Here is a 56,237-nt window from a genome sequence, read left to right on the forward strand (position 1 = left end):
TTCACCTTGGGTAATTTCTTCTAGTCTTTCTTCCAGCTCACACATCCGTTCTTCTGTATCCTCTACTCTGCTTTTGAGTCCCTCTAATGAATTTTTCATTTCCAGTATTGTATTCTTCATTTCTGATTGGTTCTTTTTTATATCTTCCATTTCTTTGTTGACATTCTCACTGAGTTCATCTATTCTTCTCCCCAGATCAGTTAGCATCCTTAACACTCTTAGTTTGAACTCTCTGTCAGGTAGGTTGCTCATTTCTGTTTCACTTAGTTCCTTTTCTGGGGTTTTGTCCTGTTCCCTTACTTGGAATGTTTTCTTTTGCCTCCTCATTTTGCCTCTTTCCCTGTGCTTGTGTCTATGTATTAGGTAGGTCAGCTACGTCTCCTGCTCTTGGATAGGTGACCTTATGTAAGTGATGGCTTAGGAGGCTTCCAGTGTGCTTCCCTCAGTTCTCAATGTTCCAGGGGTGGCCCCTATGTGGGCTACGTGTGTCCTTCTATTGTGGCCTGTTAGCTCTCCCTATAGGCGCCCAGGGAGGCTGAGTTATGCTCCTGGCCAGCTGTTGTAATGCTCAGCTGCTTGTAGTTGTTGTGGGGCCTTCAGTCTCTTTATCAGCTGTGGGGAGCCCCAGCACAGTTGGCTGCTAGTTCTAATACCACATCTGTGTTGCAGTATTTCTTTTAAGTGAGTAGGCCCCCAGTGTGGCAGGTTGTTAGGCTCAGGGCCTTACAATTGCTGTAAACCTCTAGCCTATTAGGTCTCTTGTCAGCTCTCTGAGGATTGCAGCTGGGTGGGGCTGCCCTTAGGCACAGGAGCACCCAATTGTTTCAGGCTTTGGAAGGTGGGGCAAACCCCCTATGTGGGTCTTTGAGAAGCACAAGTCTTCTGCAGCTGACAAGCCCTGTTGCCCACAGGTCCACACACACAGTCAACACAGTCCTGCCCCGTGTGAGCGCCCCAACCTCCCCAAGCGGACCCAGTCTCTCCACGGCGGGAGCCCCACACACTCCGCCACCACCCCACACTCTCCACCCGCTCCTTGTGCACACCCTGCCCTGCTCAAGTCAGCTCAGTTGCCAGGCTGCAGAGAATCCAGTCACCAATCTATGCAGGCCCACAAGTTGCCTGAGGGCTTGTTGTTGGGTGGGGCCAGTCTCTATGGTGGGCTGCCTGCCCTGGCTGAGCTGGATTAAATCGGTGCTCTAGCGGGTGGAGCAGACCCTGGGCTAGCAGGCCTCAGGGAGAACTCCAATGGCGTCTGTGTCAGCACGCTCACACCAGGCCACAACAATGGCCGCCGCCAATGTCCCAGTCCCTGGAGAGGTCTCACCCCTCACCGAGATGCACTCAGGGCCTATTAGGTGAGTCTCTTGTCACCGAAGCACTGTGCACCTTTCTTTCTGGTGATTTTAGGATGCTTTCTGGAACGGGTGAGTTTGTGCGCGGGCCCTTTAAGAGCCAGTTTTAGTTTCTTTGTGAACTGGGTTTTCTGGGGGTGCTCCCCAATGCTTTAGTAGCAGGCACAGTCAGATATTATGCCGCAGGTCTCGATTGTGCTGGGTCCACAAAATGCCCACAGCGGGGGCGCTCCCGGCTCAGGGCCCCGCGCCTCCAGGGAGGCTGCGTACCTGTGCGCTGCTCCCGGCGGCCGTGAAGCTGGCGGCTTGTGAAGGCGGCGTTTTTCCTCTCCAGAAGGGAGTCTCTGCCTCTTCCACCTCAGTTAGGATTGTCCGTTGTTGCAGGAGTTCCTCTCATCCAGTTTTCAGTTCTGTCTCAGGGGTAATTTTTCCACGAGTAGTTGTAAATTGGCTGTGTCCACGGGAGGAGGTGAGTTCAGAGTCTGCCTACGCCGCCATCTTGACTTCCTCCTGATTTGGCTTATATTGAAAATATAGATAAATTTGTGTAAAACTGATATTTTTACTATATGAGTTTTCAAATCCATAAACATGGTACTTCTTTCCATTTATTTAGGACTTTGATTTCTTTCATCAATATTTTGTAGTTTTCAGTATATAGTTTTTACATATTTTGTTAAGATTTATACAAATATACTTCATTTTTTTGATGCTATAGAAAACAGTAATTTATTTCACATTTTAATTTCCAATTGATCATCATTAGTATATAGAAATACAATGGATATTTTATGTGGACCTTGTATCCTCTGACTTGCTCAGCTCAATTATTAGTTCTAGTAATTTTTTTCCAGAATCTATAGGATTTTCTACATAGATAGCCTTGTTATCTGTGAATAGAGAGAATTTTATTTCTCTTTCCAATCTGTAGGCCTTTATTTCTTTTCCTTGCTCTATCCCTCTGAGTAGGACTTTCAGGATTGTTGGGAGTAGCCAATCTTGCCTTTTTACCTATCTTAGGAGGAATGCATTCAGTTTTGCACCATAAAGAATGGTTTTTGCAGTGCTTTCTTTGCAAGTTCCCTTCATCAGGCTGAGGAAATCCCTTTTTATTTCTGGTTTGCTTAGAGATTTTTATCAGGAACGGATAAACGGATGTCAAATTTTGCAAATGCTTTTTCTGCCTCAATTGAAATGATTATGTTCTTACTTCTTTAGTTTTCTATATGGCGAATTTTATTGTGATTTTTGAATGTTGGATCCAGCCCTTCATTCTGAGGCTACATCCTGCTCAATCATGTATTATCGATTTTATATATCGCTGGATTTTCAATTTGCTAATATTTTGTTGAGAGTTTTTAATCTATGTTCATAAGGGATATTGACATGTTGGTTTTTTTAATAATGTATTTGGTTTTGTTGTCTGGCTAATGCTGTTCTTTTAAAATGAGCTGGGAAGTATTTCCTTCTTTTCTTTATTCTAGAATGGTAAACAAAGAATTAGCGTTATTTCTTCCTTAAACATTTGATTCGATTCACCAATGAAGATACTTGGGCCATTCTCCATTGGGAAGTTTTAAACTTTCAATGTGTTTAATTGTTATAGGACTGTTCTGCTTATCTATTTCTTCTTGAGTGAGCTTTGGCAGTCCATGTCTGTCAATGAATTTGCCCATTTATTGGATTTATGTTGAAATTTTTATTTTTGGAGTTTCCACTTTACTCTTTCTTTCAGTTTCTATCTCTCTGCTAAGTTGTTCCTAATATTCCCAAATCGTCTTTTAAATGTCTGTAGGACTTATAGTAATGTCTTGTCTTTCCTTCAGATACTGGTAATTTGTATCCTCTCTCTCTCTCTGTTTCTCTATCTCTCTCGCTGACTCTGTCTCTTTCCCTCTCTCTCAATTTTGCTGTTTATTATTTCTATTGTTGTGCTTGATTTGACTTGAAGTTGCTCTTCATTTTCTAGATTCTTAAGATAAAAGCTTACATCACTGATTGGAGATTTTCTTCTTTCCTCATATAAGCATTTTATTACATGAATTTCCTTCCAAGTGCTGTTTTAGTTACATCCACAAATTTTAATGTCATGTTTTCATTTTTATTCAATTCCAAATATTTTCTCATTTCCCTTATGCTTCCTCTTCGATTCAAGGTTTATTTATAATACTATTGTTTAATTTCCAAACATTTGATGATGTCCCAGATATCTTTGTTATTTATTTCTAATTTCAACATCATTAGAGAATATATTTTATATAGTCTCAATTCTTAATTATAATGATAATTGCTAAATATCACCTGTACAATGAGATACATGCTAGATGATACATGCACACTCAAAAAGTACTTGAAGTTGTAGAGGAAGAAATGGTGGTGACTCAGAAGGCTTCAGAGAGGAAATGACAGACTTGGACCTTTTAGGGTAAATTGAGTTCATTTGGGAGACAAAACAAAATGGATGTTCTAAAGAGAGGAAATAGAATAAAGCAGAGCACATTTGAGGAGCAACAAATCCTTTGTTAAGCTGAATTGTAGAATGGAGGAGTATTAGGAGATGAGGCTAGAAAGAAACCAGATGTTTATAAAAAAGAGGAAAGCTGAACTTACATATCTTTCTAAAGAGATTAGACTTTAAACTTGTTATGACGAGCTGTTAGTGCATGTTAAACAGAGGAATGTAGAATCAGCTTTTCAAAGGATATCACAGGCAGTGGTGTAGAGGATGGAATGGAGGGGAGGGAACCACGCAGGCCAGGGACATCAGTTAAAAAGCCATCAAAATAATAATAATAAGAGGTGATATATGTCTAAACTAACACACTGGTGGTGAGGACTATAAGGAGAAGACATAGTTAAGATATATTTATGAATTATAACCAACAGAAAGTGTGACAGTACGATATGAGGAATATGAAATGTATTAAGCTTGCTATACAAGTTGCTAGCTTGGGACAAGGGTATTGCTGTACACTGAGACAGGAAAGAAAGAATAAAGTACAGGATTGGGGACAGAAGTGATGAGTTATATTTTGGAGATACTGCACCTGGGGCACGCTTTGGAACATTCATGCTAGAAACGTTAGCATTTTGTTTTAAATCTCACGTGATTAAAAAAATAGTTTAAAAAAAGAAATGAAAGAATGTGCCACAACTAGCTGGCATTTGAAAACATGGGTCTTGCATTGAGGATAGTAATGTAAAATAGCCACACAGATTTTAGAGTCAAAGGTTTATAAGAAGTAGATAAAAACATGAAGGAGGATAAGATTGGCCAGGAAAGGATATAAAGTGAGAATGTAAGTATTTTGATAACAACATTTGTGATCTAGTTGAACAAACCAAAAAGAAGTTTGCTTTGTTTTTTTTGTGAGGAAGATCAGCTCTGAGCTAACATCTGCCAATCCTCCTCTTTTTTTGCTGAGGAAGACTGGCCCTGGGCTAACATCCATGCCCATCTTCCTCTGCTTTATATGGGACGCCGCCGCAGCATGACTCGACAAGAGGTGTGCCGGTGCGCGCCTGGGATCCGAACCAGCGAACCCCGGGCCACCGCAGCGGAGCTCGCGCACTTAACAACTTGAGCCACTGGGGCAGCCCCAAAAAAGAAATTTTTAAGGACAGAAAAAGAAACCACAGAAAGAATTTTTGAAGCCAATGAAAGAGAGAAGGACACAGAGAAAATAGTCAACAATTACAAATGCTGAGAAGAAGTCAAATAGGATAGGAACTAAAATGACATGAGTTACATAATTAGTAGGTCCTTACTCATTTTAGATCAAAGTGGGTTGAAATGAAAGCACATTGAAATACTAAAAATATTTATTCACTTTTGTTTCAGGATGGTAAGACAATTTAATTTATATCTCAATAGGCATTTTTATCATACAAAGTTTTGATGAAATATAAGTTACCAGTCAACAGGTACATACAAATTTAGAGCAGTTAACCAAAATCAGTTCACATATTTTTTTCTAAAATAGACTCATTAAATGCTACTATGTGGTAATATTGACAAGCCAGGAATATAAAAACCCTGGAGAGGAGAAGACCTAAAGCATTTCACAAACACACTTCGTGATGGACCTGGCCTGGTTGTTAGGTTTACAAACAACATTAGATGATTGCTCATAATTTATCTTAGAGTGAGAAAGGAAATGATAATTGAAATTTTACCGCCTACCCTATCTCAACTGCCGCATCCTCCACGAACTCTTTGATCATCACTCCAACAAGACATGACCTCTCTCTCTCTCCTTTGCATTCCCAAAGCATTCCACAACATAAATAGGCGTGCACTTTTCTATTCTCCTTTGGTAGATTGTAAACTTCTTGAGCAAATCAGCTCTGGCATTTCTTTCCTTCTCTTTTCTTTTTTTCTTAACCTGATAAAGCGCTCTACATAGTGCTTGACATTTAGTAAATAATCAATAAATATATAATGTAAGTATTTTTAATTTTTTAAACATATTTTGAGCATCTAAATCATATATCCATTCATAAAATATTTATTATTCAGTTAATATATGTAGACATTGTGTAAATGCTGGAGGATGGATATAAAGATGGATATGACGGTCCTTGCTCTTGATTAGCTGCTAACACTGTGAAGTAAAACTGACATCCAGGCAGATTATTTAATTAGTCTAGCTTATTAAATATATATACATATACATATCATATATGTGTATTATAAAATGGGTTGACATTTAAACAAGTTTACAGATTATTTCATAATATAAAATTACTAATGTAATGGAATTAATTATATGAGGACTGCATTTATTCACGTGCATCCTATTCATGCAAGCCTGCGTAGGCTAGCCAAAAGGGATAGAAGAGATGGGTTCTGTTCTAGTAGATAAGCCTGATTTGTATAATTATAACACTCCATTGTGAGCTGTTATTTGAGAAATGTATAAAATGCTACAGTAGTGTGTGTTTCAAAGCACATGCAATACAGAGGCTACTCTGAATAGTGTTTGTAAGGACGCCCCGGCAGTTTTTAAGGAAAGGTTTTCATATCGTGAAATTAATTATATTATCTTTGTCTTGCATAAGTATGAGGCATTTGTAAAAACTAAGGTGTAATAAAACTCGTTTAGTAAAACAACCAATTTTTTAAAGAGCAGACCACCCCAGGGAAAAAAAGTAATTTGGGGAAGAATGTTAGGGTGAAGGAAGTTTTCATTGTGGAGATCCTCTTAAAGTGCCTCAGAAAGGTGAGACACTTAGAAGTAGAAAGTGTACTTCTGAAAACCTATGTTAAGCTTACTTGGAGTTTTATACTGAAGCTGTTTTTTTAATCTTCTTTCTATGAATTTTACATAATTATGGGCTTATTGGAACTATCTAGTAGAACACTCATTCTCAATGAGACATATAACCTCCAAGGGGTGAAAACTGGTACTTAGGAGTAGACAAAAAAACTCTTCCTCTTCACTAGGTATAAAGCACAGATATACACACAGTTCCTAAACAGATGTACAGTATGTCTGTGGAATTAAAATTTCACAAGGGGGTAGGAGAATTAGGGAAAAACTGTCTAAAAAGACTTGTTAAGAGTGAATAATGAAAAAAGGTGGAGAAACACCTCAGTATAGGTATATTTCTGGGAAAAAATGGAAATTAATAAAAATTCACACAAGAGAAATAATGAATTATAAGTATTTTAAGTTACATGTGATTTCTACCAATCATCATCAAAATATAATGAAAAGATAAAAGTAAATGATAAGGACACAATATCACTAACAGAAATTGAACATTACCATTATGTGGTTACATAAACTATAAATAATCATTGTTTTTATTTCAGTTTTTAAAAATTCAAGATCATTTATAATAATTCTCGAAATAATTTTTTCAATGATTTTTGAAAGATAGATATTGGAATATTTATAAAAGATATGTTTATACACTTTTTAGATAACATTAAAGGTCATAAGTGAACGAACTTATTTAATTTTTAGTCTTTTTTTTTTTTACTTTATTCATAGAAGAACCAGCACTGTCCTCAGATTTGGCTTCACAATCAAATATCACTCAATGGCTCCATCAGGAAGATACATCACTAATGGTCGAGAAGAAAAGGGACTGTGTCATAGCAGCACATATCTGCCATGAATCTGAAGATTGCACTCTGTTGTATGAGAAGTTTAAGAAAACTTGTGGGAGGGAATCAGAACAATGCAAGACCCTTGATGGAGGCTACCTGTGTGCAGCATTGAGAGAAAATCTGAAAGAAACAATCTTGTGGAATTGTCAATGCATTGACCCTTCAAAAGTAGAGTGCACTGAAATTTGGAAAAGTTTGTTTGAAAACGTTTGTATACAGGATGCTCCAATGAATCAACTTCCAGCCTTCAGTGAAGACTACGAAGATGGATTCAACCAGGACGTTGTTTCAGGTTGTTATTCAAAAGAAGAATTTAGGAACATTAAGTAAAATCACAAATCTGAGTTAACTAAAGAATATTTAATGTCTAATTCCTGCTCTGTCATTTCTTCCTGTGTTTCTCCTAGAAAATTAAAATTAAAAAACCTTAACACTATGACTATGTCCAAAAGGGATTATGAAGAAAGAGGCAAATGCTAAAAGATTTTAGCATAATGTTAACTTTATTCATTCATTGAACAAATATTTATGAGACATTTACAATGTGCTAGGTTGTGTGCAGCAGGGTTAAAAAAATAGACCTGTCCTTCATTCAAGGAGTTTATTATTTTTTAGAGGATTTAAAAATTAAAGAAATAGATAAACTGTGGTAAGTGATGATGATTTATTTATTTAATAGATATTTCTTTTGAGTGCCTACCATGTCCTCAGCCATGTTCTATGACCTGGGGAAAAAGCAGTAAACAACAAAAATCACTGCTTTCTAGGAATTTACATTCTAAATGGAATAGTGTCTTGAGTCAGTTTCCCTGGAAACAGACTCTGAGACAGAGGTTTGTACACAGAAAATGTGTTGGGCTGAAGGCTTAGGAACAAAAGCTAGAAGGAAGTGAGGAAAACAGGATTAGGTGGAGGGAGACATTGAAATGCAATACAATCACCCCAGCAAGCTAGTTGATTCCACAGGAAGCTTGGACCTGGAATGGCTTTTCAGAGATGTCACCCAGTGAGGCAAGGAAGCTAATTCTTGAACCCCTCATATGAACTAGTCCTTGGATATGACCTCACCCCTGGAAAAGTCTGTAACCTTGGGTGTGGCAACTTTCTTTGGATGAGGGCGATGCCTGGAAAAGGACCAGTGTGAGCCATCACCCAACAAGACTCCCTGCAGCTGGGGAAATAAGTACCTGGATCACTAAAGGGGGGATCTTAGTAATGGGCCACAGGATCTGATACAAGAACAAAGAGAAAATTAACAAAATAAATGATTCTAAGACATAGATTTTAAACAGTATGAGTGCTAAGGAGAAAACTGAAACAAATAGGAGGAAAAAGAGATCTGAGTGGGTGGTTTGTAATTTTAATAGGATGGTCAGAAAGTTGCTCTGAAGAAATTAATGTTTGAGTAAAGATTAAAAGAGGCCAGGGAATGAACCATGTGGATGTCTGGGGAAAGCACACTTAAGGGAGAAGAAACAGTGAGTTGAAGATGCTGAGCTGGGAATGTGTCTGGAGGTTTGAGGAAGAGCGAAGAGAACGCCATGGCCAGAGTTGAAAGAGCGAGAGAGAGAGGTGTAGGAGATGAGAGCAGGAATGAAACAGGCGACAAGATCATGTAGGGCTTTCCAGGTCATTTCCAAACCTTTGGCTCTTGCTCTGAGTGATATAGGAAACCATTGAAGAATTTTGGCCAGAGGAGTGTCATGGTCTGATTTATATCTTTGACAGGATAATTCTGGTTTTTATGTTGACAAGTGACTGGAAAGAAGCAAAGGCGCAAGTAGGAAGACCAGTTAGGAGGCTTTCATAATGATGCAGCAAAAGGATGATGGATGATGGCCAGGTGTGGGAAGTTATTAGATTCTGGATATATTTTAGTATAGTGGATCATATAAGATGCAAGAAGAAAAAAAGGAATCAAAGTTGACTCCAAGGTTTTTGTCCCAAGTAATTAGAAGGATGTGGTTGCCATTATTTTCATTAGCTAGTACAGGAACAATTATAGGAAGAAGAGGCTTTAGTGAGGGACAGAGGAGAGGTCAGGAATCAGTTTTGGACATGCTAAGTCTGAAATGTTTTTTAGATATCCAAGTGAAGATATCGAATTAGAGAGTTCTATGTACGGAATTGATGCCTAAATTCTACGTATGACATACAGAAGTGACATCTGTGCAGTAGGTATAAATTAGGGGTTATTTGCTCGACCATGACAGAAATTCATTGGGTTTCTTGGACCAGAGTGGTAGCAGAGTGAGAATATACCTGATTCTGGATAGATTCTGATACTAGTGGATCAATAAGAGGGAACAGTGTGTATTTTTTGATGTATGTGATTTTATAACTCAAATGTAAGTCTGGTTGGTACAGGAAGTATTGCCCTTTAGTGCCTCTTCAACAATTAAGCCACTGTTTAAAATATCCTCTGAGAAAATATGTATAGACATATGTATGTACCATATGAAATTAGAATTTAGTGTGTAAAGAATTTATTATAAGGCATTACTCATAGCATATAAAATAGTATACATCCAAGATAGAATTTCTTTTCCCATGCTAAAATAACTATTTTGTTGTGTTTGTAATAACTACTCATGTAGTGAGTGTATTAGTCTGCTTGGGCTGGCATAACAATATACCACAGGCTGGGTGGCTTAAACACCAGAAATTTATTTTCTCACAGTTCTGGAGGCTTGATGTCAGTTTCTAGTGACAACTCTCTTCCTGGTTTCTTGCTGTGTTCTCACATGACATTTTCTTGGTGTGTGTGCATGGAGAGGGAAGAATGAGTCAGCGCACTAATGTCTCTGCTTATTAAGATGCTAATCCTATCAGATCAGGGCCCCACTCTTGTGACCTCATTTAACCTTAAATACTTCCTTAGAGACAACATCTCCAAATATGGCCACACTGGGAATTGGGGCTTCAGCATATGAATTTTGCAGGGAAATAACATTCAGTCCATAGCAGTAAGTAAATTTAGTGTTTATTTATGTCTCAGTGATAGTTTCTTGAATATATCTTAGTCAGTGGCACAGCCATACCAATCAGTCCCAAAGCAGTGGTATTATTAATCTGTAATGGAAAGTCTGGCCTAGACTTTTGTATCTGTTACAAAAGCTATATGACTCTCTGAGATGTGCTTCTTGGGATTTTGTTCAACTTGGGAGAGTAGCACAGAAGAAGGAACACCCCAGGCTTCCTCAGAGACACAGGAGAGTGGACTCCAGAAGAGATAGTGATACTTGAGCTGAGACTTAATCAGTAGAAAAATGAAAAACCACATATGGTGAGAACAGATGGAACAATGCAAGGAGTCTGGAAAGGCTGTGACATACCTGGGGGTTAAAAGAATTTTCTTGTGATTGTACCATCATATGTGTGCAGTAGATGCGCAGGCAGGGAGTCTGGACAGACAGCTCAAGTAGGGACAAATTGAATCATGAAGGGACATCTATGCCATAACAGAAGTCAATACCTTAATCAATAGCCAATGGCAAAATTTGAATTTTTATTTTAAAATGAAAATCTGATCATACTATTCCCCTATCACTTTATGCGTATGTCTATTAGTGCTCTTGATATTTTATTTTGATTTTTGTTTATATGTCTATATTCGCTGCCAGGCTGTGGGTGCTCGATGATAGGGACTGCAGGTTTGTGTCTTCAGTATGGGACCTGGTCCATAGTAGGGACTCAGCCCATGTTTCTTGAATGTAAGATTTTAGAATTAGATGGCTACCGAGTTCACTTGCATCAATGAGAGTCTCCCATTTTGTAATTATACTTCCTAAGAACTCTGGGAGGCTGAGATAATCAGAGGTGGAAATAGTCTTTAAATTGCATTTCAACCAAATTAAGACCCTACTGGGAAGAGTGTTTTCGGTTCAGACAATATTCCTTCTGTTCTTTCTCCCCAGACAGATTCTTTGTTCACTTCAGTGCACATGGCCTAGTCGTTAGCATTTGTTTAAATCCTCAAGTAACTGAATCCTCAGAGCAGGGCTATTTAACTCATTTGAATAATATTTCAGGGGTTTATTTTTCTTCATCTGTACCTCACTAATTTTGAATATCAAGGGTTAAATAGGTATTACACGAGCTTGTATGTATTTTTGCTTGATTACTCGTTTATGAATGTAGCCCACATTCTCCTTTTAAATATAGAAAATTGTTCACTAATGAAATAGTCTCTTTTTTATCCTTCTAGATACCATGAAAGAAGATAACAAATCCAAGTGGAATCTAACTACTCTTCCATATCATGGTAATGTTTATAAATTGTAATTTTGATCAGCATTGTAAGCACTGGACAATATCATTTAAAATGTAGGGCCGGCTCCGTGGCTTAGCAGTTAAGTGCGCGCGCTCTGATGCTGGCGGCCCGGGTTCGGATCCCGGGAGCGCCCCGAGGCACCACTTCTCCGTCCAACGCGAGGCCGAGTCCCACGTACAGCAACTAGAAGGATGTGAACCTATGACGTACAACTATCTACTGGGGCTTTGGGGGGGAAAAACTGAATAAATAAAATCTTTAAAATGTAGTTACTAGGCTTCTTAAAGATATACCAATACAAAATAAATTGTGTGGCTTTTAATAGTTCTATTATTACCAAATGCAATAAAATTATTGCATTTCTTCCACTAAACGATCAAAACAAGTGCTTTGCCCATCCATTATCTATTTATTATTATGCTGAGGAATACTTTACAATTAAAACCAAAGACTGATCTTGGTTAAATTTCATGGACATTTTGATCACAACAATTAAATCACTTGAGGCCAACTGTTTTTGTATACAGCATATATGTGTGTGAGGGGGGACATTCACATGTACCTATGCCTTCTAGAATGTGAACATATTTCTGTGCTGAAATAACTATGTGGAGCCTTTAGTCAAGATTTTCCCTCGAAATAAAAAGCACAACAGAAGAAGAATCATTTGATTTGAGCCAATGAACTCACCAAAAGCTACATAGCTCACATGCAATTTCTGAAGATTTATTGTTTACATTTGAGAAACTTGGAGTCAAGGATTTTTTCCGTCAGCTCAGTTTTGGCCCTCCACACTTCCATCACTTCTGCATCACAATACGTATCCAGCATAGATGAAAGATGATTCAAATAGCCCACTACTCAGGTCTCAGGAAATTCAGACTAACTCTAAAAAAAAGAAAAGTAATGTTTGCCAAAAACAGCACATTGGTACATCATGTAGTTTGCTCACAGACTTCTCACAGTGCTTTGCAGATTCTGCATGTACAGCTTTATGTTTACTTTTCCATGACCCGGGCATATTATTGATTTCAGGAATCAAAGAGATCCGATCCTGTTTGGAAGCGGCAGAGGCGTGTGTAGGGGATGTGGTCTGTAATGCACAGTTGGCCCCTTACCTCAAGGCTTGCTCAGCAAATGGAAATCTGTGTGATGTGAAACACTGCCAAGCAGCCATACGGTTCTTCTATCAAAATATGCCTTTTAACATTGCCCAGATGTTGGCTTTTTGTGACTGTGCTCAATCTGATATACCTTGTCAGCAGTCCAAAGAAGCTCTTCACAGCAAGCCATGTGCACTGAACATAGTTCCACCCCCTACTTGCGTCAATGTAATTCACAGCTGCCGAAATGATGAATTATGCAGGTGAGTCAAACACGCATACCTTACTTTCTTATTTCGGCACCTTATTTGTTACAGTCCAGTCCTAACACTTGATCTCATTACATTAGCTAGAGTTCCCACCATCGGCCAACATGATGTAAACAAAGCCAGACAATTCATATTTTTGGATCTGTGGTACATGTGTAGTATCCGTTTTGAAATTCAAATGAAGAACATATTTTTGGAATAAAAAAATTCAGTATGTCAGGATTTGGTAGCCATGAAATAGCATTATAAACATTATATATTCAAGTTAGACAAATGATTTGGTTAATAGACCTGGCATGTATGCCGGTTTTTTAATTTGTTTTATAGTATGATTATTTAATGCTGTTAAACACCATAAAATTTTGACAAGGTGACTCTTCAAACTTCAAATTAATCTTTTCTGTCTTAGACGAGATCAGGAGGAAGTTAGCTTGAGCACCGTTTGGGTATTTCCAGGAGACACGTATGACATGATGTCACAAATGTACCCATTCTACTCTTCCCAACCCCAGGGGAGTAATGTTAGTATTTTATTTGTTTATTCAAAAAAATTTTTATCAAGCACCCGTGACTACTCGAGGCATCAGTGTGCAAGACACAAAAATACCTGCCTTGTGGAGCTTATGGTCTAGTCGGGGAGACAGATAATAAATAAGGAAAATGTATATTATAATATAAAGTAAAGAGTGCTCTGGAGGTTAATAACAACAGCAACAAAATTGAGTAATGGGGATTGTGAATGGGCAGAGAGCGTTGCAATGCAAATAGGGTGATCCCAGTAGGAAGCATTTTACCAGACTTGAAGTGAGGAGGTGAGCCTCTCCCAGTAAATATTTGAGAGAAGAGATACCAAACAAATGGACCAGCCAGTGCTGAGGAAGAGATGTGCGTGGCGTGTTCAAAAAGTAATGAGGGTGGAGTGTGCAAGGGGAGAGCAATGGGGGATTTGGTTGGAGATTTAACTGGATGAGGTGCGGGCAGGTCTCGATCACGTAGGGCCTTGAGGGACACTAAGGACACTGGGTTTTACTCCAAGTAAAGTGGATGGACAGGTTCTGGAGGATTCTCAGCAGAGGTAGGAATGATCTGGCTCACTTACTAAAACTTCCACTCTGGCTGCTGGTTGAGCATGGACTGTATCTTTGCAAGTAACTACTCCTGGGAACCATAAATCTAATCCAATATTGGGGCTTTTTCTTTTCCTCACTATGGTCTTTATTAACACATTTCCTTGTATATGCAAGATGAATTTGTCTTTTCTGTGGTAAGAAATCCACAGTTAGTGGGCTCTTTGGACGAGAGTAAGAAGATGGAGGAAAGAATGAGAATGCTGAATTAATTGGATGAGTCAAATCTACTTGATGTTAACATTGATGTTACCATGTTGAAGGAGCTTTCTTTAACAAACAGCATTAAATTGTGCCGTTTTGGGATTCATCTTTTGCTTCATTTATAATTCTTCATATTAATTTGTTTACCCAGTGCCTTCTATCAGGGACTGTTTTATTTAATTTTATTTAAATGAATAAAACTCCATATATAGCAAATTCATTTAAATGTCAAAATAAAGATTAGTGTACACGAGTCGCTCAGTATATGAGAGCTCAGAGAAAGATGTCACATTTGTCACCTTGCTTCAACCACTGGCAAATGAACTAAAAGATTTACTGATATCAACTTCCTGAAGGGGCTGGTTCTTGGTAAACTGCCTTATTTTGCCTTTTGCTATCTTGACTCCTCTACTCTCAGTCATTCTAACGTGCAGAGCAGATCCAGATCTTGTAAACATTTCTCAGAAAAGACAACTGCTTCCCTGTAACACACATTCTCTAAGATGAAAGGTAAAGATCTAAGCAGGGTGCTAGAGCATTGACATATTTTTTGCTTCAACTTATCATACAGAATGCCAAAGTTCTTAAGAAAGTTTTGTTTGAGGATTCTGTCATACAAATGTTTATCAGTTATTTTAAGGTGTATTAATTATTTCTCTTGAGTGAATAAGAAAATTGATGATAAGAATATTTTATAATGCAATTTAGATTTTTCAAACTCACTTATATCTTAAAAATCCTCATTTAGTAAAATATTGTATTTCCTGGATTCTAAGATGAAAATTTTTTACACTAAATTTAATATCCCTAATGTATTTGGGATGACTCTTAAGCACAATGACAAAAAACCATTTATTAAATTAAAACAACAATTTAATTGCCAACAAGTGATTTTAGTTGTAATAAAATAGTGGTATCTCTTACAATCAATGAAATATGGTAAAAACATTTGGTCACACTATTTTTCTCATATTCACAAATAGAATATTACTATCTATCTATTAATCATCTATCATCTATGTACACTAACAATGACTCAGAATAACATTTTAATCAGCCAGCAGATACCTTTTTTATTTGTTTGTTTTAAGCAATCTCTGCAAAAATATCAGATGTCTCCATGGATGGGTACCCAGTTTTACCTGATTCCAGTGCCATGCCCTTGATATTCGTCCTCATTATCCTGAAGTTATTAGCAGTCAACCTTCAGAGCATGATATATCTGAGCTTCCCTATCAAAGTAAAGATTTTAATAGCAAGTGATGAGATCTGCTGCTACAGCCCTTGAGAAGCCCCTGGTGGGTTATGAAACACACACTCGTGCATTAACCTCACCTTGGCATCAATACCTTTTCAAATTGACTGGTACAGAGCTGGTGATTTTCCTCCACAAGGACTCTTGGGTTTAACCACCTCTTCAAAGCACTTTGTGTGGGGTCTGGAACACCACAGGCACTCAAAAGATGTCATCTCATTTCCCTTCACTTTTGAACACGTTGCTCTTAATTTTTATAATGCTTTAATGTCCATATACACGTCTCTTCTTAGGTAATTTCTGTCTATCATAGATGAGTTCAGAGAGTAAGGACTGTGTGTTTTTTATTTCTTTTCACCATGTGCAAATAGCCCCTTAATAAATACTGTATAGAGGCAATGGAAATATTATACAGTGTTAGTAGTCAAGGTGAAAAGACAAATCTTGTCATTTTCTCAAGCAAATTTTGCCTTAGAGAGATTTCCAGCTTTTATATTAAATTATTCTTAACGTAATTCAGATGGAAAAACATCACCAAATGAAAAACCACTTCTTCTGTGCAGAAGTTCAGCCCTTTTCACTTACCTTTTCTTTTTATTTTTTTTTCTTTCTTTCTTTCTTTATTTATTTATTTATTTTGGTGAGGAAAATTGGCCCTGAGCTAACATCTGCTGCAAATCTTACTCTTTTTTCACTTGAGGTAGGTTGGCCCTGAGCTAACATCTGTGCCAATCTTCCTCTATTTTGTATGTGAGACGGCGCCACAGCATGGCTGATGAGCCGTGTATAGATCAGCACCTGGGATCCGAACCTGCAAACCCCAGGCCGCTGAAGTGGAGGGTGTGAACTTAACCACTATGCCAGCAGGCCAGCCCCCTCACTTACTTTTTTTGCAGAAGAGCCTGTACATGAGGCAAAGCAGGGCATTTGGGTTTTGAAATCCAACTTCTGTCCCTGTTCCAGATTCTTCAGTTCCTGATAGGTTTTGAAACTCTTTTATTCATTTGAAAAGACCAAAGAAGGCAATATAGAGGCCATTTTTCAATTAATTTTGTCCAATAGAGATATACATTGGGAGGGGGGATTATGTTTTGCCAATTATAAATGTTTAGGAACTTCTAGAAAATTATAATACATTACATTTTAAAATGCATGAACTCAAGAAAGTAGTGAAAAAAGTATTTGCTTAGAAAAAAATTCTAACTACTTTTTAAAAGCAAAACTCCACAATATACACATTTATTTTAAATGCTATGGAATATTTACAAAGTTTGACTATACATTAGGTCACAAAGGCAAATATAATACATTCTGTGTGCAGAAATTACACATTCTCTTACATTTCGCAATGTAGCTGGAAATCAATAACAAAAATGAAAACAGAATGATCAATTACATTTTTAAAATTACTCTTTTAAACACTTGTTTGAACAATAAATCAAAATTAAAAATTGCAGAATATCAAGAAAATAAGGATAATGAAAACACTATACATCAAAACTTTTCAAACCTAAAATAAGATTTCTATAATATAAAATTTTTTTTGCCACATGTAACTAGTATACCAGAGTATTTTTATGATGTTTTTAATTTTTAATGAAATATCCTTTAGGTTCATCATTTTTGCAAAATTTCACAACTAATTTTTTGGATGAAATAACTTCTGAGTGAACTAATAAGTAGGTAAATCATGCAACTTAAACTTGGTAAAACACATATATAGAAAAGAATAAATGGCACCTAGGTACAAATTTATTCTCTATCAACCCCATAAATGACAATTAATATTGTCAATACTTGACATTTAGATGACATCTTATATATAACTCTTAATTGCATTAAAGGAACATATTTATTCTTCTGGCCTCAGAATTATATGTTCAAAAAAGTTGTAGTATTTCCTTAAACATAAATTTTAAAATATACTAATTAATTTTTGCCATTATATTAAAAAGCTGATTCCTTTAAGATGACTTAAAATATTAGATTATTGAAAATAATGGGGCTTATGTATTTAAGCAGAGGAGCATCATGACAGCAAGGAAGCTTATGACAAATGTCACGACCCAGAGGGTTTTCGTGCATGTTGGATGGTGAGATATTCAAGAAAGGCCAAAAAGTAATTTTAGGTGATAAATGCTAAGTAGGAAGATTAATATCCTTGGTTCCACTGAGAAGAACATCTTCTGACTGTGAAAGTTTCAAAAATGAACTTATGGTACATCATCCAGACTTTTATTCAAAGCTAGTACAGCAAGAATCAAATACGTAGTCAGAAAAGCTATGAATGGATGTGGGTCTAATGGCTTGTCTTGGCCATTAAATAAACTCATAATGTTTTGCTTTAAATTAGCTCTTGCTGCCAGAAAACCTCAAAACATTTTGCAAATTCTAATTAGTCTGCTTAGAAACGTTGAGAAGTAGTGCAGGACCTCCCATCCTGTGGGAAAACTGGCTTGAAAGGTCAAGGGCCATATGTGAAATCACTCGGTGTGAGACAAAGGCCAAATGCTAGCCGAGAAACCACATTCGGCTTTAAGAAATATTGCTAATAAATCTCCCACGTAGTAGGCGCTGCAAATCGTCACCCATTGAAATAAAATTAGCAATGAAGGGAAATTCATCCAGGGAATCCTAAACTTAGCCTCTGTCTTTCATCACAAAAGGGAAATAATTCACAGTTTCTCTACTTTTTCTTCCACACTCTCTATTGGGATATTTGAATGTGAAAACTTAGTTTTCAGCTACATATTGGTAACCAGGAGGCATTTTGTTTTATGTCAATCTTTCATTTTGTGAGGCAATCTTTCATTTTGTGAAATAATGTTACTCAGAGGCAAATTCCATTTCTTGACTCTTTCTAGGAGGCGCTACAGAACATTCCAGTCAAAATGCTGGCAGCGTGTGACTAGAAAGTGCTACGAAGATGAGACCTGCATTAGTACTGTAAGCAAGCAGGACCTCACCTGCTCGGGAAGTGATGACTGCAAAGAAGCTTACATCGGTACCCTTGGGACGGTCCTTCAAGTGCAGTGCACCTGTAGGGCCATTACACAAAGTGAAGAATCTTTGTGCAAGGTTTTCCAGCATATGCTTCATAGAAGATCATGTTTCAGTAAGTTCCCCCAAATAAAATTACATATATATTATATCTATTTCTTGTTTTTGTCTATACAGTGCAAAGTCGTAATCCAGCACAGAAAATTTGTTCACAAAGACTATTTTATGTTTGCTATTCCATTTTAAAATCCATTTTCTGATTATGTTTTGTGCATTTGCTATTGTACTCGTTTATCAGCCAGCGGTAAATGTTTTTAATTTATGTGACTGGTCACTCCTAATTATCATTTATCGATTTCAATATCAACAGCATAAAAAGATTATCCTACCAGATAACTGAATGTATCTAAGGTATCTATTGCAAGTAACAAATCACCCCAAAACTTAGTGGCTTAAAATACTGATTTATTTGCTCACAATTCTGCACATTGGGCTTGGCTTAGCTGGGTGGTTCTTCTGATGGTCTTGTCTGGGGTCACTCACGTAGCTGCAGTCATCTGGTAGCTCAACAGAGGCTGGATGGTACAAGATGGTGGTAAACAAGCACCACTGGCAGGGATGGCATGGTTCTCCTCCATGTGACCTCTTCAGCAGTAGACCCCAGAGCTCTTACATGGTGATGGCAGCACACTCACAGTGTGCAAGTACTTATCAAGTGTCTGCTTCTGTCACAATTGCAAATGTCCCATTGGACAAAGCAAGTCACGTGGCCAAGCTCAGAGTCGCTGGGTTAGGGGACTATACGACGATGTATGTATTCAAAGTTGGATTCATCAGGGGTTATTACCTTAACAGTCTACTATATAGCTGTCCTGACCTATGTAGAATACATTTACCCTTGGATTTAGTGTTTCTGCCCTTGGTCTGTAATGTGTCCACTGATCCACCTGTAATGATGTGATGGAAAACACATTTTCTAAAGTTACTATTTGCTCTTTTTAGGAATAAGAAAAGTGAGATTTAGTAATTTAAATAATTTGGTCAGAGTCTCAAAGTGAGTTAGTAGTTGAGAGGGATTGTGTATGAGTCTAATAAAAAGAATCTAAGGATGTGATCACATACTAGTTTAAGACCCCTCCATTATTCATCTTCAGGGTTAGTCCATGCAACCATCCAAGTCCCAAAACATCTCCAGGCCACAAGCCCTTAGTTGTAACCACCAACCCTGCAAGTGTCATTCCCAGGAGGAAATGATAGACACTTACGGTTTCATTGCAAACCAAATCTTTATATTTGTGAAAAATGTTTGCCATATACAGATATAGATATATCTTTATCTATAGCCATCTAACTGTATAAAGATATACACAAATTTTTAATATTTTTATATTTCTTTACAGATACTTGAGAGAGATACATTAGCCAATATGATCAAAATTGTGATTTGTTGTGTATTAGGTATTAGACATATACCTCAGAGTGTGTGTTTTTGATTCCAACAGAGCTCTCTGTGGAATTTCTACAATTTCTATACTTAGCACTACAGACATATTTAAACTGAAATCATGATACAAAAAGGAACATTGCAGCATTATATATGTTGAATCATATTCTCTAAATAATCTTCTTCTCTGATTAATATTAAGTGGATAATTCTATTGGAACTAAAGATACTTATAATGAATAGCTCATAATATTACAGAAGGAAATACCAAATAAAATAAATTAAACCAATAGCAATATATGCAGTTATATTATTATGGTTATTTATAAGATGTTTCTCCATATTAAATGGTATCCATAAAAATAAATAGTAGATGCTACAGGTTAGTGATAACTTCGTTCCTTGGGCATAAGTTCCTTAAAAACAACAGTCCAAGCAATTTAATTCTAGTGCCAAGCCTGTTTTTTTCTGATATGTTTTTAATTATTGTTACCATATCTGTATAGAGCAAAAAATATTCATGAAGAGACAGTAGAAATGGACATTTAAAACTCCATAAACACTGAAATACGATATAATGTTTTAGAAAAGTGAAAATTCAAAACTATTTCACTTTCTTCACTCACCTAATAAAACTAAACTTTATGAGCTTTTTCTCCTCACACTACCAACTAACAGTAGGAATTTCAAGTGTCAGGTTTATAGAATTAAAGGAACCTTGAAGGCCTTGAGTCATATTTCTCATTACTTGAATGAATAGGAAAAGTTTCTAACAAAAGCGAGAACCAAATCCTCAGGCCCATCTAGTTCTAACAAACCCTTGTCCTCTGCCTCATATACTTGGGATATAGCACAAGGATATTTTTGAATGAACTATCTCCCTAACCATTGCCTCCTGACTTCTCACATCCCCCCAGGATGCTCGCGCATTATCAGAAAGATCCATAATTACATCTTGTTTCCAAAGCCCTTTAGCTTCTGCTCGCTTTACTTGAAAGGGGCAGAACTGAGTAGAACCGAGAGTGCAATTAGGCAAGGTTTTCAGTTTGTCACATTTGTTTGGGTCAGAAGCATTGTTTTTCAAACTTATTTGACCTCAGACCACAGTAAGCAATGCATTTTACATTAGCTTTTTAGGTGCAATGTCTTACTTTTAAAAAAAAAAAATTATTATTCTATTCCATCAGATTTTTTCAATGCTGCTTACTACCCACTGAATTGATTTCCTGACTCACTAATGTGTTGCTCTCTGAAGCTTGAAAAACACTTGCTTGGAGTATAAATTTGTTTAAAATAATCTACATGGATGTATCTAAGTCAGAGTCTCATAATAATTATAAATAATTATAGAGTAGCTAGCATTTCTTCAGTGCTTATTTTTGGTCACATTTTCTCATTTAATCTTAACAATTCCATCAGCTAGATACTATTATTTCCATAGTTTCACACATGCGGAGAAGGAAGCTAAGAGATTAAGTGACTTGCTCTGGGTTCTACACCCAGAGCACGGAAGAGTTAGGATCCAAACCCTGACTGGCTGACTTGTAGCCCATTGTGTTCTCCTGCCTGTGAGACTGTGAGGACCACAACCTTGTGTCTGTTCAGGATGCTCCAAAGCCCTCTCGGTCTGAACCTCTTAGTTCTGGTCTAAGCACTAAGCTGTGAAAACGCTCTTGAAGAGCCCACCTCTGTTCCCGCATGCAGGACCAGACTTAGGCAAATGAGCATCCTGAACAAACTGTATTTGGCCACCAACTTCCATTCAACTACCAACCTCTGGATCCATGCAGACTTACTTTTCTCTGGTCTCTTGCAGCACAGAGCAAACTTGTGGCAGTTAGAGCTGACAGAGAGATGAGAGAAATGGAAGAGAGAGAAATGGGTTAGACAGAGAGGACCACAGAAATGGAAAGACTTGACAGATCGCTGTTGTGTTTCATAGTTACACTGAAGGATTCAGTCCCCAGGAGTGGGTGTCCCTGGTGCTGACAGAAATGTTCTCTTCATCTTGCTCACAGTTCTCTTTTTTTATGTCAACTGTAATCATCTAAAAGAGATTTGGATACATCCTCGTTCTGCCCCTTAAGATTCATTTCTTTCTTTTTGAAGTTTGATTTAAAAATTAAAAATAAAAAGAGACTACCTATCTCCATTAAATCCTACAGGATTTCCATCCTACAGAGAATGGAAAGCATAGCAATGCAAATGTGATACAAGCTTAAACAAAATTCAAAGAATACAGAAATAAAAATAAATTATTCTAATAATTCGGGGGAATAAAAAATTCTCCCATTTCCATTCTCTAGAAAGAGTCAGTGTTAAGAAGGTTGGTGCACTTTCTTTTGAAACTTTTTTTTACTTGCAATACATACGTACCTTGAATACCTTATATACACCCAAACAGATGCCTCCCTCACCCTGACATATTTTTTAATGGAATCAAACTATACATACTGCTTTACAGCTTGCTTTTTAACTTAATATATGGTGGACTCATTTGCAAGTATGCAAAGCCAACAAATCTGATGGCTTTATTCTTTTTAAAGTCTGCATAGTATCCTACAGTCAATATACCATAATTTATTTAACTAATCTGCTAACATGGACATTTAGGTTCAATGTGATTGTTTATTATTATAGGCATTGTTGCAATAAATGTCATTGCACATTTTAGCTGGCATTTCAATAGAATAGATCTCGAACAGTTTACTAGATTACTAGACCATAGGATTTTTGCATTTTTGAATTTGATAGAAACTAGAAGAAAAAGTTTGTTCCAATTACATTCTTAGTGAGAAAAATATTACTGTTTTAATTTGTGTTTTTATTATAAATGATGCTGGGCACCTTTTCAGTGGTTTGTTGGAAATATTCTATTTCTTTTTACCTATTCATATTCTTTGCCTAAAACATCTGCTTCCTTTAGTGTCAGTAAATGGCACTGTTATTGCCTGTATCAGACGTTTGTATTGATATGCGAGGATTCACTAACCTGCACACCTCTTACGATGGTCCAGAATCCATGGTCTGTTATGGCAAAGTGATGACATGGTATATCATAGTCTTGGGCTCAGATCTACTTTTTAAAAATTTTGCTTTTATTGAGATCACATTGGTTTATAACATTATATAAATTTCAGGTGTACATCACAATATTTCAACTTCTGTATAGACTACCTTGTGTTCACCACCAAAAGTCTAGTTGCCATCCGTGATGGTACACATGTGCCCCTTTAACCTTTTTGCTCTCCCCTCCGCTGCTCTGGAAACCACCAGTCTTTTCTCTGTACCTATGTGTTTGTTTGTTCTTGTTGTTTTTTCATTTTCCACATAAGAATGAAATCATATGGTATTTGTCTTTCGCCTGACTTCTTTTTTTTTAAAGATGCACTCTGAGCTAACATCCATTGTGATCTTCCTTTTTGTTTTTCCCTCCCCAAAGCCCCAGTACATAGTTGTATATTCTAGTTGTAGGTCCTTCTAGTTCTTCTACGTGAGCCACCATCACAGCATGGCTACTGACAGATGAATGGTGTGGTTCCCCACCCGGGAACCAAACCCAGGCCGCTAAGGTGGAGCACGCCAAACTTTAACCACTAGGCCATCAGGGCTGGCTCTGTCCTGACTTATTTCTGACTTATCTGACTTATTTCACTTAGCATAATACCCTCAAGGTCCATCCATGTTGTCACAAATGGCAAGATTTCACCTTTTTTATGGCTGAGTAGTATTCCACTGTATATGTATGTGTGTGTGTGTGGGGGTGTGTGTATCACATGTTCTTTATCCATTCATGCGTGCACAGACATAGGTTGTTTCCAAGTTTGGCTATTGTGAATAATGCTGCAGTGAACATAGTGGTGCGTGTATCTTTTTGAATTATTGTTTTTATGTTTTTTGGATAAATACCCAAAAGTAGAATTGCTGGATCACATGGTAATTCTATTTTTAATTTGTTTAGGAATCTCCATACTCTTTTCCATAGTGACTGCACCAGTATGCATTCCCACCAGCAGTGTAAAACAGTTCTCTTTTCTCCATATCCTCTCCAACACTTGTTATTTCTTGTCTTTTTAATAATAGCCATTCCAAGGGGTGTGAGGTGATATCCCATTGTGGTTTTGATTTGCATTTCCCTGATGATTAGTGATGCTGAGCATCTTTTCATGCTCCTGTTGGCCATCTGTATCTCTTCTTTAGAGAGATGTCTGTTCAGATCCCTGCCCATTTTTTCAATTGGGTTGTTTGTTTTTTGTTGTTGTTGTGTTGTACGAGTTCTTTATATATTTTGGGTATTAACCTCTTATAGGATATATGATTTGCAAATATCTTCTCCCAATTGGTATGGTTTCTTTTGCTGTGCAGAAGCTTTTTAGTTTGATGTAGATCTTGCCCCTGCTATGTGTTATCTGGGTTATATAAAGGGGAAAATTTTTTAACTGTTTCTTGAATAGTAAACCATTCTTCCTCAACTAGATAAGTTCCATTGCCATTTAAAATATTTTTATTTTTATTTTTATTTTATTTATTTACTTATTTGGTGAGGAAGTTTCATGCTGAGCTAACCTTTGTTGACAATCTTCCTCTTTTTTTTTTTTTTTTTGCTTGAGGAAGATTAGCTTTGACCTAACATCCATGCCAATCCTCCTCTATTTTGTATATGGGTCACTGCCTCAGCATGGCTGACAAGTGGTGTAAGTCCTTACCCAGATTCTAAACCCACAAACCTGGGCCACTGAAGGGAAACATGCTGAACCTAACCACTACACCATGGGCTGGCCCCCCATTGTCATTTTAAAAGATAGTTTTTTTAAGTCATTTATAGTTACCAAAGAAAATTTATAATATAAATACAACTATGAAGAATAATGGTATCTACCATTGAGTTTAAGATACAGAATATTGCCATTATTATTTTTTTTCTGAGGAAGATCTGCCCTGAGCTAACATCTGTGCCAATCTTCCTGTATTTTGTATGTGGGTTGCCACCACAGCATGGCCCCCAATGAGTGGTGTAGGTCCGTGCCCAGGAACCAAACCAGGCCGCTGAAGCAGAGCATGCCGAACTTTACCACTAGGCCGCTGGCCTGCCCCATTGACATTATTTTTTAAGTTTTTTTAAGCGCCCCTTCAAATCACATTCTTTCCTCTCCCGACTCAGAGGTAACCAGCCATACACTGATATACACACGCGTGATACATAACTGATACACACATACATGATGTTATCTAGGACAATGGCTCTCAATCTTTACTAGAGATGAGAATCACCAAGAGATTAAAAATTCTGATACCCAATAAACTAATAAAATTACGTTATATGGAGGCAGGATCTGGGTATCAGCAGAGCCAGTTTCACGGCCATGTGGCCCATGCAGTGACACAAGGCTCTGCACTCAGAAGGGCCCTGAGCTTGGAGTTTCATGTTCCGCAGTCATCATCTTGAAATTCTTAATTTGATCTTTGAATTTACGTTTTGTAAATGAAGTCCAATGGAGCATATGTGAGGAGCTTGGAGCCTTAGCTCCTATGTGTTCCTGCCTCTTGCCACTTCCCTGGGACAGGCAGGTTCTCAGCTGCCTGCCCCACCCATTGGTGCCCTGGGCCTTACTCAGCATCCCTCTACTCCCCCACCCTTCACCTGCTGCCAGACATTTGCCTTTTCATTTCTTTAGTGATACTGAACCTTTCAGTATATGGATGTAGATGTTCTTTGATGTCTTTCAAGAAGTTTTTATTATTTTCTCAATAATATGCTTTATTTTATAATAATTTTCTTGCATACCTTTGGCTATAATTATTTCTAGATATTGCTAAATATTATGAGTGCAGCTGTAAATCATCTTTTTAGGATTATATTTTCAAACTCTTTGTAGTTGAACTATAGAAATTCAATCGATTTTTCTACTTAAAGTTCTATGGAGCAACATTGTTAAATACTCACAAAATTTAATGATTTATTGAATTCTTTTGTATTTCCTATGTAGATAATCGCATGCTCTTCAATAATTATAGTTTTGTTTCCTCTGTCCAATGCTCTTACCTTTCCTTTCTTTTTTTGTCTCCTCTCCTCCACATCTAGGACCCACAGAAAAATGTTAAATCTAAATGGTGATGACGAGCACGCTTGTCTTGTTCCTGATCTTAAAAGGCATTCTTTCACCATTTTATCATTAAGTATAACGTTTCTCAGAAATTTTCTGTAGATTCTCTGTGTGAGAATAGAGAATTTCTCTTCTATTCCTAGACTCCCTTTTAAGAAATCGATGTTGAATTTTAGTAAATGCTTTTTCTACATTTGAAGATGCCATTTGAAATTTGTTCAGCACCTTGGAGTCATTTTCTCGTGGAAGAGTGATTGGTCGTGATGCCAATTGTGTCATAATGCCAGAAATAGAAGTACTCTACTAATTTCTAAACACACTCAAGGATCTCCATTTGTATGAAAAGGAAAAAAAAACAGAACTCGCTAATTAACACCCTATCTCCTCCCTTTCACAGCCAAATTTCCGCAAAGAGTTGCGTGTGTTCATCACTTCAATTTCTTCATCTCTTACATACTGATCCCCCTACTCCAGTCTGGCCTAGGGGTATAGACCCTCACAAAAGCAGCTTTCCCACAGGTTACCAACCACATCCAAGTCAGAGATTCCAGAAGTCCTCGTTTTACTGGAATTTTAAGCCACCTTCAGGAATAGTTTAATACTCTTTCTTTCCTGATACACATTTTTTTCTCTCTTGGCTTTTATTCCTCTGATTACTCGAATGCTTCTTCTATGTCTACCTTGTAGGAATATCCAACTGGCCAATTAATATTTATGTTGCTTAAGGTTCAGCTGTAGGCTCTCTACTAGAGTAACTCTATAATCTTCCCTTGGGAGATCCCATCCATGGCCACGACATCATTACTCCTTATGTTGATTTCCAATCTTTAGGGCAGACTTCTTCTCTAAGCTTCAGATGCAATTATCTGCCCACCTACTTGATATTTTCTTTAGGATTTTAAGATTTTGCTAGATCTTGGGTGATGTGCAATCTAGATGTTGTAGACAGGCAACCTATGAACTAGAAAGACTAGCTATTCTCTGCCATGCCCCCAATACAAACACCAAAACACCACACACACACACACTCTCTCTCTCTGTATATATATAACTATACTATAACTATATACTGTAACAGGGACAACAGAACCTCAATAAAAGCTCACATTCAAAATAAGGAAAAATGGGAGAGTAATCGCACATAGTATTGAGATCCTGCTTGATAGGCATTGTGAAATCTCTTTGGCAGTGGGGATTTCCTTGGAAACTGGGAAGGGCCACCTTCTGTGGCTCCCATTTTGCTCTCTGGAAGGTTCTTCCTTATCCGTCTTCCTCCATAGCCATATCTGAAGTAGGTTTGGGGGAGTATGCCCTTTTTGGGGAGCATGGAGCTCTCACAGACCATATCCTGCCCACACGGTTTGAGGGATTGAAAGTTGTTTTAAAGTTTAGCGGTCACAGACTTTTTGCAAGCAGACTGGTGGCTACTTTGGCAATATAATCTCTTAAAAATGTGCTAGGTTTCTAATCTATTTGCTTTTAGTCAGTTACATGTGCCAGTATCCACAGTGAAAAAAGGATTTTCTTGACTTAGTTCCCAAGTCTGCCTTATTTCCTTGCTTCCTCGCCCCCATACCCCATCTCTAATTTAATGATTTAAGCTAATCTAAACAATAGTCTTGAGTAAAAACGTAATACCCTTAATCTGATTTTTGCTGCATAGTTGAGTCAATTTGTTTAACTCAGAAATACTGGGCCTTTTATAACTGGAGATCTTTTTTTAGTCTTATCTCTCACTATTTGGGATCTAGAAGCAGTCCACTTTCAATGTTATAGAGTACTGGTTTTAATCTCTCTGATCTCTGCATGAAAACCAGTCAGTTTCTACCTGAGCTCATATCTTTATTGTAAAACCGCATGATGCAGTCAAGAGTAATTAACTCACGCCGTCACTCTAGCTCTTTCAAATTCTCTTGCTCCTTTTGGGACCTACAAGGTGCTTTGAGAAATGCATCGCAGAACTATCTTCATGGGGGAAGATAAGGGAAAGGATTTATCCTTCAGACCCTGTCTCTCACTTCTCAGGAGTGGCCCCATGAGCCTTGATTCCCCAGAAATTGTGTACAGTGTATCTACGAGTGCTGAGCAGAACCCAATGTACATTTCATGCTGCAGTGGCAGAAAGCACTGTGAAGGGAAGAAGGAGGTGAATGGTGCAAGGTCCAAGCTGAAGCACTGTCAGGTTGCATCTGCACAAAGATAGATCAGACATTTCGGGAATCCTTCTTATGGCAAGGAACAAAGGCAAATCCATGTCCAGAGCAAGTATAAATTCCAGTATGGATGCATCACTGCCTCCTTCAGGGTGGAAGGGTAATGGTGTCATCAGTCTGCCACCAACCTGCCAAATTGAGGGCTCAGTATAGGTCTCTGCCATTGCTAGGAGCTTTGGCATTCAGCATTGGCAAAACTTTAATGGATCAGCCTTAAGGAAAGGGAATCCATTCTGTGCAGCCCATGCATAGCCTCTATTCTTGTCATCATATCTACTCTCTTCATGCTTATTGCACAGGCACCAGGTGGCTGAAGAGAGGGCATGGTTAGCCTCCACTGGGTAGATCACCAGTTTACTTGGTTGTTGAGGGCCTACTCTGTGGTGGATACTCTCTGCTAGGCGTTAACCTGAGATACAAAGATCTGCCTGCTTTGAGCCACTACCATAGCTCCTTCTACATGCGTCTTCACCTCATTTCCTTGTCTGCAGTCTTCAAGTTGCTCTTTTCATCTCTCTGGTCAACCAATTTATCACTTCAGTCTTAACGTCTATCCACTTCTTTGTCTACAAAGTGAACAATCGAGAGTACTGCACACGCTCTGCCTGTGGGGAGATTTCCCTTCACCACTGTCCTCTAAGGCCACCTCCAAGTGGATTTGCAGTGCGGCAGCTGTCTACAGTTAGCCCTCATATGTTGTGCTCACCTTTCTGGGAACCAATGACTTAATGGATCTGACAATACCCTGTGACATGTTAGGAGCTATATTTCAAATAGCAAATGGTCCTCCACTGCAGATGGCATAGCCTTGCTCCAGGACCTGAGGTATCTGTGCTATAACTCTCCTATTAGGGTTTGCCAGAGACTCCCTATTCATCCACAGAGTGTGAATGAGATTAAGTGTAGAAAGTGCCTGTTGCATAAAAAATATCCTGTATGACATAATTGCCCTGCCTTTAAAAACCATTGTTTTTGGTTCAGAATTCGGGACTGGCCCATTGAGTTTCTTTTTCTGATGTTTTACAAAGACTATACACATTTTTAGGAGTTTCTATATTAATCTTGCACTAAAGCCAGCTGGTTCCACAACTCATCTTAGGAACAATCTTTGTGTTATTAACGAAGAACCTGATGATCACAAAGACAACCCAAAAGTACTGAGAAGATGGATGTTGAATTTTTGGTTCTCAAACCTTGTTAATCCTCAGAAATATTTAGAGAATTTGTCTAATTTATATATATTTGGCCCTAACCTCAGTTATTCTAATTGAATGGGCCAGGGATGGGGGGCTCAGAAATCTGTGTTTAAAAAAAAAAATCACCCAGGTGGTTCTGATTTTCAACCAAGTTTGGAAACCACTGCTCTAATCCACAGGTGGAAAAAACCCTGTCACCGGCTGTAGGTCCCAGAGTCTCTTTTCGCTCACACCTCTCAGGGAATGAGAAAAGTCTGTGCTCAGAAAGGCAAGATTAATACCACGCAGCTCTCAAGGTGGACTGCTTCATCCCAGTGCCTAAAAACACAGTTGGTACACATGAGCCACTCAATCAATAGTGAATGAATGAATGGATGAATGAATGAACCAATGTCTACTATATCTCTATGGCAGCACTGTCTTCTGAATACAATTGTTTTTCTTTCCCTTATTAAACTCTCCTAATAATACAGCTTCCCTATTAGGATCCTCACTCATTTGTGTTTCCACTTAAGCTGGAATTTTCCATTCAAATATTTGAGCAAAAGATGCAGGAATTAACAAGACTAGGCTGCTACCTCCCACTTTATAAAAACATTTCAAGCCCCTTATATTTTCTAACTTTTCCTTTTTATAGATCTACTTTAAAAAACTCTGAGTAATAGGAAACTCTTTTACAGTTGATCCTTGGGTGGTATCAACACTGTAAATAAGCGATTGATCCAAACACATTTTTGCTCTAGAATGTGTGTATCCCCTTAACGAACTATGTGATATGGTTAGCCCTGTCTGTTAATAACAAAGATGAAAGAAGATTGTCTTCAATAGATTTGCAGAACTAGCTGGCTCTGGTGAAATATTAACATAAAAACTTCTAAAAATGTGTATAGTCTTTTGAGAAGCTGAAGAAAAGAGCGCTTCTGATTAGTACCTATTTATACCACTTAATTTCTTTTTTTTGTAACTCTACTTCTCACCCATCTGTCTATTGAGGCCTCATCTTAGATATCAAGATTGCTAGTGAGACTGTTTTATTCATCTTACTTGGCTGCATTCAATGGGTAGATTATTTATTTGGCTGCATATTTATCTTGCCTTACAACATTTCATCTGTCTATTCCCAGTGAAGATCTCAATCTAAAAATAACATTCCATTAGTGAGCATTTTTATAAAAAGTCCTTTAAACACACCCATAAATGTATGGAGGTGCATAATACATAGTTTTATATTTTTTTTTTCTAAGTTACATAAAATTTTACACTTATTTTTAGAAAAATAATTTAAAGATTGTGCAAAATGGATTAATAAAGGCTCAAATTCACTTGTAAATTCTCGTTTTAATTTTTATTGTCTCAATTTAATTTTATTGATCACTGGCTGTCTGAGAAAGGAAGATTATAGACTATAAATAAAACAGTGAGCTGAGTGAATTGTGAAAGACATTTTCATTGCAAAAATCTCTCTCTCTCTCTGTCTCTTTCACATATGCACACATACCCACACACACACACCACCTTCTCTTACAGCCAATTCATATAGGTTAGTATTCCAGGAGCTTTATATTAAGTTTTGGCTTTAAATAAATCACTTCATCTAGCCAAAACCACTGACTTTTTCTTGGTTTCTACACAAAACTCTAATTCAAGTCCAGTTTCCTTCAAATTCAGTCCAGGTGCTAAAAAAAGTCTCTTGGTTTTCCAAGGAACATTCAACAGAATTTCTCTACTCTGTATTCATACTTATAGCATAGCCTCTAAATAGTCCAGTATTTTGTATTTTCTGAACTAAAGTGGCTCCATGGTGACTTTCTAGTCCACCAAATTCATAGACACACATATAAATGTATATTTTTCCTCTTAGAAATTAGTGATTATTCCTTTAGGATCTTTTTTTTCATTATTTGCAAACTCTTTTGAATTCTTTAAAGGCATATGTGTTACAAGTTAGCAATAAAAAGAATAATAAAAACAAATAAACCATTTCTTTAGAATGACTTTAGTTACCACCCAATGTAAAAATTCAGATCTGTGGTAAATTCTGCAACTTTTGGCTTTTGTGCTATTTAATTTATAGACTTAGAATTCTGGATATTTCTTTCGGTTTGGGCCTCAGTGATAAATTAACGTATTTAACCTTTATTTGCTGACAAACATAAAATATAAATACGCCCTCTTTTGCTTTCCTTCTTCCTCAGCCCCACTGGTGAATTTTGGTTAAAAACCATGATCAGCAACAATGCCTCTAATAATCAGATGTCACGTTTAGAAGTCTTAATAGACCTTATTAGAGAGCATAGCCCTAGAGAGGCAATATGACTCCAGAATGTCTGGGTTCAAATAATTTCTCCATCGTTTACAAGATAAGTAACTGTGAATAGTTACCCTCTCCTTACCTCAATTTCCTGACTGTGAAATGAAAAATATAATAATCAATCCTAACCCAGAATGTTGGTGCAAAGGTTATATCAGTTAATTCATGTAAAGAAATATTAAGAACATAGTAAAATTCAGTTAATATTAACTCTTCCTATAGAATTTGAAGGATTTGGAAAATTACACAAACCAATAATTTTTGCATAATCATTATAATGTCACATGGGTGGTGTGGGAAATAGAATCATTTCTGGAAGATCTAAAGTGTCTTATTTTCTCAGGATAAGTGATTTCTTAAATATGATATCTTTGAATGATTTTAGGGCAGATGATGGACTCAGACAATTGGTCTCAAATGCTAACGTGTATAAGAATCACATTGTTTTCAGTTAAATTGCAGATTCTGATTCAGCAGGTCTGGAGTGAAGCCTGAGGTTTGCATTTCTAACAAACTCCCAGGTGATGCCAATGCTGTTGGTCTGAAGATCTCACTTTGAGTAGCATAGGCCTAGACAATCTCTTAAGGACCTTTTAAAAACAAAAAAATCTAACTTAATATATATATATATAACAAATAATTTATGTATCTCATTATAATAACCTGTCTGCTACTAAGAAATAGATCAACCTAATGGACCTGATGCACTGTATCAATCTAGTAATCTGTTTTTCATGGATACTAGGTGTCTTAGTGTCATGAAAGAGTTCAAGCAGATGTCCTAATAATTTCTTAAAACTCTTTTTTGAGAGAGTGGCTTAGAGCAGTGGTTCTCAAACTTTAGCTGCATGGGACTCACCTGGAGGGTTTGTTAAACACAGATTATTGGGTCCCCAACCCCAGAGATTCTGATTCAGTAGGTCTGAGATGGAACTTGGGTATTTGCATTTGTAACAGGTTCCCAGGTGTTGCAGATACTGCTTGTCCAGGTACTATACTTTAGGAACCACTGGCTTAGAGTACTCGTTGATCCTTTCCTGAAATCAGCTAGAGTCTAGCAATGTTCTCTTACTTGAATCATCAATATCAGCATATACTTCTGCCCCTCATTGGAGGAGCTTCAACATTGCTCGTTTTGAGATACTGTGATATTGTGATTTACAAGAAATATATATTTGCTCTTTGACTCTGTTTCTAGCATAAAGATCCTGAAACCCTTGGAATTTCCTGTGATAGAGGGATAAAGGTGTCTTTTGTTATGTTAATGAGATGACTTTTGGAAGGCCCCTAGGGAGCCTAAGGATAGAGGCTGGTCACTGGAGGAACCATCCATGGGATTAGAAGGTTGGAACTTTCAGTCCCACGCCCTGACCTGCAGGGAGGAGAGAGGGGCTAGAGGTTGAATCAATCCCCAATGGCCAATGATTTCATCAATCATATCTATGTAATGAAGCCTCTATAAAAACCCAAAAGGATGGGTTTGGAGAGCTTCCGCAATGGTGAACACTTGGAGGTGCTGGGAGAGTGGTGCCTGGAGAGGGCATGGAAGATCCACACTCTTACCCCACACCTTGCCCTATGCATCTCTTCCACCTGGCTGTTGCTAAGTTACATCCTTTCACAATAAACTGGTAATCTAGTAAGTAAAATGTTTCTCTGAGTTTTGTGAGTTGGCTCTAGCAAATCAATTGAACCTGAGGAGGAGGTCCTGGGAACCTCTAATTTATCAGGTCAGTCAGAAATACAGGTACCTGGACTTGAACTGGTGTCTGAAGCAGGGAAGGTCTTGAAGAACTGAACCCTCAGCCTGTGGGATCTGCTGCTGTCTCCAGGTAGATAGTGTCAGAAATGAGTTGAATTGTAGGACACCCAGCTGGTGTCGGAGAATTGCTTGTTGTGGGGAACCCCTCCCCACCACATTGAAATTGGTTTCAGATACCAAAAGAGATAGGATCCCTAGAACCATAATTCTTAAATGTGCTTCAATTTGCTTACCAAGTTAGTGGAGCTAGATCTCATCATTTCTCCCCTATCCCCACACAGTAAACATCCCCAGAGTCAACAGCAAGAGAGGCACTGGTTTTGATTAAAGACTAGTGAGATGATGCCTGTTTTTTATTAAGCACAAATAAATTATTAATATATCCCAGATGTATTTGTACCAAGATTATCATGTTATAAACATGAAAAAATAAACATGAGTCACTGGAAGAACTCTCATTGGCCCCAGAGTTTCACTGTCCACATTGATAACCACTGATCCGATGGAGAAAAGTCACGAGTCAGAAAACATCCAGAAGAGCGGCATCACTTGAGTTACAGCGTACAACACACGATGTTCAGAAAGCAGTGTGGAATGTGTGCTCCACGCTGAGTGAGATTGGGCTGGGAGGTGAGGAGCCACCAAAGGGTGAAGGGAGATCAACCAGTTAGGTAAGGTTACTCGTCTGAACCTCCAATATGAAATTTGAGTATATTTGCGGAAATCATAATTTCCTTGCTGACTTTTGCGACCTTAAGGACACTTTGTCCTGGCAGTTGGAATCTGCGTCAGATCTGCACACATAGAAAAATCTCAGGCCCTCTAGGTTCACCCTAGGTTTGCCTAACCTCCCAGGGGCAGCCTTGAGTAAGTCAGACCTAGTTACCGGGTTAGACTATGTGGAATGCTCTAACCTCTCTGACAACGTACTTAAGGTTCCTCTGGAAGGCACTCGTCTTTAGAATAGGGAGGTGGGGCCTACAGACAAGGTTCTCCTGTGCATGTAGCTTTATGACATTGGACAGCTTGTTGTGGAAAGCAATGACTATCAGGTGTTGGCGCTCTGCGAGCACATTATCACCTGCCTCAGAGAAGCTCCAGGAAGAGGAAATGACTCGTGGCCAGAAGCAGACCTTTAAAACATTCAATTAATATTAATAGTATCAGGATCTGGACAAACTCTTGAAAATAATCCTACATTTGACAAACCACAGGAACGTTTCAACGGATCTGCTTGGAAACTCATCTCAACACTGTGAAGTGATAACATGAAGAAAACTGAAGCCATAGAAGATATCCTTAAAATGCAGGTTTAATAAACCTCTAAAGATGTTGCTTGCCGCTTAAAGCTGCACCCTGGCTGTGAACGCTAGCTTGCTTGTCTTTTGTTTACTCAGAGTCTTGTGACCTAATTGAGTGCTTACTATGTGTTCGACACTATTCTACTCATTTTATGTCTTATTTAGTTTAATTTTCAGAAGAAATACTTAAAGTAGGTGCTCTCTCTTTTACCGAAGAGAAAGCTGTGGCGCCTAAAAGTTAGTAACTTGTCCAAGGTCACACAGAAGGCAATAGTGGCAGGATTTAAACAAGGCAGTACCATAATATACTCCTCTCATCTAATGATGTGAAATTTATAATTTTCAATTGATGATAAAATATTATATTTCCTAGGGAACCTGTGTATATAACAAGAGAATCCTTGAAAAATGTGCTTGATGGGAGTCAGCATGTTGTGATATAAAGAACAGGAGCCCCACAAACAAGTTGGATCCCTAACTACACCAGGTGGTATGCAAGAAATCAGTTACCCTCTCCCTAGACCTCAGGTTTCCTGCATATTAAATTTTGGTAATAGTTTAACAGAAATAGATGATCTCTGATATTAGATGTGCCCCAATATTCTTGGATTAGGCAATCTGCTGATATGTTTGAGGCCAGTACGTTTTCAGCAAACCTCCACACTGCCTATATACAGGACAGGCTCTGGAGCGAATTTTTTTTTAATGCAGGAAAAACCAGTAGTCTGCCAAGAACTTTTCCTTCCTATGATTTTACTAAAATGTTAAGAAAGCGTGTATCATTTCTTTCTTTGCCTTTGGAAAAGCACTCATTCTTTCAGAGATCTAAATTGAGATTTGGAGTAAAAGGGTTTTTCTAGGGTTGGATTACCTTTTATTGCTTTGTTTTCCCAATTGTAAACAGCTTTATAAAATAACGTATGCTAGACTCACTAAATAATGGGGCGTGTTTCTTTGCTTCTACTACTTATATGTTTAAATCTATAAAATTGCATATTTCTAGCAAAGAACATGATAATTTTTACTCAAGGCACATTCAAAATATGATGTGGCACTTTTGCTATATACAAATCCAATAAGTTGGCCTTTACTTGACACTTTGACCAGGCACTGTTGTGTGTGTGTGTGTGTGTGTGTGAGTTTCAGTGAATATGGCTTTTGTTTCTGTAAGTACATGTGTATAGGCAATCATTAGCTGTTTTAATTGGGGTAATTTAAAATCAGATTACAGAGAGAAACCCAGCTTCCTCTCAACTCTCTGAAGATTTGACTGAGAGGCATCATATCTGGTTGCACCTTCCACCTTCATTGGCTAAGAATCCAATCAGATTCTCTAAGGAATAATCTGGCAGGTTTCTCTTAGGATCTTTCAAAATTCAAAACTCCCTCAAGGGACGAGACACAGGGGGGATGGCCCCTAAAGATGTAGCCCATTCCGATGGAGACAAATGCTCGCTTTAGTTTCACCACTAGGTTTACTTGCACGCAAAAGTTCCCAATAAAATCCAGCTGGCTTAAATTTTGTCTGCAGACCTGAAACAGCAAATTTGGCTTGGATTCCTATTTTGCAGAAAATGCTTCACACGACTGTAATCTGGAAATATTGAAATGTACAAACCCTGAAGAGAAACAACAGGAGAACAGCTGTCTCCTACCTTCACCTTCTCCCAACTCTACCCTTAAAGGCTTAGGTATTGTTAAGGGAGGGGAAAAAGTCTGCCATGGAGCATGAAAGATGCCATGAATCATCCGTGACTACCTTTGTTGTTTGCTCTAAGCCAAAAAGGAAAGATTAAAGAGTTGCCATTGATGAGTGAGACAACTCACATTTTGGCATCACTAAAGAAGGAAGGAGCATTTAAGATCATGGAGGGAAATAAAACAACAAAACAATACTGCTACAATTTGAACAATAACAGGCTTCAGTATGTGAAAGCGTAGTGTTATCTTTTCCATTTTCCACCCTTATGCTTTCATTGGCTTCATACAATCCCCTGGTTGCCTATAATTGGGGATGGAGTTAGTGCCAAAACTGCATAAAATAAGCAGTCTTTCCTTTATACTTTCTGTGCATCATGATTGTGTATGTGAAGTCATAAAAATCATTTATTATGAGCATGTGTATTCCTAGCTTAAAGAGCCAAATGTTCTTGTGACAACAATATAATAGCATCAGATGTATTCCCATAAAACACCATATGTGGGCACTTAATAGTTATTGCCCTAGCACCTCATGCTGGGATATCATCTTAAAGGGGGACTCCTTAGAAAAAAGAATGTTTGGTACTTAGATAATTAGAATCTCTTAGATGAGACAGGTGAGCAAGGAGTAGAGATTTGTTAAAAATCCATTGACACTGATAATCGTTCATCTTCCATTAGTATCAGATTGTCTCAAACCATCTTCTGAAGTTCTTTTCTTGGGTTCAAGAAAACCCTTTACAGCATTGCAAACCTCAGGAAATATTCTCTCAGTCTCAAAGTTGCAAGAATGCCCTAACATCACACTGATATCTAGTAAACTGTAAGGATAGACACGACATGATTTTTATTTTTCTCATTACATTTCTTTGGGGCTTGTGGTACAAATCCCAGTAAACAAATGGGTTTTCAGACCAGATAAAAGACTAAGGGACGGAGGAAAGCTGCTTTATGGCCCGGTGTGACTGCTTGGTGATGTTTTGAAAGTCTGCCTCTCAGACAGAGCCTAATCCCCATTGTCTCTTTCCTTTCTTTGGCTTCTAGCATCTGGTGGAATGGCTTTCCTCAGTTGCCACTGTGGCTGGTGACTGAGTTTTCTCAATTCCCAATATGCTCCGAGTTTGCCAGAACTCTGGGACTGATGTTTTACTATTGCATTCGCACCCGCCTCGAGAGGCCAGACGCTGTAGGCATGTGATCGGGACTTTCAAAACAACTCAGCTGCAGAAAGAGGCCAGAGCCCATGAGTTCCTGATTGTATGTCTGCTTTAGTTGGGACTCAAGGCAATCTGAACGGAGGGAAGCCATATAAATCAGATTGCAGGGCTTCCTTCAATGGACAACTTCTCTTAGTGATGCACTGCTGTGTGTCACCGGGGTCTGTGTAGGAAGATGCCTCTGTCGATGTTTTAAGTTTCCAGGCTGGCCTTGATTTAGTACCTGCATCTCTATTTGCTCACCCTTCCTGATGTAACAGATAGCCTAAAACATACAAGGGCATTTTGTTTAAAGTACATATGGTAGTTATTACACTGAAAATGTACACTAAGCATATGTCTACAACCCTAATAGCTCCTTCCAACACTTCTACACGGCTGCTTCGACCCAGTCAATTTCTCTCACTGTTTTTTGGCCTTAACTTTCATTCCAGAGTCCTTCCTCTGCAATGGCAATATGGTTGCTTTTAACTGTTTTTGTTCTTTCAACACTACCAGGTAGCTGAAAGAGAACTTTTGAGGTGGTAAGATCTCTTACTGATCCAAATACATTTTTCTTCAATTAGTAAAACTAGCTTAGCAATTACCATCCCTATGTCTGGTTATTCTCCACCAATTGCTGATTTTTTCAAAGGCCTTTATCTATTAAACATAACTCCCAACCTCTTCCGCTCTCTTTCTCATTAAGAACTTCTATTTCACTATCCTACCACAATGTGGTTTACAATCTGATTTCTCTCTCTTTCACCTCCAAAATCACGTGTTTTCCTCTCTCTTCCAATAGTTCTCCATCCTGACTGTGTACTGAAAGTGTCTAGAGAGCTTTTTAAATTACAACTGTCCAGAACTTTATCCTCACTTCTCCCTTGACCTATTAAATCAAATCCTATAGTGATAAGGCCTAGGAATTTTTCATTTTAAATGCTCCACAGTTAATACTGTTATGCAACCACAATCAAAACATGCTTTTCTAATTAAAAATCACAGCTTCTATTGTATGTCTGCCCCCTGCAACACACTTTACATGTCTTGTCTCATTTAATCCTCACAGGAAGTCAATAAATATTATTATCCCATGTAATAGAATAGGAAACTGGGGCACAGATGAGTTCTTTTTTTTTAAAAAGTGCTCTAGGTCATACATTTAGCAAATTTTAGAGCAAGAACTTGAATCTGTGGCTTGAAGCCAAAGGCTGGCCTCTTCCCACTATGCTATACTACTCCTCACTACATTCTATCATCTATATTTACCAGGAGCCTCTATTTCCAATTCTCATTATGTCTTTGTGGGTTTATCTAAGGTGACAAAACAACTGGAAAATCCATATTTCCAAGAGCCTAATATCTTGTATTATAATGCAACCTGAAAGTATTTATGAATAAAAATCATGTGGCCCTATTTGATTGGAGTATAATTTAAATCCCAGTAGAGATAATAATGTTGCATCTCATACTTATTTTTGAGAAGAAAGTGAACTTGAGAGACAGCAATGAATGCATATCCTACTCTCCAGTATTTTCCCCTGAAAAGGGGAAAGCATTCCCATCCCCAAGATGAAGACTATTCTTCAATGCTCTCCCCCACCATTCTCTGAGTTCAGTATCCTCCTTTCTCATCTTTCTTTAATGTTTTTTTTTTTTTGCTGTTTTTCTTCTCCCTCTACCTGCAATTCAATTGACAGATAGAAGAGTGGATAGAAAAGAAAGAGGCATGCATCATTTATCAATAATTTTCATTTATGGTATATTATTACCCCTGAATTAGTCATCTTTGCAGGTTATGCAGTTACAAACAATCTCCAAACTTCAGTGGCTTACAAACACAAAGATTGAGTTCTAGGTCACGCTACATGTAGGCAGCTGTGGGTTGACAGCTGAGGTTCTGCTTCCCATTTCCAGACTCAGACTAAGGGCATAGCCACTATTTAGAACATGCCATTCCCATGGCAGAGACGAAAAACCAGCAACGGAATCACTCTCAAGCTTCTGCTTGAACATTACACACATCATTGCTGCTCACATTTTTCATTTTTGACTAACTCAAGTTAAGGTCAAGCTCAAGGTCAGCGTGGCAGTAAACATTCTCTTCCACAGAGCGCAGCGCTCTAAGTCACATGGCATTGGGTGGTGGGCATATAATCCATTACAGCGAAAGAGGGGTGAATTCTTGTGCAAAATAATGCAATCTGTCTCAATTCCCTTTCTACATATGAGAAGCCCGAAGCTCAGAGGTTAAAGGAACTTGTCCACGGCTACTGCAGCTGGTGGATGACTCAACCAAGATTGTGATGGAGTTCCTTCTGAGTCCAAAGCCAGTGTTCTTTTCTCTGAGCAGTCAGGTTGAAAAGTCGAGAGACAAACATTGTAGTTCTCTCTTCTGTTCTTCTTCCATCTTTCACACCAAAACTATTTTAAAACAACACGTCCGGGCTGGCCCGTGGCTTAGCAGTTAAGTGCGTGCGCTCTGCTACTGGCAGCCGGGTTTGGATCCTGGGCGCGCACCAACACACCACTTCTCCGGCCATGCTGAGGCCTCGTCCCACAAATAGCAACTAGAAGGATGTACAACTATGACATACAACTATCTACTGGGGCTTTGGGGGGAAAAAAATAAAAGGAGGAGGATTGGCAATAGATGTTAGCTCAGAGCCGGTCTTCCTCAGCAAAAAAAGAGGAGGATTAGCATGGATGTTAGCTCAGGGCTGATCTTCCTCACCAAAAAAAAAAAAAAAATCACGTCCTCTCAAGAACCTAAGAGTCATCTTTGATTGAACTCTCTGCATTTTCAATATCAAACTCTATATTATATAATATTTAATAATGGTATGTATTGAGTACTTATTTTGTGCCATACACTGTTCCGAACTCTCTTTATATATTGTCATAGGTAATTTTTAACAATAAATTTTGTGGAAGGCATTATTCCATTTTAAAGATAAGGGAACAGAGTCTCGGTAAGCTGCCTAAAACGGCAGAGCTGGGGTGAGACAGGGCAGAGCTGGGGTGAGACAGAGCTGGTTTTTAATCCATGTCTAACTCTAATGCTTGTGCTACTATGCTGTGTACCATTCTGCTTTCCAACAAAAACCTCTTTGTTTTAAATATACCCTTACACTTTCTCTCTTCTCTACTCCAGCTTCTATCACCTATTTTTAGTTTTCATCTTCTCACACCTAAACTGCTGCTGTAGCTTCCTAGTTAGATCTCCCCACCCAACCAGCCTGTTTCTCATGACTCGACTAATTCTCAAGCTCTGTCTTGATCATGTTATTTCTGCCTGCAGAAGACAGCTCTTGCTCACCACTGCTCCTGCTTTCATCCTTCCCACATCGAGATGCCTTCATCTGATTCCCAAGGACACCCAGAATGCAAATCCGCCTGATTTCCCACCATTCCTCAAACGTGCGCCTTTCCCCTAGTGTCCCTCATTGATTCCCACCTCACTTTATTCCCATTATTCCCCTTACCTGAAACTAGATTGAGAACTTCACGAGTAGGGTCATGGATCATCCTACAAAGTTGCCCCATGTTGATGGTGCCGGCTTTGAAGCAGGAAGTAATTACTTAACTGAAAAATCTTTACTTGGGCCCAAATATGGTGGTTTCTGCCACATAGTCCTGTGGACGTTTATAGGTGACTAGGTATGAGTGATCATGAGCTCCTTTTAGTTCTGCTGGATGGCGTCTCCTGAGTAGAGGGCAGATTCTAAATCCTCCGTGTCCCATGAGGACAAGTTGAGAAATTGAAGGACGGCAGATCAATGGGCAGCAAACATGGAAATAATGTTACATCACACCAACCACTCCAAGTGGCAATAGGACCAGCATTTGAGAGGTCAGGCGTCTCCCAAACCACAGGGTGAAAAATTTGCTTGACTCCCAGGAATAGAGAACAACAGAAATTGTGATTTCAGGTGCTTGTGAATATGTGTGTTTAGTAGAGGAAAGGATTATAAATTAGTGCCTACATTTACGGACACAAAATACTGTTAGTATGGTGTTCTCTGACTTTCCATTGACTAAGTAAAAATAAGAACCCTCAATAGACATCTTATGCCCCCCTAAAATATATAAATATTTGTCTATCATTCACATATACCCATGTTTTCCAAGATTTTTTTTTTATAGATTCCCAGATATATCTCATGGAGAAAATAAGTTTAGGTAAATTGTGCCTCTCTACTACAGTAAAAAAACTAGAAAACATTTGCAGCCAAAAAAGTACAGAATTTATTTTGTCTAATCTAGAATTTTCCAAAGTCATTTGCTTACGGAATCTTTTATTTGTCTAGTACATATAAGTATTCTACAGACCTAGCATTTCACGGGACACAGTTTAGAAAACTCTGCCTTTACTACAAGCTTTGAATTTACTGTGTCTACCTGGAATCAGGTTTCTGAAAAAGAAAATGACAGAGGGTTCTACTTCAGTAAATTGGCATAGGAAGGTTTTTCCAGAGAAAGGGAAGGAGAGAAAGAACCACCTAAAGAATCCCTTCTTTTATCCTTATTTTCCCTTCTACTCCTCCCTACAATTGCACACTATGTCTCATGAAGTTCCCAAAAGCTCTGTTATCCTACTATTAGTTTTAAATTAATTTTCATTCTCAAAAAAATCTTGTATATGTAGGTATGACTAGTCTCATTTTACAAATGAGAAAACTGAAACTCAGAGGAATTCTCAAAATTCTTTCCTCTTAGATATCTCTTAATCCAATGACCAAGATGCTTACCCTCTGCCTATCGGTAAACAAACTTGACTGTTAGAATTCATTGCTAGGCAAAATAGTTTCTTAACACATTTTTGTTGATTGGGTAACCATATGCATTGCAGTTGGGACACTGAATTTACACTTTAAGAAATGGCGATAATATGTGAAAAATATGTGTGATTTACGTGAACACCCTTGGCTTACATCAGTTAAAGATGAGAAAGAACTAAACATTATATAATCATCCACTACACAGTGTATGTCTCTACACCGGGATAGATGTGCTATTTGAAATGTGAAAGTTACTAATCTATATTTTTTGGCCATTAGAGAATTGCATGGGCATGGCATTGTGATAGCCATATTATACTGTAAATGAGATAGATGTGGTAGCTATTCTCAAGTAGGTTGCCATCTAAGGAGAATTAACAACATGTATTATATTTTTATATTCAGATTTTCCCTGAAGATTTGCAAAGTTATGTGCAGGGAAGAGATACTGCAATTATACACTTTTTTTCCCATTTTAAACTCAATAACTTACAAGACTTTCCAAATCATTTCATCATTCCAAATGACTATGAAGACTCTCCAAAATGTATCACTTTCCTTTATTATTTTTTTTCCTAACTAACTCTCTTTTGCCTTGTGTTTTCAATCAGCCTATGAGAAAATTGTGTAAGCCAGCCAGGTGAAGTATTATACATTTCCAAAAGCATAGATTAGTGACTCATTCAGTTCCAAATGGAAACATCAGAAAGTTATCTGGAAAATTAACAGTATTGTCACATATACTTTTTCATTAAAAAATTCCGTACATTAAAAACGTCATTTATGAAAACATAAACTTATGAAATTGATGAAATACAGTATAAATTATTCCCATTCTTATCTTAAATTTGTCTTATTACAAGCTCTCCTAGTGCTTGTATAATACTCAATAATTCAAGGTAAAAATTACTGTTCAATTTTGGGAACACATTTTTTTCTATTAAACTCATTCCAGATATAGGCAGTTTCTAAACAGTGGGGTTACTTTATATTTTTTTCTAAGATTCAGGTTGTATCAATGTAGACATAGATTATAGCAACCAAAGAAATAGCCAAGTCTGATTTTAAACAGTTATACTAATCTTTTGTGTATTATTCTTTGCATGTCCTTTGCCTGGTGAATACTCTGGAAAGCTTTACACATGGTCCTAACTCTACATCTGTAAAAACAGAAAATGCTCTTATTGATATCACAGTCTAAGATAACTGCCTTGCAAATTGCAGCATTCATTTTTATATTTCTGTTAAATGTCAAAGTTAAAGTGGTTGATTTATTTGAATACATTGAAAATGATGAACATATTTCAGAGGTGTGTGCAAGCTGGAACATCCTACAGGTAGATGTGAGGCATTTCAGATGCTTAGAGTGTATGTTACCCCTTCTATTGTGAATTTCAGCAACAGAAACATATTTAATCATGAACATTTGCAATCAGACACTACCATTAAATGTTTCTGATTGTACATTTATTGTACAAATACAACTTGTCCCTACTATTTTTCAAATCTATTTCCTAATCCAATTGGCTGCCACATTGAAAAAAGCTGAAGATATTTTACATGTTACATGTTTTTTGTAACGTAATCCACCATGAGGTGGATTTTACATATAATTGGTAGCAGATTTTGCTGCAAATCACATCTTCACTATTTAGCAACTCTGTGATCTTGGACAAGACAACTATTCTGAGTCTGAGTTTTTTTATTAAGTTGAGCTAATAATTCCTATTTGTCTAGTTGTTATAAAATTAAACATTGTTTGTCAAAGTGTCTTGTAAAGTATTAAGCACCATACATATAGAAGTAAAGTATTTTGTGTGTTGGATGAGTATGTACATGCATCTCTCTCTTCCATTCTATGTACATATGTAAGAGTATAGATGTATTATATATATATATATATATATTCTGCCGACAGCATCAGCATCACCGAGAAATTATAAGAAATTCGGAATCTCTGCTTCATCCTGGACCTACGGAATCAAAATTGGCATTTTAAGATAAACAGGAGATTTATATTAAAGTTTGAAAAGCGCTGCTCTATGTGGTTTACTTACAGTGTGATCTCTCTCTCCACAAACACACACATACATGTAGCAGCTAGAGAGTTAGGCAGTGATACCAAGAAAACAATATAGATTTATTATCTTGAGTTGATAAAAGAGTAGTCTAGAAAAGTACTTTCTATTTTAACTAGAACTGACGACCAACAGTAGTAGAAGAGTACAAAGTATTAAACGGCTCGTTCCTGGAATGGTGGTGACTATCTGTCAAGAATGAGGCAGAATATATCATTGCACTGAAAGTTTGAATTAGATAATCAAAGAAGTCCCGTCCAATTTTGTAATTCTACTATACATACACACCTGTGTATTTATAGATATATACTCTAACCATGAACATTCTATTCCTATTTTCAACCTATATCTTTAGATGTTTTGGATGAGCCCAAAGCTACAGGTGACAGATTGATCTAATCTACTGTTATCAGAAATAGCATAATTTGCATTCCAATTGCTACTTCAGTGACTACCTCATTATTTGCAGACACTATTAAGAAAAATGTAGAACATTTGTGATATTTTAGTAGTGCAGTTGAGACTTGAGGCAAATGTTCTCGAGGCCATACTTTTTTTTTGTTTTTTGTTGAGGGAGATTAGCCCTGAGCTAATGTGTATTGCCAATCTTCCTGCTTTTTTCTTTTTTTCTCCCCAAAGCCCCGGTGGATAGATGTATGACATAGTTGTACATCCTTCTAGTTGCTGTATGTAGGACACCACCTCAGCATGGCTTGATGAGCAGTGCCTAGGTCCGCACCCAGGATCCAAACCTGAGAACCGGGGCTACTGAAGCAGAACGTGCGAACTTAACCACTACGCCACCGGGCAAGCCCCAAGGGCACATTTATTCATTTACGTGTTTTTTGTTTTTGTCATACAGAAAGCTGTACATATTTAATGTATACAGCTTGATGAGTTTGAAGATAAGTATACGCCATGAAACCATCATGACAATCTATACCATAAGCATATCCATAATCGCCAAAGTTTTCTCTCGTCTTTATTTATTATTATTTTGGGTGTGATAAGAAAAACTTAAGATAAGATTTACCCGCTCAGAAAAATTGTAATTGTACAATACAATATAGTTTAACAAAAGGTACTCTGGTGAATAGTAGACTTTTAGGCCTTATTCATCCTGCATAACTGAAACTTTGCGTCCTTTGAGCAATACCTGTAAGTTGCCCCTTCTCCCCAGCCCCTGGCAACCACCACAGTGCTGGAAGATAAACCTCTACTTTGAAGTCTGCGAACTAAATAAATGATATGCTTGTTGATGCTTGTTATGACTGTTTAGGCAAAGCATATTATTTAGTTTGTTTAGTTTTTACAACATACATTTTAGCAGCAATGGTGTTATATCCTCGTTATATGTGTTTCTACCTTGGTTTATCATATTACAAGTGTATTGTTTTCTTCATACTTAAAGATGCTTATATATTTTCCTTTCTTCCCAGCAGCAATGCTCCTTAGACCATTTTAGAAGGAGGTTTTCACACACTGTGACGGAAAGAGTTCATAATATATGGAATCTCAGTCCTGATCATTAGGTGAAATAATTAAAAACTCATTTCCAATTTGGGAATTTATATACCTTTAGATGAAAGAGTACTGACCAAATTAGAAATAGTACCAAGCCTTAGATACGTAAGAAGGTCACCCCTGAATTTTCATTCTCACTAAGATATTGCCACAGTATTGGCTCTCTTTTATTCAAACATTGAAAGATGACAATAAAATTTTACCTATGCCATGTGATGCATTAACAATTCAAAAAACAGCTACAAAATATATTTTTTAAATCACTCTATGAAAATGTTCACTTCATCAAAATTTCTCTTCCAAGCAGACTCTTCTAAGTTGTGTTTTAATTAAGAATTTTAATTGAAGGTTTACAAATTTGCAGTTTGTGATATGTTTAATTTCTATTTGAAGTCTTGTGACATTTATTTTTAAATCACTATTTTGTATCTGATCTACCACATTTTTTACAATGCATTTAACATTTCATATAAATTATACAAAGTAGAGTTTTAGTCTCCCTCAGCTCTCAGCTACTGCTGCACAAGGATTTTGGAAGAAAAAAATAGAAATGATCACATCTCTGTAGCTCATTTGCAGAGAATACTATTTAAATTTGTTCTTAATGTAAGACTGAAATTAATCTTGATTTCCCGTCAAATGTACAGGGATTTTACAATACAGTTCATAATAGTGTTTAATTCCTCTAGGGTACGAGTTAAGATAAACAAGTCACTGACAGTGTTTATCTATAAATATAGCAGATGGTGTGGGACTGAGGTTGGTTATTAACTCTGCCGACTTTAATTTCATGGTTATAAAACACTGTAAACCTCACTGTTTATAAAAGGCAGGGAAGAATCTCCAGTGGGCTTCAGTAGCCAAGAAACCCTCTGTAACATTAATCTCTCTAACTGATATTTGGTATCCTCCTAGGGTGCAATATTTAAGATTGTGGAGTGATTGCTAGACATATTAAAATTTTCACTGGGATCATTAGCTAGCATTTCTGTCATTGATCTATTATAACTTTGTTAATGAGTTCCATGTGAGTGGAATTTAGTGAATGAGATGATTCTTTCTAAACTTCGCTAGGTGAATGTTTAACAATTACTGTAGGCAGCTGTATATCTAGAAGATAGCCTAATTTATCAAAATGATACATTTTTTCTTATACACAGATGAATTGTGATACCTAGCTAGACCAAATGTACTTAGGGATAGAATTTCATAAAGGAAAACTATAGCATCATTCGAATAATCAGCCAAAGTATATTATATGCATTTACATTTAGGCCATGAATCTGCCAAACACTTCACAAATGCCATAGAATTAAAAAGAAACAAAATAATTTATCTTTAATATTCTGAATTGATTTAAATATGAAATTTTATTATGATCATTTATTTCACTAAAAAATCTGTATGCTCAATTTGATTGAAATTCTTTCAAAAACAAGGACCACTATTATAAAAATATTATTCGAAATAGCTCAATTTTCCATTCCAATTTTATAGTAAATAACAAAATTTATTTTGTAACCACAAAAGTGAAAATATTTCACAAGTTCTACCTCTATTACTTTTACATTCAGAAAAGGTTTATTTCTTCCCTTCCTACGGTCAGACTTCTATAAATATGATCACCCAGTATGTGAATTTGAGATTTAAAAGTCTTGGACTAAATAAGTTTTAACTGTGTTAGAGTTCAAACTCCTTGAGAAAGGGTTTTCTAATGACAAAATCCTCAGTTACTTTTCCAGCTCTTATATTGGGTTGCTTCTCCTGGGCCCACCCTGAGAGTTTTGTTACTGATCTGAAACAGTCTGTTTCCTGTGCTTTCTACTGATTATTTCTAACATGAACCTCAAACCCTGGCTTACAAGGAGCTGGCTTCTGAACAGCAGCAGCCTGGGGTGGAGAATGGAACTGTCAGTAATATATCTTCTCATCTCCCTTCCTACTCAGGGCCTACTGTCACTAGATGTCATCGGATGTAATATCCGCTATTTGATACACTCATTTCTGCAAACTGTCTACTCAGACTTAGACTTCCATGTCTCAAAATGCATGAAGCATCTGTAACAGAGGGCAGTAAAGCCTCTCTCAAGGGGAGGCTTTCTTTCTTTCTTTCTTTTGTTTTAAGCCTCACAACCCACCTGAATCATCATCAAAGAAATTGGTTATTGGGTTATTGGTATGTTTGACATTCATATTTGTGTTGAATTGAGTCAAAACTAGAAGTGATATCAAGTCAAAGTTATCAATAAAAGTCACCTAAAATAGATCTATTAATTAATTTTAAGGCTTGCATCTTTTTGTCTTGTGAGTTGTAAGGTGAGGTGGAAATGTGTTTAGCAAAACATGGCCAAGAAGACCAGGGCCACAGAGTGGCCAAGAGGAGCCCTTAAGTGAGACAAAAATAGGTAACAACAACAGAAACGGAAGGGGTTAGAAAAGGGTGAGAAAATAGGGGAAATAAGCAAAGACAGATACTGAAGAGTCTGAGTGTAAGGGTGAACAGAGTGATTGGTTTAGGAGTTCTCCTTCATAAGAATTCATAAATACAGTGGGTCTTAGGAGAATGAGATGTCATTAAAGGCACATTAAAACAGTAACTCTTGTAAAGGAGCGATCTTTTTTAATAACCCAATGGGTAGCCTAAAGTTACTGTCTTTTTTTTCCTAGTCTATATATAAGATACAATGAACTATCTTATAAAATGTAATCTTTTTTCTACTCGTGGTTTGAGAAACAAAACAAAAAAACCAGTTTGTATAAGGAAATTATCTGACAGGTGAAAAAAAAGCTGTTAATATTTAAGAAAAGTGCCCTCACTTTCATCCTAATCCATCAGATTTTATTAAAATACTGTCATAGAAATAAATTGCTGTCTTATAATATAAAGCAAATTACCACCCATGGGTAAAATTAATGCATGACCTTTAAATACTTTAATCTCATTTTCATTATTTTCTTTCAGATTATCCGCTCCTGTCTAATGTCAAAGGCATTGCACTGCATAAAAGAAAACACGAAAAGGGAATCACTCTAAGTGGATTTCATTCCCCCTTCAATGGTCAGTTACAAATCAACACTCTATGATGTTTTTATTATTTATTCTTTCTAAAAATCCAGTAATTTTTTTTCAATCTTTTGTTTCTAGGAGAAGTAATCTATGCTGTCATGTGCATGACAGTCTCCTGTGGAATCCTTCTCTTGGCTATGTTCAAGCTGAGGTAACTGGATACAGATCAGAAGGAAGGATAGAAGGGAATCAGCCCTGTGAAAGCACATTTCACATGGCAGAGTTTACAAAGGGCTGGAGAAAGAAAGCTTCTCTGTTAAGACATAGTAAATCAAATTTGAATGTGGGATAGGCCCGGGAAACGTTCCTCTCAGTCTTCACATGTAAGGGAAATGTGATTGCAGGGAATTTTTTTTACATTGCATTTTACAGCACATATGCATTGTTCCCCCCAATTAAGCTGTGATCAATCTTTTCCTCCAAAATCCAGATTGAGCTTGGCTGCATTCCTTATCGAAATCACTTGCAGGATTAATCAGCTCTCACAATGGACCTGTTGTATACTTCATACAGTTGCTATTTACCTGAAGATTTATTTACTCTTCACTCTTATTTCTTATATGCTAATGAATTTTATTCATGTTTTAATATACAATTATTAAAAGACACATTTAATGAGGCCTCACAGTGTACCCTTAGAAAGATTTATTCCTATTGCCTGACATTAATTCACTCTTTCCAAATCTTCTTTTTCCTTGGCTGCCTTCCTTGCTGGAATGCGGTAATGGTCCAGCTACATGTGAGATTTAAGATTAGAGATATATTAATCTCTAGATTTCTAAATGTTCAGAGTTTAAAATTTTTCCACTTATTGACATTTACAAATAGAGACAAAATGGTATGTATTTGCTTACCTTTAATTAAAATAATAACCTCATATTTAAAGATCAATGATGTTTATTTGCTTATTCATTAACATATGTGTATCCTTGTATATAATTTGAGTATCATAAGTGTTAACAAATAAACTTATGTGTGTGTGTATAGTATATATTACACACACACATAAATTATATTTCTTAGGAAGATTAGGCCCAGAGAGGAGCAGGGGCAATGGACATTTCTCTTAGCTCATGACACTCAGAAAGGAGGACTCGGTAAATTACACAATGCATGTACACATATTGCTTCTTCAGAAATCTCAGAGTTAAAGGCCTTGACAACTAGGCAGATAAAACGAGAGACTCAAGTGAGGAGGTGTACACGACACCAAAGGGTTGGGCACATGATGAGTGCAGGCTCTGCCTAAGAACTTTCAAACTGCCTTAGTTTTAAACGCAATGCCAGCTAAACATATCCACTTGTTGGATCCCACCCCTCTAACCATTTAATTTGGTCCTCACCAACACCAGTACCAAAACACACAGCTTTTCTCCAAGGCCTCAAAAGTTGTATTTGTATGAGTAGATATTCCTTGGGTTCCAAGATACGGTTTAAAGGCCAAATAGTTACAGTCACTTTTAAGGGGGAAAAATAGTCTGGCATTTATTAAACTTCCCTTTATTTGGTTTAAAATATTTAAGAGCACTGTTCAGTTACTAGGCCTGCCTAGATATTCCATCACAGACATATTGTTTCAGAGAAGCCCAAACAATTTTCTAGCCTAGCAAAAATCTTATTTTAATGGATTTCAATCTTTATATCTTGCCATACACGTAATGTATAAAGTTCACATCTGCCACATAGGCCCATTGGTTTTTACAGGTTACTGTTGTGCTACAGATAAGTGAGGTGATGGCTATTCAAATTCCTTGTGTATCAGCTATAAGTTGACCTCCTTTCTTGCCTGCGTAGAAAGGCATATCCCTTTACCGGATGACAATGAGATCGTTATAGACAAAAGTTTTGAATTTACTTTAATATGTATTCTAAAGCAAATCATTCATACTGTTAAGTATATTACATTTAGTTACAAATTATTTCCCATGTAATTTAAAGTTGATCTTTACATGTAATTTGAAGGATCCAGACCCAGGGTTAAATAAATGACAAAAGTAAAAGCCACGATGAAAAGAAAGAACAAAACAAAGCAAAAGTATCAACAACAAGACCTATGTTACCTGCATCTGGAAATATAGAATGCCTCCTTAGTGAAGGAAGCCTGGTTGCCACTCACCTCGTGGTCAGGTCTAATCCTTGTGAATACCTCTCTGCAGTGAAGATTACGGTTTTTGCATTTGTTCTGTGTTATGCTAAATTAAAACATCCCTAACCATTCAAAAAACTTGCCGAGAAACTGATAATTAAAAAATGAGAAAAGAAAGGACTCTTTGAAAACGATTCCTTGGAAATCACAGTTAAATGCATGATACTTCCTAGAAAGACTACAGAACATTCTACTATTGGGACTTCACATTTAGGAACTTGATTATATTTCCCCTCCAGGCACAGAATCCATCCAAAAACATAAGCACACATACATTTATAAAATCCTTAAAATAGCACATTGTTAACTTTTACTTTTATTTTTATATAGAACCTTCAGAATATCAAGTCAAACAAGAGATCCTTCACCAATGCAAATACCTGGAGGACTCAGGATTCACCAAGAGTCACGGACCATTAACTTTCTTTAAAGCAAGTCTTGATAGCCAGTCCATGGAATATCTTAACTGTCACCAATAAGCAAAATGTTAAGGTGGATTTAATGATGTTGGGTCGTTAAGCGTAATGATGTAAGGTATAATAATATGGCATGATGTTAGATTTATTTTTTCTTAAGAAAATATTCAAGTATAAATATATATAGTATCTTTTATGACACTGGTACAGAATTACAGAATTGCCCTTGAAGGCAAAAAGTATTATCCTAAGTTACAGTCTGCAAGATTTGTTTCATGATAAATTTGAATCCATATAATAGTAATTAGTTGCATCATAATATGACAAATTATAGTTAGCAGAGTTTTTTCTTCTGATCAATTTTATAAATTCCCATTAACTTGCCAAAAGCAAACTGCTACTAAAAATATCCAGTATATTTGTTATTTGTATATCCATTTTCAAATCATTAGCTACATCATTAGCATTGACTTTAAGTTTCTAAAGATATTTGGTTAGATGATTAGTCTTAAAAATTGCAAGTGGTATCTTTGGATTTTTGTGATTTAAATACTGTTGAACTTTACTTTTTTAACTTGATGTCTTTATTTCATACTCCAAAAGATGTAAGGCAACCGCATTGGCTGAAAAATCAATGTGCACTTCAATAATGATATATTTTATTTGTTAATTTATTTTTTCTATGCCAATTATTATGAACTTCTGCAATAATAAAGTAACTTCATAATTGTTCCTTTCTGTATTGTTTCTATATTGTTACTCTTGGCCTGATTTGACATCAGAGTATAATTGTGATTAGAAAATTGTGGAAAAGATGTTTATTAGTTAAGTTTTTGATACATATATGCTTTTCAACTGTCTTAGCAATACCCATTGCTAAGAATAAATATGAGCTTATTTTATCTATAGTGGCACAGAGGTGCAAATATTAAATAACCTGAGCGTACTAATAATTAGTGATATATTTACAATTAAAGGTCAAACATTTTTTACCTGTTTGGTCTCATGTCTATTGCTGTTCACTATGCTTCAGATCAAATTGTCTACACTGAATTAAATTTGAGGTTAACATTTGGCTATGTTTACTCAGAGTAATTGAAAAAGCCATCCTTTATCTTTTAAAACAGGGAAGAATAATGTGGTGAATCACAAATTCCCCTCAAAGAGTTCTACATATTCCAGTGGCAGTTAACTCTCTAAGTTAATATGACGAGAATGTAGGCATTTCTGTCCCCAAATCATTGCATTTTAATTTGGGTTTGCTAATGCCTGGGAATACACAAACTGTTCTCTGGAAAACCGAGGAAAGAAGTCAACTTGCTTTTAGAAATATGTTTGTGTTGAGCAGAGGAGAGGACAGAGTGTGAAGTAGAAGTCCTCCCTTAAAAACAGAATCCTGTCTCCCAGGCCAGCAGGAATGAGTGGGCCATTCTAGGCAGAATTGCAGAAGCAGGAATCAGCATGGAGCATTTAGAAAACTCTAGTCAGCTGCCTCTAGAGCAGGGAATTCACATTTAGAAAATATGAGACATAGAACATTAAATATGGGACATTAAATAAAACTAAAATCAGGACTGAGACACTAAATATCCTTAAACATGAAGCTAAGGGGTTGAGACACTCCAAATGTGGCTTTTGGGCCCCTTCAGGACACGGCCCCCATCTCCACCCTCGTCTTTTTCTCTTTCGTCCTTTGGGAAGCCTCCGTGAGCAGCCTTTCCCTGCCCCGGGTCAGGTACTCAGTGCTTCCTCTATCTTAGATAATGCACTGCACTACAATTTATTCTTCATTATTGTTTTTCTCAGCAAATTGCAAGCACTCTGATTGAATCTGTTGGCTCATCTCTGATATCCATTCCTTTACAAATAGGGTATATTCAGAAAAAAAATGTTCAATGAATGGATTGCTTCATTTGGAAGGAACTAGGAAGTACCTATTTTGAATATTCTTCTCTGAGGGACTATCTATATCAACTTAGATCACATGTGTATCAGTTGGATGCTTTTATTTGTAATGAAATGTCTTAAACAATAAGGAATACATACTATTTCCTATAACAAGTTCAAGGCAGAACATCTCAATGGTTGATTAACTTAGCAGTTCAATGATATCTTTGAGGACTCAAATTTTTCTTTTCCACCATTCTCATTGCTACTGAATGGCTGGCACGGTTCAGGCTTTGGATTTGGATTTGAAGACATGGAAATCTAGAAATTCAAATTACCATAACTGACTTAGTCTAATAAGAATTGACCCTGAATCAGCCGGGAGAAGGGTAGTCTCCCAAATAAAATCTGATTTCTATTAGCAAGGAGGAACAGGAGAGGGCTCTTGGGTAGGCAGCCAACAGTTTCTGCTACAAAAGTCTTCATTATCAATTAAGTGATGGATATCATGGCCTTGAACAAATAAACCAGATCAGTTTGGGTTTAAGTTCTATTTTTCATTTGGCTATTTGGAACTAAATAGCCCAAACCTAAAAAGTGTTTCTCAGCCTATCAAAATGCTTGAGCTCCACCAATTCAGGATTTCTTTTCTATTTATTAATGAACAAAATTTGTTTAGTAGAAAACAATATTGGTTTCTTTGTGTCAGCAAGAACATTTCATCTTGCAGTGACATTTCTTCCAGAAAAACGGGATCATCCATTCATTGCAGGGGAAAAGACCGAAGGCTTTGCTGCCAACAGTCAAGTTGTAGCATGCAGCGAGTGGTGGAGGCATCACTGCTGCCTGCATTTCTCCTCTTTTCTGGGAACTGGAATCCATGCAGGGGTGCTCTTTAGAGGACTCATCTACTGGTTGGGCACCTTTGCCTTAGGAGCTCTAGAAAAGTTAAAGGAATAAACGTTTCCCAGACAGTAATAAAAAAAATAGCAGAGGTCCCTGATGCCAAATAAGTGAACCATCAAGGTCAGAAAGGTAATGCTTAGAAGCTAAAGGTGAGACGCAATATATAAAAGGAAACAATGGGAAACAAAATCTCCATAAAGAGGAAATTCAGAAGTAGTAGATGTCTGTTAGGAGCAAGCTTCAGAGACATCCTATTCTTTTTGGATTATTTAATCCAAATTAGTCTCTGCAAATAATAAGCAATTGAAATAAAATATTTGAATTTTCAGATATGTAATAGGAGAATTAACCGATTTTGTTTTCCTAATACCTCAATAATAGAGGAAGAGCTTGGAGATAAGTTTGGAGGGGTTTGACAGAGTGAAATGGTTAATTAGAACATAAAGGTTTATCTAGCACTTCCATGTTTGTATTGAACCTTAATGGAACTGGGGGTCATGGGGAGAGTGGTGATCAGGAGTGAGTAGAACTGTCAGTCCTTGGCATTACTGGCAGCCATCTTGAAATACACAAGGATTGTTTACTGTAAAACTCATATGGAGTATTCTACCCATTGAATTAGTTCTTATTTCAACCATACAACTAGGTAATAAAGAAAATAAAATATCATTTTATGCATTCATCTGATTGTCTTACAAATATCGTAAATTTCTTTCATCACAGGTATTAATCCTTTTCTATCTTCTTCCTCTCCTCCCATCTTTTTTTTCAAAACAGTTTTCTGGTTTCATGAAAGATGGGAAAGAAACAAGCTCAGGAAAGGGGAAATCAGTTAGCCATAGGCAAAAAATAGAATACTGTGAAAATGGCTAACAAAGAGACATTGCTCATAGGAACATTTAGATCAACCCTTTTAGTCACTTCATATGTCATTCTCTTTCACAAATGCACTTCAAGGGAAACACCTTATAACATAAAATAAGTACATTACTCATCTCATAAGGTGTCAGCGTGAAGACAATTAGACACCAAAGGGGAATGCAATTCTACTTATAAAGGCCTTCTTTTAGTTCATCAGTCAACATGTTTCTTGATTAGAAGATCAAGAAAATCCTCTCAGGGGGTATTATTTCAGTTGAGAATTAAAAGTTGACATGGAAGAAGCCATGTGGTGGAAACCATTTTAAGAAAAATTTTCTTTTAAGAAAAAGAACAAGTGCTAAATTCCTAAAAGGAGATTGAGCTTCATGTGTTCAAATCATGGAAAGTGAAGGGGCTAGAACAAGAGTGAGTAGGGAAGTTAAGAGTGGTCAAAGATGAAGTCAGAGGACTAAGCAGGAGGAAACTCAATGTAAGGAGTTGCATTCCATTCTGATTGCAATAGGAATTCTTCAGACAGTTTCAGAGAGAAGAATGATATAATTTAAATTAGGTTTTAGAAGAATCTGGCTGCTATTTGGAAAAAAGATTGAAAGTGGGCAAAAATGGAAGCAGGGA

The 56,237-nt window shown here is 37.2% G+C and overlaps 1 protein-coding gene across 2 annotated transcripts; it reads left to right on the forward strand.

The window, feature by feature from the left end:
• Nucleotides 1-1,253: 1,253 nt before the first annotated feature.
• On the forward strand, nucleotides 1,254-52,959 carry GFRAL (GDNF family receptor alpha like). Of its 2 annotated transcripts, none has more exons than XM_087438733.1 (8): nucleotides 1,254-1,358; nucleotides 7,355-7,765; nucleotides 11,681-11,737; nucleotides 12,782-13,112; nucleotides 18,569-18,819; nucleotides 49,281-49,376; nucleotides 49,464-49,536; nucleotides 51,862-52,959. In XM_087438733.1, the coding sequence occupies exons 1-8, from the start codon at nucleotides 1,301-1,303 to the stop codon at nucleotides 51,959-51,961; spliced, it is 1,377 nt and encodes a 458-aa protein (XP_087294859.1). In that variant the 5' UTR covers nucleotides 1,254-1,300; the 3' UTR covers nucleotides 51,962-52,959. The 2 variants fall into 2 exon arrangements, with proteins under 2 accessions (XP_087294859.1, XP_087294860.1); XM_087438734.1 differs by having other exon boundaries at nucleotides 7,358-7,765.
• Nucleotides 52,960-56,237: the final 3,278 nt, after the last annotated feature.

Source organism: Ceratotherium simum, chromosome 13 (genome assembly GCF_057802395.1).
Source record: "Ceratotherium simum simum isolate JZ-2026a chromosome 13, ASM5780239v1, whole genome shotgun sequence".
In the NCBI taxonomy this organism is placed as follows: domain Eukaryota; kingdom Metazoa; phylum Chordata; class Mammalia; order Perissodactyla; family Rhinocerotidae; genus Ceratotherium; species Ceratotherium simum.

Coding starts and splice junctions, on each gene's coding strand:
- GFRAL (XM_087438733.1), top strand. CDS start 1,301: ATGTCCCAGTCCCTGGAGAGGTCTCACCCCTCACCGAGATGCACTCAG. Junction 7,766..11,680: donor CAACCAGGACGTTGTTTCAG/GTTGTTATTCAA, acceptor TTATCCTTCTAG/ATACCATGAAAGAAGATAAC. Junction 13,113..18,568: donor CGAAATGATGAATTATGCAG/GTGAGTCAAACA, acceptor GACTCTTTCTAG/GAGGCGCTACAGAACATTCC.